We start from the raw sequence: 72,089 nt of genomic DNA on the forward strand, positions 1-72,089 counted from the left end.
CAAGCCTACACAAGAGAATTTTTTTGGGAGGGAAGAACCCAGGAGTGTGGGCTGTCTCCATTCAAGTCAGGATCTGCAGAGAAATGAGCTGAAGACAGGGTTTATATAGTGCTTTTTTTTTCTGGGTGTGGAGCTTTCTTTCCAATGTGGGGATTGGTGGTTTTTCAAGTCCAGACCTTGGGGTAAGATCTTCATTGGTGGGATTTCAAGTCCTGGCTTTGGGCTTTTTATTCTGTAGGGTAAGGCCTGGTCCCGATGTTATGGCACTTAGATTGTTCTGTGGGTGGAACCTGGAAATTGTGATCCTCAGGGGGACAGCCCTGGCCACTCGTGTGCCTTGATGGCTTTAAAATTATAATCATTTTTATTCAAAGACCATGTTCTTTTTACCCATTTATCAGTTCATATATCTTTGAATGTGAAATATGCACATGTGATTGGAGACTTACTACGCTTGGCCAAACTGTGGGCCTGTTTTAGGAGACTGTGAAACGTTTATGAGGAGGTCAACTGGAGGTGGACCTTAAGGTTTAATACATGATCCAAATTCCTGTATGTTATCTGCTTCCTGCTCCACAAAGATATGAGGAGGTAAGGATTCCCAGTGCATATCTCTCGCCGTGGCGTAATATGCAGCCACTGCTACATGGATTGTACTTTCGCACATTGTGAGCCCATTTCCTCACTCACGATGCTTCTTGTCAGGCGTTCGTTCTCACCAATGAGCAATCACTGCTCCACCTGCTTCCTCTTCGTGGATCTCATGCATACTGTTTCTATGAATATTCACATATAGAATTTTTTTTTTAATGCTTGTATCCTTTTGGCTATCTTAGGAATGTAAGTAAGCGTTCTGGTCCAATGGCAACTTTGTTTAACCATGCAGACAATCACAAAAGTATCAGTTAGCTTTTCCTCCTTGTGACAGACATATCTGAGAAAAACGAATAAGAAAAAATTTATTTTGGCTTAGTTTGGCTCTTGTCATCTGATGCCATATTTTTCTAGGTCTGTGGCAGAAGTGTGAGGTGGGACAGACATCCCAGTGCTAAGGAATCAGAGACACATAGGGGGTGGGAGACTCAATACATCTCACCAGGACACATCTTCAGAGATCTGATCCCTCCAAAAGGCTGTCACCTATTTTCCATGGGGTCTAGAAAATTGCTATCCCTATAAACCTATTAAAGGATTAACCCTTTGTATAGGTCATAACCCTCAGGATGCAGTAATTTCCCAGAAGGCCATCTGCTAGAAACCAAGTTCCCAGCATGTGAACCTTCTGGTCACATCTCAGATTCGAACCGTAATTGTCACTGCAAGGGCTGGTCTGCGGCTCAGTTACTAGAGCACTGGCCTATCACACGCAGGCCTTGGGTCAGATCTCCAGTGCTCCTGCCCTACAGCAGTGTGGAGGTGGACAGAGGAGGGTCCAGTGTGCAGTGCTCTCCTCCGCCATATAGTGGGATTGAGGCTAGCCTCGTCTAGTCGAGACTTTTTATCAAAATTAAAAAAAAAATAGAAGAATATATGTTATTCCTGCTCTACACTAACATAAGCATTTTATGAAGATTCGGGTTTAAATGCATTGGCCTTTGACTGTGAGGTCTATAAATTTGAGTACATTCCAGCCTCTTTGAATGTCTCACATGTGTTAGTTTTCCTCCTTCCTGAAGGGTCCTCCCCTTTCCTGCGAAGCTGAGACAATGGAACTCACAGAACTATATCCAAGGACTTACGCATAACTTCGTAAGTGCAGATTTTCACTAAAGTGTCTCTGAACTGGAGGTTTCTGTGAGCTGTGTAATTTTTTTCTTTTTGATACCGATTATTACCCTGAAGACCTATCTGGCTTAGAACTCAGTTTAGATTAAGATGGTCTTGAAAATGCAGCAACATTCTCTTGCCTCAGTCTCCCAAGTGCTACATTACAGGTGTGTTTCATCATGCCTGGCTCTTAAGAAGGTTTCTCTCTTTCTTTTGCATTCAGACATAGTTAATGTGTGTGTCGGTGTCTCAATGATGGCAGTCCTGTCTCTCTCTCTCTCTCTCCCTCCTCTCATTTGTGTGTGTCAAAAATCAAGTGTCCATAGCTGTATTGGTTTATGTCTGGGTCTTCAATTTGATTCCATCCACCAACCTGTCTGTTTTTGTGCCAATACCATGCGATTTTTCTTATACTATTGCTTTGTAGCACAGCTTGAAATCAGGGACAGTGATACCCTCAGAAATTTATTTATTGTACAGGATTGTTTTAGCTACCCTGGGTTTTTTGTTTGTTTGTTTTACATATGAAGTTGAGAATTGTACTTTCATGTTCTGTAAAGAATTGTGTTGGACTTTTGATGGAAATTGTGTTGGATCGGTAGATTGATTTTGGTAAGATGGTCATTTATCTGTAGATTGATTTTGGTAAATATTGTAATTTTTACTATGATAATGCTGCCAATCCATGGGCATGGGAGTTATTTCCATCTTCTGTTATGCTTTTTCAATTTCTTTCTTCAAAGACTTGAAGTTATTGCCATACAGGTCTTTCATTTGGTTAGTTAGAGTTACACTTAGATAGTTTATAATATTTGTGAAGGGTGTTTTCCTAATTTCTTTCTCAACCCATATATTGTTGGTAAAAAGAAGGTCTGCTGAAAGTTTATTTTGTATCTAGTTATTTGAAGAAGGTATTTATAGATTGTATGAGTTCCCTGGTAGAAACTTTTGTGTCACTTATGCATACTTTTCATATCATCTGTGAATAGCAATACTTTGACTTCTTCCTTTCCAGTTTGTGTCCACTTGATCTCCTTCAGTTGTCTCATTGCTTTAGCTAAAACTCCAAGTACTATAGTGAATAGAGAGAGTGGACTGCCTTGTCTTGTCCCTGACTTTAATGGAATTGCTTTAAGTGTCTCTCTATTTAAGTTGATGGTGGATATAGGCTTGCTGTATATTGCCTTTTTGTGTCTATTTATGTGCCTTGTATCCCTTATCTCTCCAAGACTTTTACCATCAAGAGGTGTTGGATTTTATCAAAGGCTTTCCCAATTACCCAATGGGATGATCATGTGCTTTTTTTTTTTTTCTTTTAGTTTGTTTATATGGTGGATTACACTGGTGGATTTTGGTATGTTGAACCATCCCTGCATCAGTTGGATTATGCCTACTCGGGATGATGTTTTTCATGTGTTCTTGGAGTCAGTTTGTGAGTATTTCATTCAGTATTTTTGCATCGATGTTCATAAGGGAGTCTTTGTGTGATTTCGGTATCAGGGTGACTGTGGCCTCATAAAATTTGGCATTGTTCCTTATGTTTCTATTTTGTGCAATAGTTTGAAAAGTATTGGTATTAGCTCTTTTTTGAAAGTCTGCTAGAATTCTGTGCTACCACCATCTCACCCAGAGCTTTTTTTTTAGTTCAAAGACTGTTAGTGACTGCTTCTATTTCCTTAGGGGCGATAAGCCTATTTAAATTGTTAATTGATCTTTATTTAACTTTGGTAAGTTGGTATCTGTCAAGAACATTGTCCATTTCATTTAGATTTTCCAATCTTGTGGAGTACACATTTTTGAAGTAAGTCCTATTGATTCTTTGGATTTTTGTTTCTGATTTTGTTAATTTGGATATTCTTTCCCTGCCTTTTAGTTAGTTTGGCTAAGGGTTTGTATATTTTGCTGATTTTCTCACAAACCAACTCTTGGTTTTGTTGATTGTTTGTATTACTCTTTTTGTTTCTAATCCATTAATCTAAGCCCTGAGTTTGATTATTTCCTGACATCTACTCCTCTTGGGTGTGTTTGCTTTTCTCTTGTTGTTCTCTCTCTTTTTTTTTTTTTAACATAAATTAACCCATTTATTGCAGGCTAGGCAAGTCCCAAACAGTAGCGCTTCTACTGGCCTTTCAGTTCCTTGAGTCTCTGATGGCCGACTTCACTGTGACAGCAGAAGTGGTGTTGTAGGTCCAGGCCCCACCAGCCACTGATTTTATGTAGGAACCACAGTGCCAGATGCTAACAGCTCGTCTTTTCATCTTGGTCTTGCCACAGAAGGAGCAAGTGAACTTGGCGTGCTGGCTGATTTCAATTTTCTTCACCATTTTCCAGAGGGATGCACCATAGCGGGTCCCGTATTTCCCGGCAATCCCGACCTTCTTGGTGCGTTTAGTCATCTTGCCGGAACCTTGTAGTGAATTCTTGCATGTTGGTTTTTATCTCACAAATTCCACTTTTGGAGCTACTTTTGTTCCTTTTCCTAAATATCCACTTTCATTTTTACTTCTTCTAGAATAGAAAAACCATATCTAAAAATGAAGGACTCCTATCTGTAGTGGTGATTTCAGCACGAAATTAAAAAAATGGCATAGTTCTGGAGGGTATGAAGTAAGAGATGCCTCACACTTCATTATAGCAGATGACTGGGAAACTGAGAACGAATCAGAAGAGCAGATGATATATAACAGAAACAATTGTCTATAGCAGTGGTTCTTAGCATTCCTAATGACTCAACCCTTTAATACAGTTCCTCATGTGGTGACCCATAGAGTTACTTTTGTTGCTACTTCATAACTGTAATTTTGCTACTGTTATGAATGTACATATTTATTTTCTGATGGTCTTAGGTGACCCCTGTGAAAGAGTCATTGAACCCTTAATGAGGTCTTACCCACAGGCTGAGACTCAGTGGTCTAAAGGACTATAAACAAGAGGGAGTGGGGAATAGTACAACTCAGTAATTGTTCCTTCCCAGAGATTACTTGTTAGTGAACATTTCTATTAAATTGACTCAGAGATTTTTTTTTCTTTATTGAGGCATTGATCCATTCATGAAGACTTCATATATTTCCTGATATATGTCATTCCTCAACTTTTTTTTTTTTTTTTTGAGATTGAATTTCAACGCTTTAGTTTTTTTGGGATGGCAAAAATATTCAAGTCATAATCTTTATCTTTTGTTTCCAGATGCCTTGTGAGAACTCAACCATGAACAGAGCCATAAATTCATATCTTATTTTATATAGACACTGAAGGTTTCAAAGCTGGTATTAGTTGATTGAATTTCATAAGATTTATCATCTGTAAAGATGAAATAATAGTGCTGTATTATCAGTCCCTGAAAGTGTAAAGGGATAGCTTTTAACTAACTTTACCCACCTTGCTTTGATCCTTGGTCTTTTTTGTTTGTTTGTTTGTTTTGTTCTAGACAGGGCTTCTCAGTGTAGTTCTGGCTGTCCTAGACTTGCTTTGTAAGCTAGGCTGCCTCCAATCTCACAGATATTCCCCCTGCCTCTACCTGCTCTGCCTCCTCTGGTGACATTAAAAGCATGTGCCGCCATTCCTGCCTGTTCTTTGGTCTTAAGAAATTTCATTTGCAAAAGGGCATGGTAACTTGCAGTTTGAGATATTTCTTTGCTAGTAAACCCTGAACAAATGCATATTTCTTCTTCTTCTCCTTCTCCTTCTCCTTCTTCTTCTTCTCCAAGATAGGGTTTCTCTGGGTAGCCTTGGCTGACCAGGCTGGCCTCGAACTCACAGTGATCCACCTGCTTCTGCCTCCCAAGTGCTGGGATTAAAGGCATGCGCCATCATGCCTGGTGCATGTATCATTTCTAAACCTCAAGAAACTATAAATTTTTGTTTCTTCCACACAGTTACAAAGAACAGAGAGACTGTCTGCATGGACCTTAAAACGACAAATGACATCAGGTGACTTTATGCAGTATTGGTATAAAGAAAACAAAACAAGGTAATAGGATTGAGATTTGGGGTATGGACACTCAGAGAGGTGGCTGATATCCAAATGTAGTATTTGTGTTCAGATCTGGAAGAAGAGAAGAAATAACTCAGTGACTGCCTGAGAAAGATGAGTTCAGGCAGAGGGAACAGTAAATGGTAATGTCCTGAGGCTGGATTGGCCTTTTCCTAGACTGGAGTCTTGGAGTAAGAGTGACATGAGATGAGCATGGGGGGAAATTAAGGTGGGTTGGGGAAACTGAGGCCAGTCTCTTTGTTCTCTAAGTTGTGAACTGAAGCTTGAATTACGAGAGGAAACCAATGAAGGATGCACAGGGATATGAGATATGAGAGTCTAAAGGTACCCTTGACTGTTGCCTGGAGGATGTGTTATGGGGTTACAAGTAGGATCTCTTCCAACCTGCCAATACCCCTTCAGCATTGTTTCTTTGTCTGATCATTAGGGGTGGGGCTTTTGTGCTACCATGTATACGTTGTTACTTTGTTCAACTCTGTATTTCCGCTCAAGCTCATTTTCCTGTCCACCCAAGGCTTATATCAGTGCCTTGGCCGTTTTAGATCACCCAGTCGTCTTTCTTAAAGTCAGCTTTCATTCCCTAGCTTACTCACACATCTTGAGAGGTTGACACTTCATGACTCCCCAGTGGGTGCCAGTATTACCTGTCCAATTCACATGGCTTCTTTAAATGGCCTTCCATCTCTTTTGGTATTGTCTCCCAGTTCTGCCTTGCTCATTGCTCATTCAGGTCCAGAATTCTAAGTGACTCCATACCTTGTCCCCTGAACTCCCTTTTCTTAGTAACTAACTAATTAAACACACACACACACACACACACACACACACACACACACACACACACACACCATCACCACTTCCTCACCTAAACTTTTCAGTGGTTTCCTCTGACTCACAACAAAGAAGCTGGATTTCTAGGGTAGGGCTGCAGGTTAGTTGGCAGAGTGCTTGCCTAGCATCAAGAAAGCCTGAGTTGGATCCCCAGCACTGCGTAAAAGCAGCAGTGCCTGTAACCCCTAAACTCAGGAGGTGGAGGCAACTGGGTTAGAAACTCAAGGCCGGTTTCTCTTCCTGCCAATCTCTGCCACTCTTTAGTCTTGCAACTTTAACTCACGCATCTAATAACTTGCTGTTCAGCTTTTCCATCCTCTCCTTAACACAGAAAGCGAGTCTAAGCCCTCTCTGTCGGTTAATGTGTTTTCTGGGTCCGCCTTTGCGTCCCACCATAACTTCCTGTTGCTAGTGCTTGCCTGACCACTGTAACTCGCGTTTCTTGAGTGTGATCTTACCCTCCCTATGCAGCTTCGCATGTCCTAAACAGATCCGACTTATTGGAGGTTTCTTTGGCTGTTTCTGTTCTATTCTCAGTCGCTGCTCAGTGAACGCTGACTTAGGGTAATACCAGACTAATTTGATAGTTTAACCTTGGCTTTGTCATCTTGAAAGAGATTTAGGGGAGAATTCCTGACGTTATCAGAAGTAAGGCTTCACAGAATTAGGTTCTTCATCTAGAAAATAAATAAATAAATAATTAAAAAAATAGGTATAATCACAACCACATTCTCATTCTTGTCAAGATTGATGGAAGCGCTTCAGAGAGATCAGATTTTGAAGGTGGTTACCTTGAGCTGACCTTTTACTGAAATGTAAAATGAGGTTCACAGCATGCCTTGCTTCTAATCAGGTGAGGAGCGGTACCAGGTGAGATAACCACCCACCCTTCGCGGACTCGGACACAAGCGGAACCTAAGAGTCTGGGTGCTGCAAGAGCCGGCTTGGGATGGGGCTGCTCTGAAAACGGCCTTGGCTGACTTCCGGTAGTAGGAAAAAAAAAAAAAAAGTGCGCCTCCTTGAAACTACAACTCCCAGTAGCCCTCGCGCTGCGCCCCGAGCAAATCTAGGGGGGTGCGGCCGCCATTGTCCCTGGCTGAGGTAAGGCACTATTTGGGACCAAAGGGCTACCCGTGTTTTTGTCGCAGAGGGACTGACAGGTCGTGGGAAAGGTCACCAGGAAGCGGCGCATGCGGTCAGGGCAAGCTCAGTGCCCGGGTGCGTCAGGCGCCTTCTCTTTTCTTGCGACCCGATGCTCCCGTTGGCCTCGACCCTGGGGCTCCCGGGGCTGGGTGAGCAGTTTCTTCAGGCTGGGAAAGGACTGGGCGGAGTAGCCCAGGGGAATCTTGTCTTGGTGCGGGACAGAAGGCAGACGCTCAGGGCAGCCTCCCGGAGCCCGCGAAGCCGCAGCGCGGGGTCCGGGGGTCAGTGGCTGTGAGCCAGGTAAGGCGGGCAGCTTGCTGAAACCGGCGCCTGGAGCGACCCGGTTGCGGAGACCAGGAAAAGAGAGAGAGCGGCCAGCATCTTCGAAGCAAAGATCCGTAAATGGCGATTCCGGGTTCTTTTAAACTTGAAGCGGTACGGAGTTGAGTGTGCGGTGTGTGTATGTGTGTGTGTGTGTGTGTGTACTTGAAGCGGTACGGAGTTGAGTGTGCGGTGTGTGTGTGTGTGTGTGTGTGTGTGTGTGTGTGTGTGTGTGTAATTCCTGGGGTTAGTACCAGACGTCCTTCCTTCCAAGAGGTTACCGGGCATTTGTGGGGTCTGATGGGACTTTTGTCTCCGATGCCGCTGCAGGAAGGGAAAGATGGGTTTGAGTCTGGAAGATCTTGCGGGTGGTGTTTGTTACTGTTTGGCTTTAACATTTGCATAACTGTCGCGCTTTATCCTCAAGTGTGGGGATTCACTAGATGTGTTGGATATATGTGCATAAATGTGCAGCTGCACACCTACTCTCCGCCCCCGCCCCCCAATTCCGGAACTTTTCGTTAGTCCCCAAAGACCCTCCTGGCACACATGCAGAAGTCATTGCGTTTTCCCCATCCTCCAGCTTTACATCATTAATGTATGGGTATTGTATGCAGGCTTTTTACCAGCATTTCTTGTTAGATCAGCCGAACACTTCCATAAGAACTGGAGTGGCTCTCTTGGTAATGAGTGCCATAGACATTTTCACCGTTTACCAGGCTTGGTCAAACCCACCGTATTATATTCACGTTGTGATTTGTTTTGTTTCGGTTCTGTCATTTTTCTTTTCTGTGTGCTGTGTCTGTGTCGACTGTGAGGCCAGTCGGTGTTGGTTGTCTTCTTCAGTCGCTTTCCATCTTGGCTTTGTAGACAGGGGTCTCCTCATGAACCTGGACCCTTCAAATTCCACTCTATGGACTGACCAGAAACCCCCAGGGATCCTCCCGTCACTGCCTTCCCAATGCCGGCATTCCTTTCTCTCTACTCCTGGCAATATATATATATATATGGAACTCAGGTCCTTCTGCATAGGGCAAGCTCATCTCCCTGGCTCCCCTGTTATGTTTGAAATGCAAATTAGAGTTAAAAATAGGCATGCTTCTTAGGGGTCTTTTGTTACCTTTGTGGATGGGCTCTCTTTGTACTCATTGAATCTTTTGTGAGAAAGGACCAATTTTGTCCTTTCTTTTTCTTCTTCTTTTTCTTTTCACTTTGTCTCTAGGTTGGTAATTGCAGTGCTTCTGGGCAGGACCCTGGTTTATTAATCCTCAGAGATGGCAGCCATCAACCCTTGGCCCTCCTGGGGTGAGTCCTAACCTTGATTTGTCTACACCTTCCCCATAGGAGACAGACTTACTGTTACTGTAGGTGAGGCCTGAGAAGGTGCTTCCAGCATTGAGAGGTGATAGGAGGTCTGACTCTCTTGGTATAAAGTTAGAACTGATTAGTGGTTAAGGGGAATTTTATTCATAAAAGACAACATGAATCTTGTATATTTAATCCAGAGATACTTTTTAACAGCAGTGTTAATAGTAATATGTGATAGTTTTATCTTTGAATTTTCATCACTAGGCAACATCTTACACACACACACACACACACACACACACACACACACACACACGCATGTGGTGTTGCATCTTATCAGATACTTATTCAGCCATTCAAAGGGTTCTGTTTGTTGTTGTTTTTTTTCTTTCTTGTTTGCTTGTTGTTGGTTTTTTTTTTTTTTTCCAAGATAGGTTTTCTCCATGTAGCTTTGGGTCCTGGACTCGATCTGTAAACCAGGCTGGCCTCAAACTCAGAGATCTGTGTAACTCTGCCTCCTGAGTGCTAGGATTAAAGGCATCTGCCACCACGCCTGGCTTTCAAAGGGTTCTGTTTTTAATTGATTTGTTGTTAAATCATATTCTACTGGTGCATTTCCTGTACAAATCCAGGATATATATATATATGTATTTTTTTTTTTTTTTAATGCCCTTGGAGTCTATGTAGGGCTTTGCCATGCTCCTTTTTCTTGCGTTATGTGTGTTACTGGGTTTCTGTCACAGTCATAATCTGATGTTTCTCTGCAGGTACCCTCATGGACCAGTCTTGGGAGAGGGCACCTGCTGACCTTTCTGCCTCCTGGGGTGAGTCAAGAACCTGTTCCCTCAACTGTGTCGGCTGCCACGGAATATCCTCTTTCTTTAGTGATCTGCCAGAGCTGGTGTCGGAGCTGGTGACCCAGTGGGTCTTTGGAAACAGGAGCTTGTAGTCCAGCATCTCGCTATGGAGTTAGAATCAAGAGGGGTCAGAAAATTGTCTGTATGGTAAAGTGACGATGACATCTCTAGGACAGACAGCATGAGAATTAATGTCTAGGTTTTTAGGGCTGAGACCCTGAAAGGCTGTGAAGAGTGCTTCTCAGAGATGGTGCCTCATAGCATGGGCTGGTGAGAAGTCATGTGAAGGAGAGATAAACTTGTTTTCGTTACGATCCCGAGTGTGGGATCTCAATAGTCTTGTGAGAGAACAGGTGAGGTTAATCCCTTAGAAGACCAACCACCTTGTGCGGGAGCTTGATTGTTGCCAGCTGAAAAGATCCCATGAACAGACTCTGGGAGGAGATACATAAGTGAGCCCAGAACTGGAGGCGGGGCTTTGGGAGACTTGGGATAGTTTTGGCTGTTCATCGCTGCACTTCGAGAAGCTCCTAGGGAGAACCGCTCCAGGGAAGGCTTCGGGGCTCCGGCTCCTGCTGAGGTTCCGGGTTCTGGTTACTCCAGGTTCCAGCAGAAGAAATCCTGCTGATCACACCAGGAGAATCGTTCCTCAGAACTGACATCCTTACGGTTTTGTTATTGTGTTCCTTAATCCTCTTTTCCTATTGTTTTGGTTAGTCGGGTTATAGGTGGCGTATGCTTGGTTAATAAGTTGTAATAAAACATATTGGTTAAGAAAATTGAGCCTACAGTCACGTGTTACCTTCTCCGAGTTCCTTTTCCTTCATCCATGGGGTGAAGAAGTGGCTGTCTTCCTTACCTGTGACGGTAGGGGCAGGGGCCAGCCCTCCTCAGTTCATAGGGTACAGTACATGAGGAACTTCTGGCAGGAAGCGGTGCCTTCATGGCTACTTTTTCCTTTTCCAGCTCTGTGCCCTCAGGGTCCAGCATGGCACATGGAAGGAAGCCCCAAGCAGGAGGGAAGAAGGGCAGTTGGGCTCCCCACAGCCCAGGTCCAGGTGAGATGGCGCTTCTGCTTTTCCTTAAAAGGTCACTGTGTTCCCAGAGGGTGATGTCCCTGGCCACCCTAGTTGATATGGCAGGAACGTAGGTTGAGGAGTCAGCCAGTTAGTGATCCCTGAACTCGGGTAGGGGAATCCAGTCAGTACTCCATGACAGAGCCTTGCTGTCACTCTGCCTGGCCACAGAGCCGAGACACATGTGTGTCATCAGTTGTTTTGGGAGAGATGAATTCTAGCTATTTTTGGCTGGCAGCCCCTCCTCCTTTGCCCCCCCCCCCCCTTTACTCATGTGTTCAGAATCAGATTCAGGCTGATGCTGTGTGGTATCTGCCATGCTTGCTGTGAGATCAAGAGCAGATGGGAGCTGTTGCCCGGAGGACCTAACAGGCCACTTTGTAAGGTGGTTCACTCAGGTAAATGACACTTCACAGTTAGCCTGGGGCTACACGTGCTCTGTAGGACACAAGCCTGAGACGTGGAGGGAAACCAGAAACACTATTGCAGCTCAGCCGTCTGCTGCTGCATAGAGTGTGCATAGAGGTCACTAGGGATACAGGGTTGTGGAGGTCAGCAGGGATACAGGGTTGTGGAGGTCAGCAGGGATACAGGATTGTGGAGGTCAGCAGGGATACAGAGTTGTGGAGGTGGAGGTTACTTTTGAATACTGAGCCAAGAGGTAAAAGAAAGGCATCAGATGGGCACATCCCAGTAAGCAGGGCTCTGGCCTGCCTGTAGCTCCACAGGTATGTTTGAGGGGCCTACTGTGCGACTGGTGTCACAGACTGATTTTAGGTAGGAGAGGCTCGGAAGAACTCAGGTGGGCCTGCATGCCTGTGGTAGAGCTAGGAACCTCAGAATTGTTGCCACGAGGAGGCAGCATAATCCAGAATGTGGCTGGAAAGGTTGTGAGAGACAGGCTGGTATCAGAGGCTTCGGTCTGATCAGCGTCTGGAAGCTAGAGAGGACAGTAAGATTAGAAGATGCAGGGGCTTTGGGACCATGAGAGCACCTAGGGTAGCTCCCTTGAGAGAGGACAGGCGTGTTGGTGTGGGAGTAGTGTCACTGCGTTCCCTTCATCTCGGTCCTTCTATCTATCTATCTATCTATCTATCTATCTATCTATCTATCAATCATCTGTCTATGCTAGAAAGCTGACCCTTTTAAGTTATACCATTCATTGGTTTTTAGTATGGCCACAGAATAGTGATTCCAACCTCTAATTCTACAACTTTTTTTTTTTTTTTTGTCACCCAAGAGGAAATCTAGCCATTAGTAGTCACTGCCTTTCTCCTTATTTCTAGTCCCCAGCAACCACTAGTCAAATTTCCCAACTCTATGGATTTGCCTATTCTGGGTATTTAATTTAAATGGGATTATAGCAAAGGACACTTTTGAATCTGGCTCCCTCCAATTGGCTTGTTTTAAGGGTTATCAATTAAAAAAAAAACCTTTAAATATTACATGTATTTCTTTTTGTATATGTGTGGGTGCACATGTAGAGGTGTGTGTGTGTGTGTGTGTGTGTGTGTGTGTGTGTGTGTAAGGGTCTGAGGACAGCTTTGAAGGGTTGATTGTTTCCATCCTGTGGGTCCCAGAGATTGAACTCAGGTTGTCATGTTTGGCAGCAAGTGCCTTTACTCACTGAGCCATCTTACCAACCCACCCCTCTTTAAAAGACTTACTAATTTAAAAAAGCTTTTTTTTTTTTTAATTTATGTACACAGGTGTTTTGCCTGCATGAATGTCTGTTTTCTGGTAGAGCAGCCAGTGCTCTTAACTGCTGAGCTGTCTTTCCAGCCACTTAAAGTGTGTGTGTGTGTGTGTGTGTGTGTGTGTGTGTGTCAACATCCAGGTCCCCAAGGAGACCAGGCGAGGGTGTTGAGTCCTTTGTAGACGGAGTTGAAGGTGTTTTGTGAGCTGCCCAACTTGAGTTCTAGGATCATAACATTGGTCCTCATGGTAGAATAGCACGTGTGTTTAAATGCTAAGCTATATTGCCAGCCTTTGTGGGTCAGTTCATATTTTAGAATGCCTTTAGAGCAGTGGTTCTCAGCCTGTGGGTTGTGACCCCTTTGCGGATTGAGTGACCCTTTCACAGAATACTCACATTACGATTACATGGAATATCAGATATTTGCATTATAACTCATAACAGTAGCAAAATTACGGTTGTGAAGTAGCAACAAAAATAATTTTATGGTTGGGGTCACCGCAACATGAAGAATTGTCCTCCTAGGTGTCACAGGATTTGGAAGGCTGGGAGCCACTGCTCTAGAGTCTTTCATGACTCAGGCTCATATGGTATTTTTTCTCTCTCTCTTCTTCAGTTTTATAAGCCTTGATGTTTCCAAATAGAAAATTAAAAAATTTTAATTAAAAATATTAATCAAATTTGCATTGATTCTGCTTACTCCCTGCTGTGAAAGATAGGAAAAAATACTTTGACTATCTAGGTCTTTTACTTGTAAGTTGAATCAATGAAGCAATAAATAAAGCAAGATAATGTGAGATACTGAGATATTAAACGTTTTAAAGTAACATCTGTATTTAACTTCTTTTCCTCAAATTAAAAAAAAAAAAAACTTATAAAACCTCCTCCTACAGTTTCAAAGCTAACAGGTGAACGGCACTGAAAGTGTGCTGTCACCACATGGCGGCAGCACTGTCTCTGAGCTGCAGAAGGGCCTGGATGGAGTGACGCAAGGTGGTGGGTCACTGACCAAGGCTCACTGCTGTCACAATGTGAACATCATTTTCAGATCCTTTAACAAAGTCACCAGCAGTGAACACAGGAAGACTAGCTGGGTCCCCACTCATGGGGACAGAAGTTAGCTGTAATCAAATGCTCTGAAGAAGTCTGATTGATTAATCACTGGGCTGTACACGATGGTTGACTTATGTGAGAGTTTCTGAAAATGACTAGTTATTGCTGAGACCAAATAAAACAGTTAAAATGACAACACCTTCTAATGTCTGAAGAGTTGTGATTTCTGAGAATTTGCTCCTGGCCCTCTTCCCAGGTGACTACTTTTCCCTGTTGGACACTTGGACTTCAGTTTTGAATTGTTTTTGTTTTGTTTTGTTTTGAGACCTGGTCTTGCTGTGTAGTCTTGGTTAGCCTGGAACTAGATACTGAGCTGACACTGACCTCAGAAGAGATCTGCTTCCCTCTACCTCCCAAATGCTGGGTTAAAGGCATTCTTCACCACAGCCTGTTATGACTTCTTAATTACGCAAGATTATGAGGAATGCAGCAGGCCTGTTGTTCCTGTATGGCTCTCTCCACGTTAACTAATTTGTGAAATAAAGCATTCGTTTGGTGGGACCGTTAAAAGCTGCCATCTCAACTGAATTCTTTCTTTGAAACATGTCAGTAAAACTTCATCCAACATAACCCTAGATCTATCTTGTTCTTTTTAGGACTAGGGAAACCAGTAGTAGTAATAATATCCCAGTTTGCTTAAAAATAACCAAGGAGCTTATCCAGATATGGAAATGTTGTCTGTAATGATCTGCGAAGAGTTTCTGCATGACACACGTTATGCTTCGCAAACATGAATGATGTGTACTCAGTATTTGTCACGTGTGAAGATTGGCTCTTTACTGCAAAGAGCTGTGTTCAGATGCTAATAAGAGCCAGGTGTGGCAGTCCATGCCTCTAATCCCAGTGCTTTGGAAGCCGGAGAACCTCCTATAATCCCAGGACTAAGGCAGAAGAACCAGGAGTTTGAGGCCCTGTCTTTAAATTGAAAAAACAAACAAACAAACAACACCTGGGAGCTGGAGAGATGACTCCATGCTTAAGAGCACTTATTGCTGTTCAGAGTACTTGAGTTTAGAGTCCTAGCATCCATGATAGGTCCTTCACAACTGCACGTGACTCCAGCCCCGGAGGATCTGACACCCTACTCTGGTTCTGGCTGGCACCTCAACACAGCGGCACACATTCACACAGACACACTTACATAAATAAAAATAAATATCAGTCCCTAAGAAAACCCAACACCAACCAAACGGAAAAGACGGGCTGGTGAGATAGCTCAGCAGGGGGAACATTTGCCAACCAGCAGTCCTTGGTGGATGGAGGGAATTGACTCTGCAGGTGTCTCATGGCATATAGAAACCCCAAGCAATATGTAAAGTGTTAATAAGGAGAAACGTTACAAATGCCACAAGTTCCATGAAGGAGTCAACTTGAGTTTAGATAATTAGCAACCTTACCAGGCGGACAGCTGATGACTGAGTTCATCTACCTCAGGCAAGTGGTTTAAATGTGCGGCTAGTACATAAACGTCCCAGGAAGTGCTTTAGAATGCTGAGGTAAATGCACAAGGTACATACGAGGTAATATACGCAAGAACGTTTACAAGAATTTGAGTGAGACACCTTTGCAAGTCATCCCACCGTATGACTGGAAAACCCAAGCCAGGCTGTGAGCATTACCTGTGTCCTGCAGTCTGCCCCCCAGTGCCTCAGGTAACACTGATCTCTATTTCTTCTCTGCTGTTGGTGGTGAGGGGTCCTTCACAGAAACTGCTACCTACTGCTGTCTTGATTGACTTTTGGATTTTATTTTATTTTTTTTGACTTTTGGCTTTTTTTGGTTTTTCATTTTCATTTGCTAGGCTAAAGATGTTTAATGAGACTTCTCCCCGAGATGAGCCCTGTGGTTTTGTGGCCCCAACATGGTATATTCACATGGAGGGCTCACTCTCTTTACAGGATTAGTTTGATACTTCTTTTTTAATCCTTGGTATTCTTCAACAAGTTCTATAATTACAGAAAAGTGTGGCGTGGGGAGCTCTGAATAAACAGCTGTTGTTGCTGAGTGTTGTGGCACATGCCTTAACTAACAAGACTAGAGAGGCAGACACAGACGGATAGATCTTTGTGAGTTCAAGGCCAGCCTGGTTTTTATATCAAGCTCTAGGCCAGCCAGGGATACATAGAGAGACCTTGCCTAAAAAACAAAACAAAACAAAACAAAACAAATGAAGGGTGTGTGTGTGTGTGTGTGTGTGTGTGTGTGTGTGTGTGTGTGTGAGAGAGAGAGAGAGAGAGAGAGAGAGAGAGAGAGAGACAGACAGACAGACAGACAGAGACAGAGACAGAGACAGAGAGACAGACAAAGAGACAGAGAGAGACAGAGACAGAGACAGAGAGACAGACAAAGAGACAGAGACAGAGAGGAGAGATAGATAGATAGATAGATAGATAGATAGATAGATAGATAGATAAGGGGGGAATGCCTCACTGATAAAACCCAATAGTTATTATTTTACTGTGTTTCATTTTTTAATCTTTACATAGTCTTCAATCTGTCAGAGCAACTGAGCATAAATGAATTCCTTGTATACAGAGTTTATTTCTATATGTAGAATATATAGGCATTATAGCCTCTTAGACTATTCTACAAGTAGCTTTGCAAGGCTTTTTATTTTTATTCTTTATTTTATGGGTATGGGTGGTGTGCCTGCGTGCTTGTCTCTGCGTCTTGGGCATAACCTGTGTGTGGAGGCCAGAAGAGGCCAGTGGATTCCCAAAGGCTGAAGTTACAGCTGGTTGTGGGCTGCCATGTGGGTGTTGGGAACTGAAACCAGATGCTGTGAACAGCAACCATTGCTCTTAAGCCCCGAGCCATGCTTCAGCTTGACTTGTAGTTTTAAAAAGCCTACTTTCATAACCTGGAGGTTTGTTCTCATTGATAGATGCAAACAGGTCAGCTTGGTTCCTTCTGTAACGCTGGGCACTACCTTCAGCAAACTGCATTCTACCCACCCTTTTATGCGTGGGCTTCTAAGTCCTCTACCCCTGTTAATCACTGCCGTTTCCACCAAAGCGGTGCCAGTGCTCCTGCTATTTCACATTGTGTGCATGTGCTTGCTTATGTAAGACCCTAGAAGCAGAATTGTGCTGGGTTTTGGTATTTAGGGTTTATTTATTTATTTATTTTTTCCTGGTGCAAGTGTCACCATGCTGGTCTCCAAAGTCTGAAACCACTGCCCAGTCTCCCCATTCTGGGAGAAAAATACCCATTTTCTTGCATCTTTGCTCACACTTCAGATCAGGTGGTTGGTTTTTTTGTTTTTTGTTTTGTTTTTTTTTAATTGCGAGGTCAAAAAAGTGGCTTACATTAGTTTCAATATATTTGATTCAAATTTTAAAAATGTATTTGATTCAGGGAGGCTTTTTTTTTTTTTTTTTTTTTTCTGTTTGTTTCTCTTTCTCTCATCCTCCTTAAAACTCCCATACTTCTAGCAACCACCTTTTCCACATGCATTCTGGGTCCTGACTATATGAGCAGTCATATATATAAGTTGACATGAGTTACCTGTCTTGTGGTGTCTCACCAGTTAAAAGGATTATTGATGTTTTGCCGAATGTGCTTCTTTGTTTATGGCTGGAGACGTTTGCATCTTTTAATATACCCTTTATTATTTTTAAAAACTGTTCTACCCTCTCACCGAACTGATTCCCACCCCCCCTTATTTTAGTAAAAAAGACTGCCCTGTAGCATCCTGTTCTGTTTTGTGTTGCAACTTCTCCAAGATAAAAGCTGGAGAAGAGACAAGTAAGTGTAGGCAGTCGTTTGAGAGCTGGCTGAATCTTCTTTCTGGATTTATGTCCCAATTGACTGTCTGGTCGTGCGTTTACCTGTATGGCAGATGCTCCTGTCTTCTACCATCACCAAGAAAGGCCTGCTGGACTGCTTGAGAGTCTTGCTGGGCGCTGCCCCACAGTTTTGCCTCCTGATTGCTGTTTTCTACTTTGTCACCAATGTCTTTGGTCCCATGGACCTGTGGGCTAAGGTCAGCTCCTCAGTTCTGCCTTCAGTTTCCTCAGTGCGAAGCTGAAGGTCCTTCCCGTCTTCCCTTGCAGACTGGAGATGTTTCAGCTCACTGGTCAGTTGGACTACCACCACCAAGCATCCAGGATGCAGGCCTATGTTCCTTATGGAGGTTCCAGGAGAGACTTTCCCCCCTTATTCTTTGGCTTGTACCCTTCCTCTCTTGGTTAGTAAAGGCAGTACCGGAAATTGAGCCTAGGGCTTTGTGCCCAGTAGGCAAGCCCTCTATCACCAAACAGCATCCTTGCTCTTCCTCTTAAAACATCATTCACACTTCCGCTTCCATCACTGCATCTCTGATCTTTCTACCTCTTCCTTCTTCACATAGATTTATAAACCTTCTGATTATACTGGGTCCACCCAGACAATACAGACTACTCTTGCCTCAGCAGCTTTGCCTTCGCTACGCATGTAAATCCTATCATTAAGGTCACAGGTTTTGAGGGTTAGGTGTGGGCATCTCTTGCTCTTGTTCTGCCTGCCACCTCCAGCAGTACCAGCTTTCAGTTTCCGCCTTTGACTTGTTCTAACATAGCACCCCCCCTTTTTTTTTGTTAAGCTGGAATGTTTTAAAAACAAATCTCAGAATTGTATGACTTTACTTGTATTTCTGGGTATTTGTTTTAGGATATAACTAACAGTACCCCAGCAAGTTACCTAATGCACACAGCTCACATTCCATTTTTTTTCTCACTTGTCCCCACTATGTCACAGTCTTATAGTTGGTAAAATCAGGGCCAAAACAAGGCCCTCACATTGCCTGTACTTTTTATCTGGAGAAAATAGATCCCCTGGCTTCTTGCTTTGTCTGATTTACTTCCCTGATGCCATTGAAATGTGATTCTCTCAATCCTCTGTAGGCAGGTAGTTGGACTAGAAGTCTAAGCACATTTATTTAGCATTTTTAGCAAGAATGCTGCTTGAGTGGTACTCAGTCACTGCTGTGTGTGTGTGTGTGTGTGTAGACTGCTTTTGGGAGTTGGTTCTTTTCCTCTACCTCATGGGTCACTGGAACTCAGCTCAACGGCTTGGTAGTAAAAGCCTTTACTTACTGAGTCATTTCACCTACTCCACTGTGTTTTCTTTGTTGCCAAATTTTAAATAAAAATTACTTCATTGTAATGAACTCACAAAAACACCATAACAGCATTTCAGCAAACCTTTGCCCACTCCTAAACTCAATATATCACCGTGAACAGTTAGAAGAGCTATTCAGAAACCATGGAGCTTTGCTAAGGGTAAAATGTCTTATTTTTGAGGCTGGGTCTCACACTGTCTGGGGCTTGCTGATAGGTTAGGCTGTGTGGCCAATTAGTTCCAGAGTTCTTCCTGTCTCTGCCTCCACAGTGCAAGGGCTACAGTCTCTGCTACCAGATGTAGCCTTTTATGAAGCTCCTGGGAATTGATTGTACATCATCGTCCTTGTATGACAAGCCCTTTGCCAATTTAGCTTTCTTCCCAACCCTCACTTCATTTATACTAGTGGGCATATGGTGTTTGGTTGTTTGATTTTTCAGATGATAGGGTGGGTTATCAAGCGTAAGGTGTTGCCATACTGATGTCTTTTTTTTTTTTTTTTTTTTTTGAGATAGGGTCTCTCTACATAGCCAGGCTGTCTTAGAACTCACTACATAGAGCAGGCTGACCTCAAACTCACAGAGAGCCACCTACCCCTGTCTCCCAAAAGTGCTAGGATTAAAGCAAGTCACCATACCTGGCTAGAATCCCGATGCTCTCTAGTGCGTCCTTTACATCCTGTCTCCTCTGCTCAAAGGCTATCAGCCTCGTTCTGCCCCTAGAACATTTGGAAAGGTTTGCCACAGGCTGGGAAGGATCATACATGCTCTTTCAGGAACCAGTGACTTTCAAGGATGTGGCCGTGGCCTTCACCCAAGAAGAATGGGGGCAGCTCGACCTTGTTCAGAGGACTCTGTACCGCGACGTGATGCTGGAGACCTATGGACACCTGCTCTCTGTGGGTAAGGTGGAAACTGATGAAGAAACAACACCATTTCCTCTACAGTGTCTTTAGCTATTCTGGGAAAGAAGTATTTGTGTCTCTGAAGGGCTGAGATGACCTTGAACTTTGAGATTCAGGGATGAAATTCCTAATACTTCTGACGTGTAAAAGGGGAAGGGTGTGTGTACGCTGCCTCAGTGAGGAGTCACAGGAGGACTAGGCAAAGGAAGATTTCTTTGGCAACTCCCAAGCTTTGCCTCCAAAGTCACACGTCTCTCCTGTGCGTGTAGGGAATCAGACTCCTAAGCCTGAAGTCATTTCTCTGTTGGAACAAGGAGAAGAGCCGTGGTCGGTCGAGCAAGCCTGTCCTGCAAGCGCTTGTCCAGGTGGGTGAAGCCCCAGGCGTGAGTGAGGGACTGTCCTCAGAGCTCCCCTTTTCTGAGAACTGGGCTAAGGGTAAAGGAGTTATTTTCTGATGTGTTCAGAATTCCCTCTAGGGAGATTTTTGTTGTCTTGTCTCCTTTCCATCTGCTGCTGATTCAGAGCAGAGCCTCTCTCCTCAGATGGCAGTTGTGTGCTGAGCGCCCCTTCCCCCACTTTCTATCTACGCTGTGCTTGGTGTCCATACTTGCTGCACCTTCTCTAAGATAAGTTCTCAGTTATTTACCTGCTTAAAAATTTCAAATCGTAGTCAATGGCTTCAAACACTTATTTACAAAAGCAGCAAACAAAAATAGTTTTTAAATATCAACTATGCTTTCATATGATTTTTAAAAAGTCAAAGCTACATAAAATGTGTAAGTTGAAATCTCCCATACACTCACTGTTCTTTACTGACATTAGCACATTACTATTATTTCCGATATACAGATAATAAGTTCTCTTTTACTATTTTTTTTGTCTTAGTAGTTGTGCTAAGGATTACAATTAACATCTCTGTAATAATCTTATTGGATTAATACCAATTTAATCTTTTTTTTAAATCTTTTTTTATTAATTTATTCTTGTTACATCTCAATGTTTATCCCATCCCTTGTATCCTCCCATTCTTCCCTCCCTCCCATTTTCTCCTTATTCCCCTCCCCTATGACTGTTCCTGAGGGGGATTACCTCCCCCTGTATATGCTCATAGGGTATCAAGTCTCTTCTTGGCTACCTGCTGTCCTTCCTTTGAGTGCCACCAGGTCTCCCCCTCCAGGGGACATGGTCAAATGTGAGGCACCAGAGTACGTGAGAAAGTCATATCCCACTCTCCACTCAACTGTGGAGAATATTCTGACCATTGGCTAGATCTGGGAAGGGGTTTAAAGTTTACCTCCTGTATTGTCCTTGGCTGGTGCCTTAGTTTGAGCAGGACCCCTGGGCCCAAATCTGCCTATCATATTGTTCTACTTGTAGGTTTCTAGGACCCTCTGGATCCTTCTACTTTGCTATTTTCCAATGCTTCTTATATCTAGAGTCCCATTAGGATGTCCTCCCCTCTGTCCCAGTTTTTCTGGTAAGTGAAGGCTTTTGTGGGACATGCCCCTTGGGCTAGTATGCAGATATATAGTATTGAAAAACTTTGCCTTTGTATAGCTTGTCCTCTTTTACACATTTATACATTTTATGTTATTGGCACGCATTTGTAGTTAATTATGTTTTATCTTTTTAAATTTTCAGCTGTTAGAATTCTTAAAATTTTAAATTATATTTGTTGGAGGTAGGTGGTGGGGTGGGTGTAGAGGTAGGTGGGTACTCAGGTGAAGGCCAGAAGATGATTTGCACTACTCAGTTTTTTCCTTCCATCATATGAGTGTTTCAGGTTGTCAGGTTTGGTAGCAGGTGTCTCTGAGCCCTCTTGCCAATTCTGTTTCTCTAAAATCAGATAAAGCAATGTTTAAAAAAACAATGTAGTTTTGATGGGTGTGGTGGTGCATGCCTTTAATTCTGAGCACTTGGCAGGAAGAGGCAGGTTAATCTCTGTGATTTGAGGCTAACCTGGCCTACAGAGTGAGTTGTAGGACAACCAAAGCTATATAGGGAAACTCTGTCCCCAGAAATAGGAAAAAAGAAAAAAAAATGTCATTTTGCTGTCTCGTTACTATGTGATTTATTAGTGCTCTTCAAGTTACTTATTAGTGGTTTTGCTCTTTCTGTGTCAGCTTAAAGGACTTCTTTTAACATTTCTTCTTTAAATTTTTAAAAATTTATTTGTGTGTGTGTGTGTGTGTGTGTGTGTGTGTGTGTGTGTGTGTGTGTACACTATCACAAATGAGTACAGGTGCCCAGAATTATAGGTGATTTTGGGCTGTCTGACTTGGATGCTGGAAACTGAACTTGGGTCTTCGGCAATATATTCTTAACTGCTGAGCAATTTCTTCAGCCCCTGATAGCATTTCTTTCTTGGCTGCTTTAAAATATGTGTGTGTGTGTGTGTGTGTGTGTGTGTGTGTGTGTGTGTGTGTGTGTGTGTGTACCTGATGTATATGCATTGCAAGAGACCACAGAGGTCATAAGAGGGCACTGGATTCCCTGGACATGTAGTTGTAGATGTTTGGAGGTGGGAATTGAACCTCAGTCTTCTGCAAAAGGAGTAAGTGCCCTTACCTGTGAACCACCTTCCTACAGCTCTTGTTAGCGTTAGCGTTTCTTGTGGTACAGGTTTGTTAGCAACAAATTCCAAGGTTTTATCTGGGAATTATTTGATAGTTGTAATGGGCATAAAGTTTATAGTTGACAGAATTTTTTATTATAGCTTCCACAGTCTCTGATGAGTAATAAGCTTGTAATATTATTGAGGATTGCCTGTGTGAAGAGTTGCTTGTCTTTTGTTGCCTCTTGGATTCTCTTTATGGGTTTTGTCATTTTAGTTAATTAATTATAAATATTCCTGTGGCCTTCTAGGTTGTTACTCTTAGTGCCTCTGTGAGACGGTTGTTACTCAGTTTTTCCTTTTTATCTTTTTGGTTATTGTTGGTCTCACTGCTATGTTCTACCCTAATATCCTGGGGTTCCAGAAATAGTTAGGACTTTGTGTTTACTTTATTTGGCAAATCAAAGATAAGACCTTGTTGTGGGTCTTCATAGAACCCCCAATTGATAAGATAATGGTTGTTCTGGGTTGCTGACTTCTAAAACTATATGATAATAAATCTGTGTTATGGTTAATCACTAAGTATGTGATAACTTATTGTAATAGTGGTAGTAAATTAATACAGATTCTTTTGATTATTGAACTGATACTTTGGCCATGTTTTCACATTGCTCATTACACACACACACACACACACACACACACACACACACAATTTGGCAAGCATTTTGCTGGATGGCATCACAAAGTTCATTTTGGATTAGTGGTAGAGCTGATATTTAAATATATATGATCAAACTTTAACTCATGGCTGTTATACCAGACTGTGCTCTTTTTCTAGTCCATCTCTTACTCTGTAGTGGTCACAGGGATTGCCTCTTTAGGGAAATCTTTAAACTGTGATATTTCCCTTTGAGCTGAGAAGCCTTAAGTGTTTAAATCTTGACAGGACTCTGGGACAACAAATGTTGTAGTAATAGTCTATTATAAATAATATGCTGGCTTAAAATCTTTTGATGATACCTTTCGCACCCCCCCATTACCAAGATTGCAAGCAAGAAGACATTATAATACATAAGTAAAGTATAACTCTAATGATTTAAACGTTACTTGCCAAAGGCCTGCATGCTTATATATGAAGCCTTTTCTTCCATTCCTCTATCTCTTCATCTCTCTCTCCCTCCGTTCCTCCTTCCTTCCTTTCTTTCCTTTCTACCTAGTAGTATTCACTGTGTCCTTTTGTCAGAGGTATCCAGTGCTGCCCCATTGGATCACTAGGGTGACTTTATAGGTCTTGAAATTTACCACCATCTGGGTTATGGTTTATTGTAGTAAAATAATATAAAGCATATCAGTAGAGTCTGGAGAAAGCCAAATTTAAGTTCCTGTTGGTATTTCCACAATGGGTTTGTATATTTCTAGCAGGAAATTGTGATGATCTGTAAAGTTGTCCACTAGGAAACATGGTTGAAATTAAACTCATATCCAGTGTACTTCTTGGGGAGGTTTGTCATGGAGGCAGCAGCACGTATATGACTGAGATCCCACACACTCCAGATCTCTAGGAAGAAAGTACATCTTCACTAGAAACACTCCAGATCCCTAGAAAGAAAGTACATCTTCACTAGAAACACTCCAGAGCCCTAGAAAGAAAGTACATCTTCACTAGAAACACTCCAGATCCCTAGAAAGTACATCTTCACTAGAAACACTCCAGATCCCTAGAAAGAAAGTACATCTTCACTAGAAACACTCCAGATCCCTAGAAAGAAAGTACATCTTCACTAGAAACACTCCAGATCCCTAGAAAGAAAAAGTACATCTTCACTAGAAACACTCCAGATCCCTAGAAAGAAAGTACATCTTCACTAGAAACAACATTAGTTTTAACTCTCTAGAGAAATTGGTATAGTTTTACTTCAAAGCCCTGAGTTTGAAAAGCTGTTATAATATTTACATTTCCTAGTCTCAGTTCTCAGAGATTGGCTAAGACTGAGCCATGAAGCTAGCCACTTTGGTAATGTGCATGGCATGAGTAGCTCAGTCCTGCATGGTTAACCTTTTCCTGTAAATCCTCCTTTTCATGTGAAAGTACTCAGTGATTTTATTTGTGTCATTATATACTTTCTTTTGTAGTTAACTATTGCTTACTTTTCACTATTTCTCTGACTTTTATGTCTGGACTTGAAAATGAAATGTACGCTAGCCTCTTCCATAGCATGAATAATGAGTCTCACAGGTGAACCTTGGGGCCTGTATGCACTCCCGTCTTCCCCTGCTTCTGTTTCAGAGTGGATGAGGGACTTTGAAAGCAAAGCACTGATTCCAGCACAGCGTGTTTTCGAGGAAGAACAATCCAATGGAATGACATTAGAAAGATACGTATGGGATGATCCTTGGCTTTCCAGGCTGGGAGTTTTGGGATGTGAAAACCAATTAGAAACGTATCACATGAAACAGAGTACAGGTATGCGGCAAGTGGTCTTCATGCAGAAACAAGTACTTTCTCAACGAGGTTCTGAGTTCTGTGGACTTGGCACAGAGTATAGCCAAAGCTTAAACTTGATTCCATCTCATAGAGTTTCTCAATTAGAACATTTCTATAAACCTGATTCACATCTTGAAAGTTGGAGATGTAATTCAGCCATTATGTATGCAGATAAGGTTACTGGTGAAAATAATGATTATGACAAAGCCTTCTGCCAGTCTCTTCAGCCTGTTTATCCCACAAAAACGCAAACTGGAGATCATCTGTTCAACTGCATGGATGCTGTGAAGTCTTTCAATCACATTATACATTTTGGTGACCATAAAGCAGTACACACAGGAGAAAAACTCTATGAATATAAGGAATGCCATCAAATCTTTAACCAGAGCCCATTACTTAGTGAACACCCAAGATTTCAAATTGGAGGAAACCAGTATGACTATAAAGAATATGAGAATATCTTTTACTTCTCTTCTTTTATGGAGCATCAAAAAATTGGTAGTGTAGAAAAAGCATATAAATACAATGAATGGGAGAAAGTCTTTGGGTATGACTCATTACTTGCTCAACATGCAAGGACACATGCTGCAGAGAAACCCTATGAGTATAACAAGTGTGGAACATCTTTTATCTGGAGCTCCTATCTTATTCAACACAAGAAAACTCACACTGGAGAGAAACCCTATGGATGTGATAAATGTGGAAAAGCTTTTAGGAATCGTTCAGCCCTTACTAAACATGAACGGACTCACACTGGAATAAAACCCTATGAATGTAACAAATGTGGGAAAGCCTTCAGTTGGAATTCTCATCTTATTGTGCACACAAGAATCCATACAGGGGAAAAACCTTATGTATGTAATGAATGTGGGAAGTCTTTCAACTGGAACTCCCACCTTATTGGACATCAGAGAACTCACACTGGAGAGAAACCTTTTGGGTGTACTGAATGTGGGAAGTCTTTTAGCTGGAGTTCCCATCTTATTGCCCACATGCGAATGCACACTGGAGAGAAACCCTTTAAATGTGATGAATGTGAGAAAGCTTTCAGGGATTATTCAGCTCTTAGTAAACATGAAAGAACTCACTCTGGAGCAAAACCATATAAATGTACTGAGTGTGGAAAGTCCTTCAGCTGGAGTTCCCATCTCATTGCTCACCAGAGAACCCACACGGGAGAGAAACCTTATAACTGTCAAGAATGTGGCAAAGCTTTTAGAGAGCGTTCAGCCCTTACTAAGCATGAAATTATTCATTCTGGAATTAAGCCCTATGAATGCAATAAATGTGGAAAGTGCTGCAGTCAGATGGCTCATCTTGTTAGACATCAAAGGACTCATACTGGAGAAAAACCCTATGAATGCAATAAATGTGGAAAATCCTTCAGTCAGAGCTGTCACCTTGTTGCTCATCGGAGAATTCACACTGGTGAGAAACCTTATAAATGTAATCAATGTGAAAGATCCTTTAATTGTAGCTCTCACCTTATTGCACACCGGAGAACTCATACCGGAGAGAAACCATATAGGTGTAATGAGTGTGGGAAGGCATTTAATGAGAGTTCTTCCCTTATTGTACACTTGAGAAACCATACTGGAGAGAAACCTTACAAATGTAATCACTGTGAAAAAGCTTTCTGTAAGAATTCTTCCCTGATTATCCATCAGAGGATGCACAGTGGAGAGAAACGCTTTATATGCAATCAGTGTGGAAGAGCCTTTAGTGGTCACCCAGCTTTACTTCAACATCAGAAAAATCATAGTGAAGAGAAACTGTAATTGAATTGGTCAAAAACTTTTTTATTAAATGTTTGACAGCCAACACATTGAAGGAAAAACTATAAATATAACCAATAGGGAAGTCTGTCACTAAGAAATCAGTAAGACTGTCTTCATTATTCAACAGGAAATCTCTTTTGAGAAGAAGCCGTATCAGTGACATGAACGAAAAGACTAGAGAAAACCTTTCAGCAGTTATGTAGCCCTTATTCAATGTTAGGAAATTATAGGGAAAAAACCCTCTAAGCTTCTTATATGGTATACAAGGAATCCATATTCGAGGAATATAATTGGGCAAATAAGGTATTATAGCAGGAGCTCTTATGTGTAGATCAAAATGTAGAAATTTGTGCATTATTAAGAGGAGAGTCTTGTGCCAAGAATAGTGTTTTGACTGAAAAGATACTACCTGGAATATTAGATGGAAAGTTTTATGTTAACACTATGTGTATAATTATAGAAACAGATTTTGCTATTATAAGGGGGAGGGTCTAGGTGCTCTTTAAGAGATAGAATATGGAATACTAAACCTGAATTTAAGAAAAAAACCTAGTGTAGTATTGAGTCGGGTATTTACTGTTGATCAAGGTTAACCTCTTTAGAAAAAAAATTAGTAAAGGAGATCACTAATCAGAGAAGATAGAAAGGCTATTGCCAAAAATACGAGACTGAGAGTGATACTTAATGTAGTGTCAGTGTCTACTGCTACTTATCACTGAATTATTGGGCAGTTAGTTTATAACTACTTTAGGCAATCACTATAAATTATAATTGTGGACACGCTGGCAGTATATATAACTGAAAGAACAACAAGAAGAAGCACATGATTGTATATAAACATCTGCAGTAACTTCTAAAAAAGTGTGTTTGGATAAAGACTTCTTAGATCCATGGAGAAACTAACCCAGTTAATTTATTACTAGTTTTTGTTTCACAAATACACAAGCACTTACCATGTGCTAGGCCTCATTTGACATTAAAAAAAAATATTAACTTGTTTAATTCCCTTAGCTCTATAAAGTAGGCATTGTTACCCAGGGGACACATGTAATAAGATATGGAGTTGAGATTGTTTGGTTCCAGAGTTTGTGTTTTAACCACTGTGTTTTCTCACTTCTGTTCAGTGTTTTTATAGTAAATATTTGATAATAAAATTAAAAATCCTAGTTAATGAAAAATGAAGTTACTTGGTTTCTGTGTTGTGATGGATTTCTGCTAATATGTAAACTTAGATCTCTTTGGAATATGAACAACTCTGAGAAGGGCATGGGAAACCACTGTTTTTTTTTTGGGGAGGGGGTCTTGGGTTCCATAGAAGTCCATTGCTCACAGCTTTGAGGGTTACAGAGAGCAGGGCAGTGTGAACTTGAGAAAGTGTAAGGTCTGTCCCATGTGGGTTCAGAAATGCCCCTGATAAAGCAGTGGCACAGTCTTTGATGTTTGACATGTTGGAAATTAGTATCCATCAGCACACCAGTTTTTGAGGTGCCCTTTGAGTTCATTGTTAGCCCTTTTCTTCTCTACATGAAAAAATTGCTTGCTAGGAGGGAGGATTTGGGAATAGAGTTCTGCTTGAGTTCATCAGCTTCAGTGAGGAAGGCTTTTTAGTTTTGTTTTTGTTTTTGAGAAAAAGGGCAAAGGAAAATAAATGTCATCATTTTATTTGTTAGTGATACATGTAATTTAAGAATGTTTTAAAAGATCCATTTAATGTGAATTACATGTGTGCCCGATGTCAGAAGTTTAAGAGTTTCCAGATACGGTATCATAATCCTAGTCTTCCAGAAGTTTGAGTCAGGAGAATCTCAAATGGAAAATTCTGCTTCAAAATGGAATTATCTTTTTTGGACATGAAAATAAATTATCCAGGTGAACCAACATGGATACTTCACCACAATAAGTTGAGCTGGTTCTTTAGGAGAAAGGGAATATCATTCAAGACAGCAACATGAAAATGCAAGAAGCAGTGGCAGGCAAATATGTACACATCCCCTCTGAGTCTATCACAACGTACGTCTCAGTTGGCTGTCCGTGGTGTCTCCAAGGGGCAAAGCCTGGGGCATAGCCCGCGAAGACTGCTCTCACCTGGGGCAAAGCCTGCCATCCTTCCACAGAGGAATGTCATAAAAGTATGTCTTCTGGACAAGACATGGCCATTGTACTCATGACCCTCACAGCATCTGTGGTTACCTGTACAGAAACAGGTGTCAGCATTTCATCGCTGCTTGTTCAGGGACTTGTGAGGCTAATAAGCTGTTTGTGGTGGCTGTGTGTATGTTGGTTGTTTTTTGTCAACTGGATACAAACCTAGATATATCTGGGAAGATAACATTGGCCTGTAGGCAAAGTCTGTGGCATTTCTTTTGATGAACGATGGATGTGGGAAGGCCCAACTCACTATTGGTGGTACTAGCCTTGTACAGGTGGTCGTGGCTAGTATAAGAAAGCAGGCTGAGGCATGTCCCACGAAAGCCTTCACTTACCAGGAAACTGGGACAGAGGGGAAGGCATCCTATTGGGACTCTAAATGAGAGACGCATGGGAGAATAGCAAAATAAAAGGATCCAGAGGGTCCTAGAAATCTACAAGTAGAACAATATGATAGGCAGATTTGGGCCCAGGGGTCCCGCTCAAACTAAGGCACCAGCCAAGGACAATACAGGAGGTAAACTTTAAACCCCTACCCAGATCTAGCCAATGGTCAGAATATTCTCCACAGTTGAGTGGAGAGTGTGATATGACTTTCTCACGTACTCTGGTGCCTCACATTTGACCATGTCCCCTGGAGGGGGAGACCTGGTGGCACTCAGAGGAAGGACAGCAAGTAGCCAAGAAGAGACTTGATACCCTATGAGAATATACAGGGGGATGTAATCCCCCTCAGGAACAGTCATAGGGGAGGGGAATAATGGGAAAATGGGGGCAGGGGGGGGGAGGAATGGGAGGATACAAGGGATGGGATAAACATTGAGATGTAACAAGAATAAATTAATAAAAAAAAAAAAAAAAAGAAAGCAGGCTGAGCAGTCAGGGGGAGCAAAGCTAGTAAGCAACATGGCTTCTGGTCCAGCTTCTGCCTCAAGGTTCTGCCATGACCTCCCTTGGAAGTACTTATTGCTGAAGACACTGCTCACTTAGAACACAGTACTTGAATGGTTCACGCTGTATCCAACAACCCCAAAGCCTCTTTCTTGGTGTCTAACTTCCATAGTTCCAGAAAGTATTATGCGTGCTGCCAAGGGAATGAAACAATTAAAAGTCCTGACTGTCTGTGACACCTATGAACCACAACAATGATTAGCATGACAATATTATCCATAAAGGTGCAACAGAGACACTTCCATGTTGGTAGTAATCAAGTGACATCTAGTTGGACTTAAGACCCACTCAACAGGAAAGAAAACATGTCTGGTACTAGGAGCATAGCCAACTACCTGTGACTGGTTAGATTATGTATTTTAGATCTACTACTGCTGTTTTGCTAGGTCAGCATAATTCCTAACTACATTCTAATATTTAACCTTACACCAATAGATAGTTGTACTTATCACTTCCCATCAAAGAAGATTTTCTGCAAAACAAATAGAGACCATTACAGAAAACCACAACTGGAGACACTGCAGAGATCCACAGATGGTGGGTATTCTAGCCCCAATGGATACATTTACATCATGGCCCCTGCATCTCTGGCTTAGGAAACAGAGGGAGCAGAGGACTTGTAATATGCAGAATACCAGGAAGTTTCCTGTGAGACCATTTCTCTTAGAAACACAGCATAAAGGGGTCCAGTATGGTCACACTGAACACACACCTTGTTTGATTAGCAGGACAGCAGTGACTGTCAATGTCCTAAGGACTGATCCGAGAACCACAAAACACCAGTACTAGTGACCCACAGGTGAGAAGGGTCCAAACTGTGGAACATGGTTGGGTTCGGTCTCAGGCCACCTGACTAATCCACAGAAAAGTCCTAGGTCCCTGGAGGCACAGGCATGTATGTGCTCCAAAGACTAGCACCACATGCCTGGCTGGCGGGCAGCTTCTTAACTCCCAGAATTCAGAGGAAGATGTGGCCTACAAAAATACCAGAGTCTGTGGTTTATAGCACAGAGCAGACACCACAGTCTGGAACACAAGTGGATCTGTTTTCAGGTCACCAAGCAAATCTGCAGAAAGTTCTGGCATCCAAGGACTAGCTGCACTCCAAGGACTAGCCACATGCCTGGCAGTTTCTGACTTCCAGGGTTCACCGAGAGCCCTAGGTTGCAAAAACACCAGCATTGCTCATTGTCCTCTGCCCCCAGGAGGCAAGCAGGCCCATGGAAGCAGAGACAAAACAAGGTTGTCTACTCTCTCCATATCTCTTCAATATAGTATTTGAAGTCCTAGCTAGAGCAATAAGACAACTAAAGGCAGTCAAGGGGATACAAATTGGAAAGGAAGAAGTAAAACTATCGGTATTCATGGATAATATGATAGTATACATAAGTGACCCTAAAAATTCTACCAAGGAACTCCTACAGCTGATAAACATCTTCAGAAAAGAGGCTGAATACAAAATCAACTCAAAAAATCAGTAGCCCTCTGTATGCAAATGACAAATGGGATGAGAAAGAAATTAGGAAAACTGCGCCCTTCACAGTAGCGACAAATAATATGAAATATCTTGTAACTCTAACCAAGCAAATGAAAGACTTTTATAAAACTTCAAGACTTTAAGAAAAGAAATTGAAAAAGATATCAGAAGTTGTAAAGTTCTTCCATGCTTGTGGATCAGGAGAATCAACATAGCAAAAATGGCCATCTTATCAAAAGCAATTTTACAGATTTAATGAAATTCCCATCAAAATCCCTACATAATTCTATCCTCAACTTTATTTGGAAAAACAAAAAGCCCAGAATAGCTAAAACAGTCCTGTAAAATAAGATATCTGGAGGATTCCTCATACTGGATATCAAGCTCTACTATAGAGCAACAGTAATAAAAACAGCATAGCGCTGACATAGAAATGGGCTGGTTGATCAATGGAATCTAATTGAAGAGCGCACGCACGCGCGCACACACACACACACCTATGGACACTTGATTTTTGACAAAGATGCCAAAACCATACATTGGTAAAAAGATAGTACCTTCAATGTAAATAGATCCATATTTATCACCCTGCACAAAACTAAAGTTCAAGTGGATTAATGACCTCAACAGAAAATGAGACACACTAAATCTGTTAGAGTAAAAAGTGGGTCAGGCCCTTGTATTCATTGGCACAGGAGACAACTTCCTGAACAGAACACCAATAACTCAGGCTCTAAGATAAACAATTAATAAATGGGACCTCATGAAACTGAAAAGCTTCTGTAAGGCAAAGGACACTGTCAACTGAACAAAGCGACAGCCTACAGACTGAGAAAAGATTTTCACCAACCCTACATCAGACAAAGGGCTTGTATCCAAAATATACAAAGAGCTCAAGAAATTAAACACCACTAAACCAAATATCACAATTAAAAAAATGAGGTCCAGGGCTAAACAGAGAATTCTCAACAGAAGAATATCAAATGGCAGAGAAACACTTAAAGAAATGCTCAATGATCATAGTCATCAGGGAAATGCAAATCAAAACAACTCTGAGATTCCATCTTATACCTATGAGAATGGCTAAGATCAAAAAGTCAAGTGACAGCACATGCTGGGGAGGATGTGGGGAAAGGGGAGACACTCTTCCATTGCTGGTGGGAGTACAAACTTGCACAACCACTTTGGAAATAGACCCTGTGCTTTCTCAGAAAATTGGTAGTAGTGCCACCTCAAGACCCAGCTACACCACTCCTGGGTATATACCTGAAAGATGCTCTGTCCATACAACAAAGACATTTGCTCAACTATGTTCATAGCAGCTTTATTTGCAATAGCCAGAATCTGGAAACAACCTAGATGTCCCTCAACTGAAGAATGGGTTAAGAAACTGTGGTACATTTACACAGTGGAATACTACTCAGTTATTAAAAACAAGGAAATCTTGAAATTTGCAGGCAAATGGATGGAACTAGAAATGATCATCCTGAGTGAGGGAACCCAGGTCCAAAGACATGCACGGTATACATTCACTTATAAAGTGGATATTAGCCCAACATAGGTGTCCTCTGAGAGACTCCACCCAGAGGGGATTGGGACAAATGGCGGGACCTGCTGCTGGATTCCATACAAATTGTATGGAAGAACTGGGGGATTAAAGGAGCCAGAGAGAGGGTCAGGATCCCCACAAGGAGACCATGAAAACTGGTGGATCTGAACCCAAGGGGGCTGCACAGTTTCTCCAAGCAAGTACAATGCATGCAGTAAACCTAGACCCCCTGTTCAGATGTAGCCTATTGACAGCTCATTCTCCACACGGAGAAAGGGAGGGGAGAGCAGGGACTGCCTCTGATATGAACTCTGGTGCCCACAATTTCATCACTGCCCCTTGGCTGAGAGGCCCCATGGGAACACAGAAGAAGCGGATGCATGCTATGCAGATGAGACCTGATAGGCTGTGGTCAGACAGCGGGGCAGAAGGACCCCACCAGTGAAAGGTCTAGGGAATGGCATTAGGGTGGAAGAGGGAGTGATTGTGGGAACAAGAAGATAAGAGTGAGGGGATTGCAATTGAGATGCAATGTAAATACATTATAATAAAATATGTATATATTATGAAGAAGAAATGCATCATAAGCAAGACCCGAACAATGGCAATATCAGTAGACATTCCAACATGACAGAAAGAAAATGTCACAGGGTCCTATTCCTAGATAAGGAACTGTAGGCTGCTGAGAGAAGGAAAATCAGTCAGATATAATTCCCTTAATTGTTTGTCTGCTGCATGGAACCTAGCTCCAGGAACAGACCTGGCTGCAATCAGTGAGAGCATGAGGGAAAAAAAACAGACAGATAGAAGGACACATAAAATCTGGAATTGGGTGGTCTTGGCTGTTGGCTGGAGAAACATCAATACCCTGGGAGTTAACTGTGCGTCATTAGAGTTGAACTAAGAGGTAGAATTATTGCATATAGCTGAATGGAAGATAGATCTATTATATACAGGGTACATTACCTGACTAAATCAAGAAGACAAGACTTATTTGATTTGTCACACCACAGGGAAGTGGTGTAATTATATTTTAGTCTGTGATGTATTAAAATCAATTTACAGCTTGACCTCAGCTACCTTCCTCCTCACCTCCCAATCCCACCCTCATGTCCTCTCCCCTATTCACTCTTAAATAAATAAATGGTAAAAAGAAAAAAATTCTTTCATTAGCTATACAATTTTTATGTAAAAATATAAAAGAAACTATTCAGACATCATTAAAATGAATTAATAAAATTTGAACAAAAATAGATTGAAGTATTTTTAAAAGAGTTGGCAGAATTATAAGAAATGTACATTACATATTTGTTTGTGTATGTTTTATGTATAATATATATCTATGTAAGTATAAGAAATTGTGAAAGAACTTTTAAAAATTTAGAATTCACCTTTAAAAAAAAAAGGTGCCTGGACTACAATATAACATTATTGCTTTACACAAGGTTTCATGTAGCCCAGCATGGCCTTGAACTCTCTAACTTGTTCTATCCCTAAGGATGACCTCAGAATACTCTACCCACTATGTGTTGGGATTACACATGTGTGATATCACAGCTCACGTGGGCCACTCTCTTCTGATGTATCACATTGAATCCAGATTCCTGCCTGCCTTCTGCTTAGTCTGCATTTTCCCTGAAGGCTGGAACCTGGTATTTCTTGTGTGCCTTACACTAGCAGACCTGGATTACTTCAGTCTCCTTGGCTGCCCCAGCTCAAGGAAGGAATTCCAGAGCAGTGGGGCAAGATGACCTCACACTGGGGGTTCTAAATCAGAATCCAAACATTCCGCTGCTCTGGACACGGGAGTTAGATAAGTATTTCTTTTTGTGTTTGAAAGGGAACTGATAATTTTACCAGTGATGGACAAGGTTCATAGTTCCTCTTTGTTTTTATTTTGGTTTTTATTGGAATGCCTACTTCGTGTCTGCTTGCCTTATGAAATCGAGGAAACAAGAGGCTCACCAGGTAGCTTCAGCAATATCTTATTTTAGTGGGACTAAAGACTTTTACCCCAGGGAAATAGAAATAAGCTAATTACATTTCACTGCTACAAGTTTTCTTTTCAAGGGAGTAGACAGTTAAAAACACAAAGAGCTCCTATGGAACAACAACCCAGAGGCAAGCTTTCAATGTTTGCACCAGCAGTAGTACACCAAGAGGCTACAAGTAAGTCATTGCATAGCTTACTGAGATGAGGATTAGAACCAGATGTGTGGTGGTGGTGGTGGTGGTGGGTGGGGTATGTGATGGGGTGTATATATATATGTATATATATATATACACACACATACATATATATATATTGTGTGTGTGTGCACGCATGTGTTCATGAGTGTGGTATGTATGTGTGTGAATATGCCTTGAATATTTGCTAGTAGTGAAGTCCATAGAAGAGTTAGACAAACATTCAGTAGGAAATTCCTGTGCCTCCCATTAAAGGCTACTATCTTCTTCCACTTCCTTTTACTCTCATTAGAGTGCGTGGCTACCTTGAGCCTATCTCGATTCTGTCAATGACTTCAATTGTTTGCTGTACATGTCTTGGTGGTTAGCTCATAGGTCTAGACACAGATGATTTGCAAAGATACACACACACACATACACACACATTCCTCCCTCCCTCCCATTTTCCCCTTATTCCCCTCCGCTATGACTGTGCCTGAGGGGGACCTCCTCCCCCTGTATATGCTCAGGGTCTCAAGTCTCTTCTTGGTAGCCTGCTATCCTTCCTCTGAGGGCCACCAGGCCTCCCCATCCAGGGGACATGGTCAAATATGAGGCACCAGAGTTTGTGTGAAAGTCAGTCCCCACTCTCCACTCAACTGTGGAGAATGTCCTGTCCATTGGCTAGATCTGGGTAGGGGTTTGAAGTTTCCAGCCTGTATTGTCCTTGGCTGGTGCCATAGTTTGAGCGGTACCCCTGGCTGGGCTTAGTTTTTAAGGTTAGTATTCACTATACAGTTTAAGCTAGCTTCCAACTCACAACCCTCGCTTGTCAGCCTCCCAAGTGCTAGAACTACAGACACGTGGCATTTGTCTCCTATCCTGTGGTTTTTAATTTAATAACACAAAAACATGGGGTTGGAGGTTTAGCTTAGTGTTAGAGCAGAAGAGCAAGGCTCTGAGTTTGGTCCTCACCTCAGGGCTGGGGAGTGGGGGATGACAAACAAACATTTATCTTTAGACTTGATTTTTTTTTTTTTTTTTTGCTTTGTGTTTTCAAGACATGAGTTTCATCTTATGGCTTTCCTCCATCTTACCATGGTGTTCCCTAAGCCCTAAGATGTGTGTATGGGGAGTTAATAACAGGTACGCCATCTATAGCCGAGCACCCACAACCATTTATTCTTGCTACACTGAACAGCACTGTGTTTGTACACTAGCCTCCGCCTACTGCAATGAGGAGCTTATTTGACCCGGATCGGGAGTAGCACAAACACGTTGAAATAAACATAGGTGTAGGACTAGCAGAATGGCTCGGTGCTTAAGAGTGCTTGCTGCTCTTCAGAGGACACAGGTTTGATTCCTGTAACCCATGGGGTGGCTCATAATTACCTGTAATGGCAGTTCCAGGAGACCTTTTCTGAACTCCTTGGCACCAGGCTTGCTTGCTTGTGGTACACCGACATCTTGCCACTGTCATACCAGTGGGCAGATGTTGCCTGGGATATCACTGATGTAGCACTCAGGGACCAGGGAACACTTAACCAGCTTGGTAAGATCAATGCTAAGGTCTTTCCTCCCATATCAGCACTTATAGTGCCTTCCAACACCTTGGAAGCTAGCCAGCAGGGAGAGTTTCGTTTGCACTTAAAAGTTGATAAGGAATCTTTGTGGTTCACACTTTAAGACCCAGCATTCAGGAGGCATGGACAGGTGAATCTTTGCAGTTCCAGGTTCTCTAGGGATGCTTAGTGGCGCCCTGTCTAAAAAACAAACAAACAGAAAAGATAAATGATTTATCTTAAAACAGTGGAACTGAGCCTAATGACCTTTGAAATCATGTATAAATATCTCCTCCTAAGAGGAGATAGGAAGTTTTATTTCCATATAAGGGAAAGGCTCTGTCAATGATATTGTCATATCTCGTCTGTGTCTGAGGAAAGGCCATTATTCCTGGCTTCACTGGTCCTAGATCTCTGTCTTTGTGATAAAAGTACAACAGCTTTCAACTTGGTCTTTCCATGCGCTTATTTTGGAAGGGAGCATCTCAGATACTGTGCCTGCAAAACTAAGGTGTTATGTTTTTGAAATCCCATAGTCAGGAAATAAAACCGCAGATACAAATAGAATACCATTGATTTGGCAAACTAACTTATATGTCTGCTTGATCCTGGGATAGATTTATTAACATAGATCATCCTAGCTATCTGAAAACCCTGTGTTGATTTATTTGTTTATTGCCAAATTATCTCCCCATTTTCCTAAATCTGCCTTAAACCAGTGTCTTCTCTTGGGTTCCCTTCAATGGCCTTCTATCTAGACCAACTATAACGACTTCAGAATCCTTGACAAGTAAAGGTGAGTCAAGGGAAGTGGAAGTACAAGCAGGATCCATGGACATTCCCAAGGCTGATATAATGTGGGGCTTTGGAGGGCATCAGTGTGTGTGACATCACTAGTCTAGACAGTACCTTGATGCAAATTAGATAAAGCCAGTCCCTTTGAATAGTTGGATTTGTGATGGTGATGCTTGGTGTTCACTAGGGACCATCAGAGAGGCTGTATGCCACAGAGGACAGGCAGAGTTAGAGCTCCACCTCTCTTTAGGAGACTGAGAATATGAAACCAGCACTTTCAGACCTGGTTCTGACTTTCCAGAACCTTCTTTGCTCTTGCCTTTTCTGCTTGGAGCTTTCCCAAGACTGCTTTGCTTCAGAATCCTTTTTTAAACAAAGGGCCCTCTTTTTGCCTTGCTGTTCTTCACATGTTAGATGTTTCTTCTGGCTCTTTTCACATCTGCTAGATGCCTTTTCAGGAGTAGAGTCCTCACTTAGTATTCTTGTTTTATATTTTTAAATTTATAATTTTTATTTTTTTTGAGACTTCCCTACGTGAGCACTGTATTTATCTTATTTCCACCCCCTCCCCTCCAGTTCTTCTCACCTGTCACTACCACTCCCTATAATTTTTCTTTAATTATTAATGTTAACGCTCACACATACGCACACCCTCCAGGTCCATTTAGTGCTGCTTACATGCACATTTGTTTGTGGTTGACCACTTGGGTTTGGAGAAATCTGATTCTGCCTGTCTCCACAGTCATTGATTGCCTGCAGCTCTTCTTCTTCTTCTTCTTCTTCTTTTTTTTTTTTTTTTTGCAGCTCTTCTTTTATGGGCTGAGATTTGAGAAATTTCTCCCTTCCAGGTTGGTGTGACAATTGGCACTGTAATTACACAAGTATTTCTTAGGTGACCAGATTGTTGGGACTTTGTGGATGCAGCTCCCCAGTCGTATCTAGAAGACACTATATCCCGGCAGCATCCTGCTTCTTTGGTTCTTACTATTCTTCTGCCTCATCTTCTGAGATAGTCTCTGAGTCTTATTCGTAGCTGTTGCATGGTATATGTACCAGTTTATAGAGGAATTTTAATTCAGAACCTGGCTGTCCTGGCAAAAGATCACATCCAACGATCATCTAGGTCTGTGCGATCTGTCTGGAATACTAACATGCCTTTAATCCAGGAGACAGAAGCAGAAACAGATCTGCTGAGGTCAAGGCCAGCCTGGTATAGAGCAAGTGTCAGGTAAAGAAAAGCTCAAATCTAGGTATGGTGATACATGTCTTTAATCCCAAACAAAGGTAAAGTTAGTTTGCGGAAGGAAGCACCCATCTTTGAAAGTGATGTCTAATTGGGAGACAGAAAAGGTGGCTAATCAAAGAAGATTTGTCAGAGTAGGATACGCCCAACTCTCATGAGAAGAGAGTGGAAAGGGAAGCTACTTAAGAGGGCGCTTTTCAGAGAGAGCAGGCAGTTTTTACCAGGACAGAGAGAACTCAGGTAAAGATGGAACAGACCCGAAAACGAGAAGAAGCCAGACTAGAGCTGATTTCTGAGTTAGTTTGAGGCCAAGCAGAACAATTCCAGGCCAAGAGAGAAGCCAAATTAAGCCAGGCAAGCAGAAGAGTTTGAGCCAGAACAGCTGAGTTGAACCAGCCAGCCTAGAGTTCAGAAAGAAAAAGTAAGGGTGATTTTCGACGTTGGGGCAGTTACCACCAGGTCGGCCCAGTGTGCAGGCACGAGAAAGTTGAACTTGAAGAAAAGTTTATAGAAATTGAGTGAAAGCGTGGGTACCGGCACAACTGAGGAGGAACCCCAAACCAGGTGCCTCCATGGTAGGCTCTGAGGACCTGGGGCTTAGAGAGGACATGCTAAGGGTTCTGGCGCTTTCCTTAGAGGAGGAGAAACGGCTGGGTCCCCTGTCCCAACTCCACCCGGGAGCCCTGATTTCCAAGAAGAGCTAACAGATTTCCTGAGCCTCTTCTGAAGCTGCCTCCCATGTCCCCTGGGGAGAGGAGCCCCTCCCCCGGAGTCCTCCCGGCCCAGGTTCCTGCCCCTCCTCCGCCCCTGCTATGCTTCTGAGCCTAGTCCAGCCATTGCAGACTTGTATGCCCCTTGGTTGCCCAGCGCCTGGAACAGTTGGTCCAAGAGCAACTGAAATCTCCACCCAGCCCAGAGTTCTAGGGATCCTCACCCACGGAGAAGGAAGCCCTGCTAAGGAGGCTGGTAGCCTTGCTGAAGAACCCCGCTCTACACCGCAAACTGTCCCACCTATCAGCAGGCTCTTTCGCTAGCCTTGTGGAACTCTTCTCCAGCTGGGAAGGAAGCTAGCTCTTCCCCAAGCTGTGCAAGCCCTTCTCTGCCATGTCCAGGGCCCCTACCGCCATCCCCAGAGCCACTGGCCCACCTGGCCCTGGCCATGGAGCTGAGCGAGCGTGTGGCCGGGCTTGGAGGGAACCCTGGCCAGCCTCGGCGTGGAACATGTACACAGCTTCCGGGCTTGGGGGAGCCCTGGCCAGCCTCAGTGCGGAACATGTACACAGCTTCGTGCCCTGGATCCGGGCCCATGGGGGCTGGGCAGGCATCCTGGCCGGCTCACCTGGAGACTTGAACTTACCCCTTGGACTGAGCACTTCCTCTGAAAAGGCTGCAGGACTGACCTCAGGCTCTGAGGACATTCTTCTTTCAGGGCTGTGGAATTCGGCTGCCCTGCCGTTGTTTTTCTGCTTTGCCAAAAAGACTGTTTAGGAATGTCTCCATATTAAATGCTTTGTTCTTTAAAAAACAAAAACAACAAAACAAAACAAAAACAAAAAGCAAAAAAGAAAGAAAGAAAAGAAAAAATAAGGGTGAGCTTATTAAGCAGGAAGTCTCAGAGGCTGAAAACATTCCGAGCCTAGGTTAGATTGTATGGAGGCTGGAAACTTCCAGTTCTAGACCTAGGCCAGCAGAAGGAGGCAGTTGCCTCCCAGACAGCAGCTGAGCCAGGCACCCGTTCACACTGGATGTCCCATAATCACTTACCTTTTGTATTTTGGATCTGTTGTGGACCTCTGCACTAGTCTTCATCTGCTTCAGAAAAAAGCGTTCAGGGATGAGGGGTGAGAGCTATACTTGGACTCAGCTTCCTTGTTTTACAATATGCTTGTACCTACCTGATTTCACTGAGTCAACTATGTAAGGAATGCAGATATGGAAATGAGACAACGGAAAGGAAAACATAATGCTCGTTTCAACGGGCATAAAAGAGTTTATTCTGAAGCCAAATATGAGCATCCGTACCCTTTGAACACAGACTTATGTCACCTCAGATTTCATGTTTCAGCGTGGTAACAGTCTAATGGCCTTTCTATAGTAATAGAACACCGGTAATGAAAACACTTTTCAAATACATTGGTGGAATTATCAGGGTGGTTTACAGAGAGATGGATAAATCTCAGCCACAGGCCTCAAATGCTATCTGATGGTATCCCTTGCCTTTTGGTTCATGGAAACTAAGGGTCTGTGTGTTTGTACATTTCAAAGATCTACCTAATGGCCCCAAAGATGTCAGGCCACACCAGAAGAGGGCAATAATTGACTATTTTAAGGGGGTGAAGATGGTCTAAGATAATTTGACTCTGGACTTGCAGCATTCCAACTCCTCCACATCATGAAAGTTATCAACCAGCCTTTGCCATTATAGCTTCTTTCCGGGAATTCTTGTTCTGTTGATGAGGGGAGAAAGTCTTATGCTCACAAATACCAAAAGGAATGGAGCACCGAACGGAGTATGGATGATTGATCAGGGAGATAGAGTGAGGGCATGTGCACAAAAGCTTTTATTTTTATTTTCACAAGCAAAGCTAAGGCAAGACAAGAAGCCTTACAGTTGAGTCGTTAGCTCATAGGCTCTTTCTAGTTTGTATAGTGATAGGCTCTGGGGTGAAGATCGGCCTGCAATCTAAGCACTTGCAAAGGAGGTCGCTAGAGGTGGGTTGTTGCTCACTGGGTTTGAGTTTGTTCATTTGCACATGAAAGGTGAACTCTCCCATGTTTAAGAGTTAACCGGTCCTACTCTGGTGCTGTATGCAGGTTCAGGAAGGCTCTGAAACATCAAAGTATCAAAATACAGAAAATAATACAATGAGCCTGTCCATCAGCCCAAACACATTACTAATCTGCCCCGGCCTGCGGGGTTCGACTAAAACTCGGGAGGAAGTTCACCCGTTGAAAATGTAAGACACAAAGAAGGAGAGCAAGTCTGATTGATCAAACTCTCAAACTTTATTAGCCAGGCAGCAGCTTTTATAAGTCAGAAAGCAGGGAGGCATGTTGCTATAGCAACCCAGCTGCAGGCTTTTCTCAAAACACAAGGAATTCCAGACAGAGCCATAATGTCCTGCCGCACAGGGTATCTGGCTCCGTCTTCGTCTAGTCTAACTGCTAAACCATTACAGGGTCGCTCCATCTCTATCTGTCTTTAGTCTACCTGCCGACCCACAACAGGGTCAGTTAGTTTCTGGTGAAAGGCAAGCTCTGGGAAAGACAGAGACTTAAAGGTGCAGGCTCTGACAAGATGGCTGAACATTGGCCCTATGGCCTGCTGTCCCCAATCTTAAAGCATAACTATGTTTTTGTCACTTGTTTGTTCACATCACCACCAAAGCGTGAAGCTTGGGTTGTATCACCACGTGAGAGGGCTTGTGTTGACCCCTCCACTTTTGACACTATCCTGTTGTGTCAGTTAGTGTTGATTGTTTGCTGGGCCATGAGCTTCAGCTCTCAGCTGTAGGCTCTATAGCTAGAGGGAGCAAGTAGTTGTCCAACGAAATTGCTTGGAGTCATCAGTGTTCTCTTGGAACTCTTGGCTGTTGTTTCTGTGGGAAGATGTGTGACTTACTCATAATAGGAGAAACACGAGAAACACCACTGATGGCCCTTTTCATCCATGAAAAGCTGAAAGTGGGCGGGATGCTTTAGAACTGTACTTGTGCTCCTGGGGTTTGTCCCTAGGTCCTTATAATGCTGCCCCGGCTGAGCTACGTTCTCAGCCCTGTTATTACTATTTTAAGGTAACGCCAGTGAGTTGGGTACAGACAAAGGCGACACTGTTTCCCGTTCTCCCTCATCAGCCTGTGGTGTTCTTCTAGAGTTTTAGGGACTCTGACTCGGTTCATATCAATACTTATAGTTTGGTGATGTGAACATATCTATACACATTTCAGGGATAGCCAGGTTATGAAAAAGTGGAGATTTTATTAAAGGTATTTTATTTCCATGTAGGTTCAGGAGAAAGAGAGGAGCTCAGAGGAAAGTAAGACATTCCCAAGTATGGGGGTCCCAGATTCCTCAAGGGAGCTGAGGCGCAACTGATTTTTACAATAGTCAAATGTAAGATTTTCATAGCATTGGAAATAACTGTCTTATCGCTGGTGGATTACCAAGGGAGGCCTAACAGGATGACAATTGATAAGGCAAAAGACAAGGGGGATACAGGAAGGTAGAAAATCTTTACTATAATTAAAGTTTTCCATTATCTAGGGAAGAAATGAGGGTGCTTCCGGAGGTCATATACATTCCAGCCATAAGCTTAGGTTGTTGATATTTTAACATGAAATATGTATATATGAAAGGAATGTTGATGCTGTGCTGTGGCCTTTAATTGTACAGGATTTCTTACTTCTCAGCTAGTTGTAGGCCAGGGTGGGGGCCTCCTTTCCATTTCAAGTCCTGTAAATTCTCTGTCTTTCTATTCTCCCTCAACAGAGTCTCACTAAGTGGCTCAAGCTGATCTTGAACTTACTCCATGGCCCATGCTGGCCTTGGACCTCCTGATATGCACTGTGATTCTTAGAAATATAAAAACAGGCCCTGTGAGATTGCTCTGCAGGGATAAGATGTTTGCTGCCAAGCCTGACTCCAGGAGTTTGAACCCCTGGGCCCACATGATGGGAGGAAATAATGAGCTCCCTCAAGCTGACCTCTCTCTGGCTTCCACATGCATTCCACAGAACACAATCCCCCCCCACAGACACACACACACAGAACACAGACACACACGCACACACGTGTGTGCGCACGCGCGTGTGCATGGAAGGAAATAAGTATATGAAATAAAAGTATGTTTTTAAGGTTTAGAAACAATGTCAAACATGGGCATTGTGGCACATGCCTGTAATCCCAGCACTCAAGATTGCAGAGGCAGGAAGATCTCTGAGAGTTTGAGGACAGCCTGGTCTACAAAGCAAGTCCAGGACATCTAAGGCTACACAGAGAAACATTTTCTCAGAAAAACAAACAAACAAACAAACACAAACCAACCAACAATCAAAAAAACAAAACAAAACAAAACAAAACACCCCAAACCCGGTGTCATTCGATTTTGAGAAGGGAGGAGTGAATAGATGGGTTTGTCTCAAGTGCTGAGACAAATTGCCCTTCAAGGTAAGATATTTATTAGGTGAATGTATTAGTTATTTACTCTTCTATTGCTGGGAAAAGAAAGCACGACCAAGACAACTTATAAAAGCATTTAATTGGGGCTTGCTTACAGTTTTAGAGTGTTAGCTCATTATTATCATGTCATGGAGTGTGGCTTTAGGTATGGAGGAGACATGGTGCTAGAACAGTAGCTGAGACTTCCCATCTATTGTATAAATTGCAAGCAGCAGTGGGGCAGGGACTGGGCCTGTTGTGGGCTTCTGAAACCTCAAAGTCCATGCCCCCAAGAATGTATCTTGTCTAAAAAGGCACCCCTTTGAATTTTTTTCTAAACAAGCCACCTTTTTATTAGGGACCAAACATTCAAATATATGGGTCAAAGGGGTGCCATTCTCACTCACCACCACAGTGAGTTATTAAAGCCAAATGGAGTGTGGTGAAATTCTGAAAACAGCCTTCCATTCCACCAGATGAAGCACGATTCTCCCTCTTAGAGGCTTCCAAAGCATACTACGTGCATGTGGTGAGGGTGCCTCAAACTCTTTGTGGAGCAGAGGAAGGGAGACTGAAGGCTCACAGCTGATGTTGCCAGTCAAAGGGAGAGATATTTCAGTGGGATGCCACTGAAATGCTTTTCCTAACAAATGCTTTGACTTGCTCCAGGCGGTTGTGGCGCACGCCTTTTATCCCAGCACCCCTGAGGCAGAGGCAGGTGGATTGCTGTGAATTTAAGGCCAGCCTGGTCTACAAAGTGAGTCCAGGACAACCAAGGCTACACAGAAAAATCCTGTCTCAAACAAACAAGTAAACAAACAAACAAAACAAATGCTTTGACTTAAAAAGAAATCCAGAATACAAATAGTGTTTGTGTTGAAATACAAATAGTATTCACTTTTGTTAAAAAAAAAAAACTGTTTTAGTTTTTTGGAGAAAATGTCTCACTATGTAGTCTTGGCTGGACTGGGAATCCACTCTGTAGACCAGGCTGGCCTCAAACTCACAGAAGCTTGCCTCTGCTTCCTTGGTGCTGGGATTAAAGGTGTGGGTCACCACACCTGCTTGGGATTTATTTTAATGGCGGAGATGAAGGCAGAATGAGATCCTGGTACTTCTACCTCCGTTGTGTCTTTTACTTTGGGTCAGATTCCTACATATGCCAATCTCTAAGGAGCATCCATCAACCTAACTCGCCTCATCCATTTTCTGCAACCAGAGCCAAGAAAATTCTGGGAGGACCTCTTTCACCAGGGCTTCTTTGTTACACATGCCTCTAGCTCAACTTTGCGTCTGTTTAAACCCAATGCTTTTGCCACTACCTTGAAGATGAACTTGAGGTCTTTTTAAAGCGCATTTTTAATGGCATATTAGGTGGTCAAGAATAACTTTTGGGGGCTGCAGAAGGTAGAGCTTCTGCCCTAAAGCCCAGTTAAAAGGTGCCACCTATTTTTCAGCCCCTATCTGTAGCAAACATCACACAAGAATTTTCTAAACTCACCATCTCAAGCTCTTTCGTCCTGTTTCTCAAACCTGCTTTAGCGACTGCCTTCAGGACTACTGTTTCTTCCTTCATCCAGGTTTCTTAGGCCTTCTGACATGCCCAGACTAGTGGCTAGTCTTGAGTTTTTACTAGAACTAAACTATCAGTAGCCCGCGTTCTTTTCAGCCCTGAAGTGTTTTTATTGTAAGCAGTTGAAGGCATACAGTAAATTTGGCAGGACTATAGAGTGGATCACACATGCTAAATACACTCCTCTTGTTGTCGTAGGCTTGGTTGACTGTTTGTGCTGAGGTCTGAACATCAGGGCACTGTTCAGTTCTGTCAGGGAAACTCTCCATTCTTCAGTGGAGCAACAGGAAATGAGAGAAGGCCAAGTGTAGTCTCAACGGCTCAAAGGGTAGTCACCTCAGGTGGTCAGGATTTATAGGTGGCTGTCCAATGTGCATACTTTACCAATTGCTTTCATTTAATCTGAAAAAGATAATTATTTTTTTTAAAATTTTTAAATTTCAGGAACAACACAGAAAAATGATATACTTGATCCTACAGAGAGCACTCATGCATTCACAGCACCTTTTGCAGCCCCAAGATCCAACTCGTGGAGTGAAGGTATCTGGGATTACACTGAATTGCCTTGTAGCTCCTCTTTATTACAGCATCTTACAACTTGAGACCATTAGGGCAACATTATGGTCATAAGCCCAGGTGACACATGGTAGGTGCCAGATGACAGGGATTATTACTATCAAGGGTTAGTGTATCTATGGGCAAGGAGTCAGTTTATCTACAGATTACAGGTTGCTATGGCTCAGTAAATCTATAGGTTGATAATTGTTGCTATAGTAACAAGTATATTCATAGTGTAAGAATGAGGGCTTAGGTAGGAGGTGACCAAAAGCAGGAAGTCTAGGATTTGGGGAAGTAAAATTGAAAAAAGATTATTAAGATTCTTGCATTATTAATGATTAAAATGTATACATGTGGCTCTGTGTGTATGACGCCTGTAAATGAATGGACATCCGCGCACCTCTTTCATAACTTCGTTCTCTCCTTCCCCTTTGTAGGTCCTGGGCAGTAAATGCAGGTTCTTAGGTTTGTGGCAAGTGCTTTTTGCCTGTTGAGCCATGGCTCCAGCCTCGAAATTGTTTGTGTTCATATGGGCTGTTCAGTCTTAGGTTAATACTTTCTTTTGAGCCAGGATCTCACAGAGATCACCTTGTCTCTGTCTACTTAGTGCTGAAGATAAAAGTGTGTGTTGGGATGCCTGGCAATATTTTCCCCTTTGAAAATTGATGTTTATTTGAAGAAGATGAAGATGAAGAAGAAAAGGAATAATGATGATAATGATGATGATGATGATGATGAAGAAGGAGAAAGAAAGAAAGAAAGGGAGAAAGAAAGAAAGAAAAAAGTGACCATTTCTTGGCTCCCTTCCCTCTCTTTTCCGGTTTCCAATATTGAGTCCTGGCTAGGTCCAGGTATCAAGATGGACCCTCAAATGAAGTCAGCAATATTGAGGGGCATTTACTCAGTGGAGGTACTGTAGAAAGTATCAGTTTCCTGAAGAGTTTTCCTGCCTTCCGCCCCCCTTCCCAATGTATATTACTGCACCAAAACCACACCAAAATCAACCTATGGCCTGAGGCCTAAAGCTCTAAAAGGAAGAGTCTATAATGGCAGGGGAAGCAAAACAGCTGACATCCAAGGCAGGAAGCTAAGGGGGGGGGCACATCTTTGACTAGCTAACCTTAGAATTTTTTAAAAGATGTATTTATTATGTATACAAATCTCATTATAGATGGTTGTGAGCCAACATGTGGTTGCTGGGAATTGAACTCATGACCTCTGGAAGAGCAGTCAGTGCTCTTAACCTCTGAGTCATCTCTTCAGCCCAACCTTTGAATATTTTTAAAAAATTAATTTTCTTAGTTAGGGTAACTCCTGGATATTTTATATTGCTTGTGGCTAATGTGAAAGGTGTGGTTTTCCTAATTTCTTCCTCTGCAAGCTTGTCATTTGTGTATAGGAAGGCTACAGACTTTTTTGAGTTAATTTTGTATCCAGCCAATTTGCTGAAGGTGTTTATCAGCTTTAGGAGTTCTCTGGTGGAATTTTGAGGGTCACTTATGTACACTATCATATCATCTGCAAATAGGGATAATTTGACTTCCTCCTTTCCCATTTGGATACCCTTGATCTCCTTTTGTTGTCTTATTGTTCTGGCTAGAACTTCGAGTACTATATTGAAGAGATATGGAGAGAGTGGGCAGCCTTGCCTTGTTCCCGATTTTAGAGGAATTTCCTTGAGTATCTCACCATTTACTTTGATTTTGGCTATTGGCTTGCTGTATATAGCCTTTATTATGTTGAGGAAAGTGCCTTGTATCCCCGATCTCTCTAAAACTTTAAACATGAATGGGTGTTGAATTTTATCAAAGTTCAATTCTGAACTTCATATGGAAAAACAAAAAACCCAGAATAGCTAAAACAATCTTGTACAATAAAAGGTGCTCCAGAGGAATCTCCATACCTGATCTCAAACTGTACTATAAAGCAATAGTAATTAAAACAGCATGGTACTGGCACAGCAACAGGCTGGTTGATCAGTGGAATCGAATTGAAGACCCAGATATGAATCCACACACATATGGTCACTTGATTTTTGACAAAGAAGCCAAATCCATTCAATGGAAAAAGGATAGCATCTTCAACAAATGGTGCTGGTCTAACTGGAGGTCTATGTGTAAAAAAATGAAACTGGACCCATATTTGTCACCTTGCACAAAACTCAAATCCAAGTGGATTAAAGACCTCAACATAAAACCAGAGACACTAAGCCACTTAGAGGAAAAAGTGGGAAAGAGCCTGGAACATATTGGCACAGGCGACAACTTCCTGAACAGAACACCAACGGCCCAGGCCTTAATGTCAACCATTAATAAATGGGACCTCATGAGGCTGAAAAGCTTCCGTAAGGCAGGAGACACTGTCAAGAGAACAAAGCGACAGCCTACAGACTGGGAAAAAATCTTCACCAACCCTACATCTGACAAAGGTCTAATATCCAAAATATATAAAGAACTCAAGAAATTAAACACCACCAAACCAAATAACCCAATTGAGAAATGGGGCTTGGAACTAAACAGAGAATTCTCAACAGAGGAGTATCAAATGGCTGGGAAACACTTAAAGAAATGCTCAACCTCCTTAGTCATCAGGGAAATGCAAATCAAAACAACTCTGAGATTCCATCTTACACCCATCAGAATGGCTAAGGTCAAAAACTCAAGCGACACCACATGCTGGCGAGGATGTGGGGAGAGAGGAACACTCCTTCATTGCTGGTGGGAATGCAAACTAGTACAGCCACTTTGGAAATCTATCTGGTGCTATCTCAGAAAAATGGGAATAGGGCTTCCTCAAGACCCAGCTATTCCACTCCTTGGAATATACCCAGAAGATGGTCCAGCACACAACAAGAAAATTTGCTCAACCATGTTCATAGCAGCCTTATTCATAATAGCCAGAACATGGAAACAGCCTATGTGTCCCTCAGTAGAAGAGTGGATCAAGAAACTGTGGTACATATACACTATGGAATACTACTCAGCTATTAAAAACAAGGAATTCCCGAAATTTGTGGACAAATGGATTGAACTAGAAATGATCATAATGAGTGAGTTAACCCAGAAGCAGAAAGAATCAAATGGTATATACTCACTTATATCTGCATACTAGCCCAAGGGGCATGTCCCACGAAAGCCTTCACTTACCAGGAAACTGGGACAGAGGGGAAGGCATCCTATTGGGACTCTAAATGAGAGACGCATGGGAGAATAGCAAAATAAAAGGATCCAGAGGGTCCTAGAAATCTACAAGTAGAACAATATGATAGGCAGATTTGGGCCCAGGAGTACCACTCAAACTAAGGCACCAGCCAAGGACAATACAGGAGGTAAACTTTAAACCCCTTCCCAGATCTAGCCAATGGTCAGAACACTCTCCACAGTTGAGTGGAGAGTGTGATACGACTTTCTCACGTACTCTGATGCCTCACATTTGACCATGTCCCCTGGAGGGGGAGACCTGGTGGCACTCAGAGGAAGGACAGCAGGTAGCCAAGAAGAGACTTGATACCCTATGAGAATATATAGGGGGAGGTAATCCCCCTCAGGAACAGTCATAGGGGAGGGGAATAATGGGAAAATGGGGGGAGGGAGGAATGGGAGGATACAAGGGATGGGATAAACATTGAGATGTAACAAGAATAAATTAATAAAAAAAATTAATTTTCAATAAAAGAATTTACACACTATATTTCGATCATATTCTTTTCCTTCCCAACTCCTCCCAGATAATCCCAACCTCCTTAATTCATGTTTATTCTCTTTTCAAAAAAAAAAAAAAAACCCAAGCCTCCAAAAACTAAAACTGAAAATCAAACCTAACAACAACAACAAAAACAAAACCAGATAAAACAAAAAACACCCAAACAGACAAACAAAACCACACAGAAACCCTATGGAATCTGCTTCTGTTTGCAGGATTCTCCTGGATATGGGGCCTGCTTTGGAATGCAGTTGATATACACGGTGACACTCTATTGGAGAGAGTTTTCCCTCTCCATGCAGGTACCAATTGCAAATAGCTTCCTGCAGAGGGTTGGGCCCTATATCCTAGATTTTGTCTGATTTTAACTTGGGCAGGTTTTGTGCACTTCGTCAGTCTTCAACTTCATTGTGTCTGCAAGAGGCCTGTTTCCATGGAATCATTCATCACCTCTGGCTCTTAGCAATCTTCCTGCCTCCTCTTTGGCGTCACTGGTATCACCCAGCTACACTAACTAAAATACTACTTCTAGCAGTGACCTACCCGCATGATATACTGGCGCAACAATGGCACAAATGGTATGGGAGTCACAGACTAATATTTCTTAAAATTGCATTTAAGTCCCACTCCATGAGATGGAGCCCATGCCTGACACTGTTAACATGGCCAGGGTCCCGAGACTTGATAGGTCACTGGTCCTAGGGGTAAAGCTACTGCTATAATTCTGCAATAAGATGACATACTGCTATACCCGTACGTCGGGGCTTCACTCAAACGCTATCAGAGAAACTTCTTGTAATGGACGAGAACTAATATAGAGACCCACAATCGGACAGTGCAAAGAGTAAGAGACTTTGGAGCACTCATCCTTGAATAGGACGTCTCCAATATTAGTACTTTTCAAAAGATTTGCAATTTATTAAAGTATTGCCAATTTAGTGTTTGTTTGTTTTGTTTTGTAACAAACTTCTTTCTATTTTTAGCAATAATTCCACGCAGGCCTGGTCTTGTTCATGTAATTTCAGTTTCGAGTATAGCCTTTGCCATTGCCTTGCTCTGTGGACTCATACTCTCCTACTTAATATAGTAAGTATACAACAAATAACACCCTCCATTTTTTAATAAGGCAGCAGATATACAAGGACTTTTTTTTTTTTTTTTGGTCAAAACATGGTGGTGATAAATAATGGTAATGGTGATAGTGACACTTCTTCTAATTGCAAAATTATAATAGTCATTATACATTTTCAGACCAGGGTTTTCCAAAATGAATGGAAATATCAGAACTTTCCCAGTGTGTTGGGGTTACAGATGTATACCAACATGTCTGGCTTTTTGTGTGGGTCCTTGGGATTAAACTCAGGACTTCAGGCTTGTGTGGCAATCACTTTGCTAACTGACTGATTTTTAGGATTTAGATATTGGGGTGAAGCTCTTATCTTTTTAAAAATATATTTTATTAATTTATTCATATTATATCTAAATTGTTATCCCATCCCTTGTATCCTCCCATTCTTCCCTCCCTCCCATTTTCCCCTTACTCCCCTCCCCTGTGACTGTGACTGAGGGGGACCTCCTCCCCCTGTATATGCTCATAGGATATCAAGTCTCTTCTTGATAGCCTGCTATCCTTCCTCTGAGTGCCACCAGGCCTCCCTATCCAGGGAGCGTGGTCAAATATAGGGCACCAGAGTTCGTGTGAAAGTCATACCCCACTCTCCACTCAACTGTGAAGAATGTCCTGTCCATTGGCTAGATCTGGGTAGCTCAAACTATGGCACCAGCCAAGGACAATACACACAGTAAACTTCAAACCCCTACCCAGATCTAGCCAATGGACAGAAGCTCTTATCTTTTAAAATATGTAAAATGTCTTTATTTTTTCATTGAGAACTTCATACAACATACTTTGATCACACTGGGTGGAGCTTTTACAAAATGACAGGTGGCGTCATGCTATTTGGACCACGTTCTATGGCTCTGATTCAGACCAGGGTTCTAATACATCCTTCAGAAACAGCCAAAGAAATGGCAAATCAAGGTGTGTGTGTGTGTGTGTGTGTGTGTGTGTGTGTGTGTGTGTGTGTGTGTGTGTACCTAATGAGAAGGATATTTTTTGAGCCAAGGTCTCACAAAATTTAGCCACGCTACCCTAGAAATTACCATTATTCTGCCAGTACCTTGAGCTGGGAGTGTAGTTATACACAGATACTGAATACAGTTGTCTCTGGATATTTGGCTTATTACAGATTTTTTGTATTCATATGAATTCATTATTCCTGTGTACTTTTGAATACTCTTAAAATTTGCTTCTGATTATCAGTACTTTACTCTTTCTGAAGCAACATCTTTACTACATTTAATGAATTGGGTTTTTTTTTTATTTCACAACATGTATCTAGGACAGAGGTTCACATCCTGTGGGTTTTGACCCTCTCGGAGTCAAACAACCCCTTCACAGAAGTTGCATATCAAGTATCCTACATATGAGATAATTACATTATCAGATAATTACATAATTACATGATGACTCATAACAGCAACAGTAGCAAAATTACAGTTATGAAGTAGCAATGAAAACAGTCTTATGTTAGGGGTCATGACAGCACGAGGAACTGTATTAAAGGGTCACAGCAATAGGGAGGTTGAAAACCACTGATGTGGATGTTCATTCCCTCTGCTTTCCCCCACCGCTGCTTTCTAGAATGCAATTAAACTAATCATCAAGTTATTTGTTAGTACCCAAGTCACATAAACTAGGTATATAAGTATGCCAGGAAAAGCAAAGCACTGCCCTCCATTTCCACATCAAACACAAATAGCTTATTCACAAATCAACTTTTAGAGCTAGACTGATGGTGACAAGAGGGAGACACTACCTCAAGTGCAAACACTAACAGCATGTTTTACAATTCACTGTTCAGGATGAATAATGTTGTAATGTAGTTTTATAAAACATTACCCCCAATAGCCACAGTTTACAAAGTAATGACAGCTTTCTGTGTGTGAGTGGACATGTTACTGTGAGTGGACATGTTACTGTGTGTGGCTGGTGGCCAAAGCCTAATTTGGTTGTTGTTCCCCAGGTGCCATCCACCTTGTTTTTGATACGGGATCTCTCTTTCTCTCTCTTGGATGAGCTGCAGGAATCTGCATGCCTCTGCCTCCCCAAAGCTCAGTTACAAGTGTGCATCACCATACCTGATTTTTTATTTGGAGTGGTGGAGATTGAGCTCAGGTCTTCACACTTGTTTTCTGACCAGCCTGTCTCCTCAGCCCCAGTTAAGTACAGGCTCAATGGTGGATGTTAGAGACTTTGTAAAAGGAACTATCATCATTATCCTACATTTACTTAAATCTTGACATTTTGTTCATCATGGCTTTCTTTTTAAAGATGTTTATTTTATTATTTATTTACTTATTTAGTTTTGTGGTTTTTTTTTTCATTGTGGCTTTCTTGGCATTAATCTTTATTTTGTATTGTATTGCATCAATGTTGGTTTTTGTTGTAAACGTCTTGAATTTTGTATCTAGCTTGTACACGTCATCCACACTCAGTCCTCCTTTAGTTATGAGGTTTGAGGCTATGGGAGTATTTGTTGATATGAGTTAGCTGGGCCAGATCAGAAATTCGAAGCTTACGTAAATATATATTTATGTCTCTGTCCTCCACCTAACAATTTGCATAAACAAAGCAATGAGACAAAAAGTCTCATGTCCTTGGATGGAGTGATAAATTGGGGGTCAAGAGTACTCAACGCTCTTGCAGGGGTCTGGAGTTCAGTTTCCATCATCCAAGTTGGGTAGCTCACAACTGTTTGTAACTCCAGATCCGGGGAATCTAATGTTTTCCTCCATGGTCGCTACAGGTACCCGACTACCCCTCTACCCTCACATATAAATACAGCTAAGAAACGTTCAGTGATGGCAGGATGATTGTCTGTAAAAGCCATCTTTACATTTGCCTTTATCCTCCTCCAGTCGACTGGTAAAAGCTGAGGAAAAACAGCAGCTGGCGACGTTGTATGAAAATGTCGAGATTCCACTCTTAGATGAGAAAGAGGCCTCTGAAGATGAATATAAGGACGAATCTTCTCAGCTGCATCCAGAGAATGAGGAGCTGGGGAAGTTCATTGGCTCAGGTGCTTTGTCATGTGTGGATGCAAGGCTGTGAACGGTGCTTTTGTTTTTCCAAAGAAGATGTGAATGGTTCTCTCACCTAAAGTCCCAAAAGGATGTCCTCCCCTCTGTCCCACTTTCCTGGCAGGTGAAAGATTGTCATGGGACATGCCCCTTGGGCTAGTGTCCAGTTATAAGTGAGTATATACCATTTGACCCTTTCTGCCTCTGGGGTAACTCACTCATTATGATCATTTCCAGTTCAATCCATTTGTCCACAAATTTTGGGAATTCCTTGCTTTTTATAGCTGAGTAGTATTCCATAGTGTAAATGTACCACAGTTTCCAGAGGGTCGTAGAAACCTACAAGAAGAACATTATGATGGGCAGATCTGGGTCCAGGGGTCCTGCTCAAACTATGGCACCAGCCAAGGACAATATGTGCAGTAAACTTCGAACCTTTACCCACATCTAGCCAATGGACAGGATATTCTCCACAGTTTAGTGGAGAGTGGGGTCTGACTTTCACACGAACTCTGGTGCCCCATATTTGACCACGTCCCCTGGATGGGGAAGCCTGGTGGCACCCAGAGGAAAGATAGCAGGCTACCAAGAAGAGACTTGATACCCTATGAGCATATATGGGGGGAGGAGGTCACCCTCAGTCATAGGGGAGGGGAGTAAGGGGAAAATGGGAGGGAGGGAGGAATGGGAGGATACAAAAGATGGGATAATAGTTGAGATGTAATATGAATAAATTAATAAAATATTAAAAAATAAACTTATTAAGTATTTTCCGAATAGAAAAAGAAGATATGAATGGGATCAAAGAGAGTCTCAGCTAAGAAAGATGGATGTTCAGGTAGAAATGAACCATTCTCATAAAATCCCAGGGATTATCAATGAAGACCTGTCCAGTCGCTTGATTCCCAAAGTGGGAAATTTCAAGAATATAAGACAAAGTTCAGGAAACAAACTTTATTTTGAATGAGACTTTCCCTTGAACATACTTATTACTGGTGCAATATTTCTGCATGTAGAACATCTACAAGCAGACACTCCAGTTGCCTCAGGTTGGTGTAGAAATGGATTCCAGGTCCATACAACAGAGATTATTCACCTCAATGGAAGGACCCTATCTGAGACACAAGTGTATGAGAGATGCCCACTGTATTTGTTAGAAGAGGATGCCACAAACACTTCATAAACTTGATTTTGTAAACGTTTTCAGGTTCTTATTCATATACTCTAAAAGAACATGTAATGGTCAGTGTCTGGTCCAAATGCAACAACATCCTCTGCTTAGTTCTTCTTGTTCTTGCTCTTGTTGGTGTTGTTATTGTTGTTGTCCCTGTTGCTGTTCTTCTTCTTCTTGTTGTTCTTGCTCTTGTTGATGTTGCTCCTCCTCCTCCTCCTCCTCCTCTTCTTGTTGTCCTAAGTCTTCTCCTTGTCCTTTGTCTTATTCTTCCTGCTCTTGTTGTACTTCTCCCATGTCTGCTTTCCCTTCTTCTTGTTATTCTTCTTCTTGTTCCTCTTGGGCTTGCTCTTCATCTCCTTCTTCTTGTTCCTGTTGTTATTGTTCTTCTTTTTTTTCCTTGAGACAGAGTTTATCTGTGTGACCTTGACTGTCTTAGAATTCAGTCTGTAGACCAGGTTGGCCTTGATATCAGAGATCTGCCTGCCTAAACAATCTTAGATGTGCTCAACATTAAAGAGACAGAGGCTAAGAGCAGAAGTGACGGCTGATGCCTACTGAGATTGGCAGCCTTTATAATCAATAAAATATCATCCAATCTTTTATATTCCATTGGATTATTATTGGGTATCTGAAAGGTTTAAACATAGAATGTAATCATTTTAAAATCCAAATTTCAGCTGAGAGCGATGGTTCACATCTGACATCATAGCATTTGGGAGGTGGTAACAGGGAGGATGGTGAATTCAAGGCCAGCCTGAGATGCATAGCAAGATCTTGTTTCAAAAGCAGACAGACAAACAAACAAACAAACAAACAAAAAGACACAAAAATAAAATAAATATCTCACCATTCTTATAAATACTATTTGTTACTCTCTGAAAATGGCTTTGTTTTTTTCTTTATTTCCCCATCACTTCCTTGTCTTCATTTGTACCTTTCGTTCACTCTTTTCTCAGTAATATAATTTGTATATTTCAGTTATTAGAACAAAAAGAAGGGAAATTTTTATGAAGAAGAAAATGAAGACAGAGAAATATCTACTGGATGAAAATACATCACAGAGTTCAAATTATACTGGGAGAATGGAGAGTCATGACAAAATGGAGAAGGGTAAAAAAGCAGAGGGTATCTGAAAAGGAAATGTTCTAGACAATGTGGAGACCAAATTGAAGAGATAACAGATGACTGAGAACATGAACAGAACTTACTTCTAGAGAACCTTAGAACATTCTAGAGAAAAAAATGTGAGAAGTATGTGGCAGAAAATAAATTCAGATAATACAGAAACTTTTTCTTCTTAGCTGTGATAGTCCATGAATAATTATGACTCAAGTGGAATATAAAAAAGGCCTAAGTTCATTAGTAATCAAAGACAAATTGCTAGGATTTTGTTCTCTGGCTCGAGACCAGAAATATAGCTTAGTCCTTTTGGGGAAGACTTTCTGACTGTGATAGTAAAATATTCTCATTAAATAAAACTTTCTAAGTAATGTTTTTTTTTAATCAGATCCTGTTATTTATCTCCACTTTACACATTAAGATGCTGAGAATATCATAATAAATATAGAACTAGATTAAGTGATGGCTGTTTTTGTTGGTTCCCAGTTCTGATGAGGGAACTTGGCCAGCAGTGGAGGAGCTATTTCCAGTTAACATATACAATAAGCTGTGAGTAGCCAAGGTTTGTGGGAAGACAGAAGAGGAAAGATTCATATAGGTCCAATGTTTAGACCTTTCAAAACAATGTTGTCATGTACAAAGTTCGTTCTGGAGAATCAAGTAACAAAACAAACTATCACCAAAAATCCTTAGTGTTTAAGTACAATGATAGGTTATGCTCAGTTCCATTCATTGCCACCCTATGTGCAATTGGTATTCCTTGAAAGATAAACATGAAATTACTATGTGACCCAAGCATGTCTACTCCTAGGTATACATGTCCATACAAATGTTTTCACATGTTTATAACAGTATTATATGGCCAGGAATGAGGGAATATGCCTGTAGTCTCAGCACTTGGGAAGTGGTCACAACAAAAGTAAGGATTTGAGGTCAGCTTGCACTATACAGTGAACTTGTCTCATTAACTGGTAAACAGATGAGCAAACTGTAACTTATCCATACAGGTAGAATATTTCCCAGCAATTAAAGGGGTGAAGTACTGAAGTGTACTCCACATATGTATGTTCATAATGAAAACATTCTGGGTGTAAGAAACCAGACACCTACTTTGTGGTTTGTTTACATAAAACACTCATCAAGGGCAAAGCATGTAGTAACAGGGTTCTGAGGATGAGGGGGCGAAGAGGTTGTAAGTTCCAGTCAGTCAGTGTGGAGATTTTGAGTTTCAGAAGAAGAAGCATTGCTTTTCATATGCCCCCAATTTGATAGGCAGTCTCTTTAGTGTGGTGATTGTTTCCTTTGCTATATACAAATGTAGTCCTTGAAGGACAGCTGTTCTGTTGTCAAATTGCCTTGGGCCTGGACTATGTTAGTAGAAGAAAATACACAGCTGACAGTTGTTCCAATAGAATAAGTTGTTGCTATATTCTTCCACAGTCTATTGCTGTCTACAGAAGACCTTTATGGTATGCCTCTGTCCTGTTCCCTCTCTTCAAGTCTCCCAGTGTCTATTATATTTGCCTTCTGAATGAGAATTAAGAATCCTCCCCAGAGCTCACCTTGTTACTTAGCTTCTTTGGGTCTGTGTATTGTAATATGGTTATCCTGTATTATAGGGCTAATATCCACTTATAACTGAGTATATACAATCCATGTCCTTCTGGGGCTGGGTTACTTCACTACAGACAACCTTTTCCAGTTCCATCTATTTGCCTTCAAATGTCATGATGTCCTTGTTTTTGATAGCTGAGTAGTATTCCATTGTGTAGATGTACCACAGTTTCTTTTTCCATTCTTTCGTTGAGGGACATCTAGATTGTTTCCAGTTTCTGGCTATTATGAATAGTGCTGCTATGAACATAGTTGGGCCAATGCCCTTGTTGTATGGGAGAATATCTTTTGGTTATATGCCCAGGAGTGGTATAACTGGGTCTTGAGGTAGAGCTGTTCCCCCATTTCCTGAGAAAGCACCAGATTGATTTCCAAAGTGGTTGTACAAGTTTACTCTCCCACTAGTAATGGAGAAGTGTTCCCCTTTCTCCACACCTTTGCCAGCATGTGCTGTCACTTGAGTTTTTGATCTTAGCCATTCTGATAGGTGTAATATTTCTTAAACTAATGGGGCCTATCCATTTCATTTTTATAGGCAAAATTTGATAGGTAAGCCCATCCTGAATCAGAGCCCAAACCCTTGATTTAGTAAATGGTTCCATGGACTCAGTTCTTGAGATTTTTCAGTCATATATTTTCCTGTGTGCTATCATCTCCTACAAAATTCATCAGATACTTAACTAGTATTTTCTTTCATGTTGTTGATATGGAATAGATATGGAGGAAACCATTTTTTTGGGCATAATATTTCTGCACAGAGTGCCACAGTTTAAACCTTTTAAGGGTCGTTCTTCATGGGAGACCCATCCTTGTATGAAGTGTGGCCCATTGTTGAGATAAATTTTGTACTTGGCTGAGAACCAGCATCATTGGCTGAACCTACATGTTGATGGACCATTTGGTAAGCAATTATAGCTCCCTACCTATCTTCAAAAGCACCAAAACCAGCACATTTGGGAAACCACTTCAGAAGCAATGTGAACAAAGACTCACTGCTGAACAGCTGAAGATTAAATCAAACATGGAATAAGACGGTACAATAAGGCTCTGCACATGCCCTTATATTAAGGCCAGACAAGAAAACTCAGTAGTTTCCGGTAGTCCCAAAATCAGGCAAAAGACTCAGAGATGCCCCTGCTCCAACTGTTAGGAGTCCCACAATAACACCAAGCTACAGAACCATAACATATATGCATAGGACGTATCAGACTCATACAGGCTCCATCACTGTTGCTTGAGTCTCTGTGAGCCCCTATGAATCCTCGTTAGTTAATTTTGTGGACCATGTTCTTGTGCTGTACTTTACCCCTATGGCTCCTGCAATCCTTCCTCCTTCTCTTCCATGGGATTCCCTGAGGTCTTTCTAATGTTTGGCTCTGTGTCTCTGCATCTGCTCTCTTCATAAAACTGTCACTTATTAAACACCAGCTAGTTCATACTAGGAAAAAAATTGCAAGAGTGTAATGATTGTGGGAAATTCTTCACACAGGGTTCTCATCTCTTGTAACACCAGAGAATTCATAATGGTGTAAGAAGCTCAAGAGTGTGATAAATGGAAAAAATTAATTTACTCAATCTCACTATAAATGAAAGGGTTCATACTGGAGAGAAGCTTTTTGAGTGAACTGAGTATCAGAAATCAAAGCTTTAGCAAGTGCTCTAGCCCCGGTAGTCACTGGAGAAGTTGCATGGGAGAAAGGGCTCATGAATGCAGTGAATGTTAGATGTCCTTTAGCCTACTACTATAATTCTATTAAACATGAAAGAGTACACTGGAGACAGGCCTTTTGTGTGAAGTGAGTGTGGGAAGTCATTTACCTTCAACTACAACCACTTAAGACATCAGAGTGTACACAGAGGTCTAAAAGATGTTCAGTGATTGTATGGTTGTGACTGAAATATGCCACTTCAAAATATCCATTGCTGTCAGAGGTGTGACTAGTGGTAGAGTGTTTTCCTAGTATGCATGAAGTTCTAGGTTTGACAGCCAGCACTAGGAAAAGAAAGTTAAATGCCTAATCCCACACATGGATTTACTTATGTATAGGACCATTAATAAGGCAAGTAAAATACTTATATTTAATCAGTTCAGAGTGGATACTGCTCTTTCAGAAGGCCCGTATTTTGTTCTTAGCACCCTCATCAACTGCCTCAAAAGTCAGGTCCAGGGTATCTAATACTGTTTTCTGAACACCATGGGCACCTGAACTCACCTCAATTCATTGGATAAAGACCTTATGATTACAATGAATAAATATATCCATACACACATGGAAAAATAAAAATTGAAAAAGAAAGGTAATTAAGACTGAGAAGCAGCGATGATGGATTCTAATCCAGTAGACAGATGTTTTACAAAGAGCATGACACTCGAAGGTTCTGTGAATATATACAGAGAAATAGCAGTGCAACATGGCAAGATGCCTGCAAGTCAGGAAGAACTCTTCCCAAAATGGACTGTGCTAACGTCTGTACCACAGAATTCAATAATCTAGGACTACCATACATTTTATGATATAAGCCAACCGATGTGACATTTTGTGGCACTCTGAGCTAATGTAGTTCTTTATATTTATGACTGAATGAAGATGAGCAATGTATATATTGCAGTTACATTTTCAGCTCTCCAGAAAGATAAGAGAATTTTCCAGCAAATGGAGGTGTGAACCAGTCCTCACTTTGCGTGAAGAATAAGTTCTCACAATCTGACCAGGGAAACAGGTAGGCTAACTGCATATCTTCCCCTCTCCCTACATTACTCCAAATCCATTTCCCCAGTCTCATCTCTGGCTCTAGAATAGATGAACGGCCTACCTTTCCCCCTACCCCCTTTCTCTAGAGGACCACACAGATCTTTACTTCCTAACCTCCCTCCTCCAACTCATTCTTTTTATTTCAGCCCCTAACTCCAGCAGGCACTTCTTGGGAACATGTAGGGACCTCTGACCTGGAAAGCAGGCAGCCTAATTGTAGATCTTCACCTCTCCCTGCATTCCTCCAAGTCCAATCCCACAGTCTTATTCCTAGCTCTGCTGCAGACCAGTTGCTGTGATCTCTCCTCACTCTTTGTCTCCGTTCCCAGGAGATTAAGCAGATTTTGGTAGGACACCTGATGTTTCACCATCCTGTGAGCCCATCCTCATTTCTAAGTGTCAGCTCCCAATATCCAGAAACACATTTTACCTAGAACCCCCAGTGGCCATACCTATCAATACCTCAGGGGAATTTTCTACCAGGCAACACACAGCATTAACACTTCCCCAAGAATCCGAGGGGAAATAAAAACCAAGGATGACAACAACAACACACCATAAAGCAAAACAACAACCAAAACCCCCAAACACCCACCCAACAGAAACCAGACCAAATACAATCACCTAGAAGTACAATCTTCCTAATTCCAGATGGCAAGAAGCCAGCATATGATTGGGATGTAAAGTGAGTGAATAAATAAATTGGCTACCATTGGGATATAAAGTGAATATATAAATTAATTAAAAAATCAAAACAGCCATACATCTGTTTTCACTAGAGCCCTGCAACTGTACAACAGGCCCTGAGTATTCCAACAGAGCTGAAGCACAAGAAAAAGACCCTAAAATAGCTTTTATGAATATGATAAAAGTCTTTAAAGATGATAAATAAATCCCTTAGAGAAATATATAAAAACACAGTGAAAGGAAGTGAATAAAACCGTATAAGATATAAATGTGGAAATAGAATCAATAAAGAAAACACACTTAGGGAAATTTGGAAATGATAATATATAGAAACTTGAACAGGATACATAGAATATAAGAGACAAAAAAAATCTCAGAGATTGAAAATACAGTAGAAGAAATGGATACCTTGGTCAAAGAAAATGTTTTTAAAAAACCCAACAGCCCTGGAACAAAACTTCCAGAAAATCCAGGACACTTTGAAAAGACTAAACCTAAAAACAATAGATATAGAGGAAGGAAAAGAAACCCAAGTCAAAGACACAGGATTAAAACAACAACAGCAACAAAGTTGTATAAAAAGTTCCTATACTAAAGGACATGGCTATAAAAGTATAGGAAGCATACAGAACATCACATAGATAATAATAGAAAAGAAATTCCCTAAGGTCATAATAATCAAAACACTAAATGCACAGAATAAAGAAATAATGTTAAAGATCTGCTAGAGAAAGAAAAAAACCAAATAACACATTAAAGCAGACCTATTAGAAACTCAATGGAGACTCTAAAGTCCATAAGGGACTGTGCCAATGTCCTATTGACTTTAAGAGACCATAGATCGCAGCCCAGACTATTATAGCCAGCAAAACGTTTAATCACATGGAGACAGAGAACATAAGACATTTGCAAAATCAAATTTAAACAGTATTTATTTACAAACCGAGACCCCAGGAGATCTAAGAAGAAAAACTCCAATGTTGAGGTGTTAACTACATTCAAGAAAATACAGGAAATAAATAATCCCAGACCAGGAAATCAAAAGAGGCAAAGCACACATGAACACACACACACACACACACACACACACACACACCACCACCACCACCACCACAACAACAACAATAACAACAATCAGGAAACACAAACAATGTTCATTGATATTGCTCAGTGTCAGTGTTCTCAATTCCCCCTTTAAATGACACAAACAGAATGGATGGAAAAAAGAGCATCCATCCTGCTGCAAGAAACATTAACAATAAGGATAGATATCACCTCAGGCTAAAAAGATGGAAAAAGATGTTCCAAACAAATGGATCTAAGAAGCAGACTGACAAATATCTGCAAAAATAGACTTAAAACCAAAACTAATTAGGATAGGGAAAGACACTATATACTCATAAAAGGAAAACTCCATCAAGATAGCATTGGGATTCTTAACATCTATGTCACAAACACAAGGCCCCCAAGTTCATTTAAGAAACATTACTACAGCTTAACTCACATATTGACCCTCATGCACAAATAGAAACTTCAATACCTAACTCTTACCAACAGACAGGCCATCCCAATGAAAGCTAACCAGAGAAATACTTGACTTTATAAACCAAATAGAGTTAACACATATTTACAGAATATTCCACACAGACACAAAAGAATATACAGTCTTCTCAGGATCTCATGAGATGTTTTCCAAAACTTACTATGTACTCAGATGCAAAGCAAATATCAAGAGACACAAGAAAATTGAAATAACAACCTGCCTCCAATCTGACCACTACAGAGTAAAGCTTGGATATCAACAACAGGAACAGCAGAAAGCCTACAAACTCATAGAAACCAAACACCTTTCTATGGAATAAAATATGGTTCAAGAAAGAAATTAAAGACTTTCTAGAATTAAGTGAAAATGAATACACAAATCTATGGGGAAAAATGAAAGTGTTTCTAAGAGTCAAATTCATAGGTAGAACTAGGTGCCTAAATAAAAAGTTTGGAGAGATCTCATGCTAGTGACTTAACAGTACACCTGAAAGCTCTAGAACAAAAAGAAGAAATCACACCCAAAGTGAATAGACACATAACATAATTAAACTCAGGGCTGAAATCAATAAAAATACAAACAAGCAGCAATATAAAGAATCAATGAAACAAAAAATTGGTTCTTTGAAAAAATAAGATTGATGATCATCATTCAATTAACTTAGAGGTGGGGTGAGAATATCCAAATTAATGAAATCAGAAATGAAAAGGGGGGGTGTTATGGGAACAGACATAAAAGAAATTCAGAAAACCATAAGGATATATTTAAAAGACCTATACTCCACCAAATTGGAAAATCTAAAAGAAATGGATAATTTTCTCAATACATACCACTTACCAGAATTAAATGAAGATCAGAAAAGCAACTTAAATAGACCTGCAACTTCCTAGTGAAATAGAAGCAGTCATTGACAGTCTTCCAAATAAAACCAAAACCTAAACCTAAACCAAGCCAAAACAAAAAACATAAGCTGAGGGCGAGATGATCTTATTTCAAAATTCTACCAAACATTCAAAGAAGAGTTGATAACTGAAGGAACATTGCCTAATTCATTTTATGGGGCCACAGTTACCTTGATACTCAAATCACATAAAGACCAACCCAAGAAAGAGAATTGTAGATGAGTTTCCTTTATGAACATAGATGTTAAAATTCTCAGTAAAGTACTTGCATATTGAATCCAAGAACAAATAAAAGAGCTCATCAAGTAGGTTTAAATCAAGAGATTCAGATTCAGAAATGGTTCCACATATGTAAATCAGTAAATACAATCCACCTTTTGAACAAAATGAAAGAGAAAAATCACATGATTGTCCCACTAGAAGCAGAAAAAACTTTTGACAAATCCAATGCCCTTTCATGATAAACGTCCTGGAGAGATGATTAGGGTTACAAAGTACAGCAATCCCATAGTGAACCTCAATTTAAATGGAGGGAAACTCAAAGCAATTATACTAAAAATAGGAACAAAACTAGGTGTCCACTCTTTCTATACATATTCAATATAGTACTTAAAATCGTCCCAAGGGCAACAAAACAACTGAATTTGATCAAAGGGATACAAATCAGAAATTTCATTTGCAGACGATATGATAGTATAAAAAAATGATCCTAAAAAATTTCACTGAGAAACACCTATAGCTGGTAAATACTTTCAGCAAAGTAGATGGATACAAAATTAACTCACAAAACCAGTAGCCCTTCTGTATTCAAATGACAAATGAACTCAGAAAGAAATCAGGGTAACATCACTTTTCACAATAGCCTCAAATAGTGTAAAATATATTTGCGTAATTCTGAATAGGCAAGTAAAAAACCTTATATGATAAAAACCTTAATCCTTTGAAGAAAGAAATTTTAAGAAAATATCAGAAGATGGAAAGATCTCCCATGCTTATGGATTTATAGGGATAACATAGTAAACATATTACCATTTACCTAAAGCAAGTTATAGATTCAATGCAATCACCATCAAAATTCCAACACTATTGTTTATAGACTTGGGAAGAAACATTTTCAACTTCATATGGAACAACAACAACAACAACAACACAACAACAACAACAACACAACAACAAAATGCAGGATAGCTAAAGCAATCATGAACAATAATGCATCTTTGGCACAGGAAGGTACTCAGCATGCTATCAAGACAGAAGCACTCACACTAACCCAGGCACAAACCCTTTAATCTATAATGATTTCCTGCCTATAAAATATGTGTGGGCAATGATGGCACAAAGCTGTGGGAGTAACCAATCAATATCTTATTTGATTTAAGGCCCTCTTCACAAGATAGAACCAGTACTCAACACTGTTTAGATGATCTAGAACCAGAGACGAGATAGCCCAGGGAGCTATTATACTGTTATAAAAAAGATCCCATAAGATGACTTTTCATGACATTCTGTAATAATCATAGATCAATGTCCTACTCAGCCACCATGGAGCAGATGGGGACAAATACAAAGATTTACAGTCAGACATTCTATATATCTATACAGAGGGGGACCTTGGAACACTTAGCACTAAATGGGATGCCTTGACTAAATTCTTCCCCCTCAGAGCTCTGGGAATCTTGCAGAAAAGGTTGTGGGAAGAGTACAAGAGTCAGAGGGTATGGAGGACACCAAGAAAACAAGATTCTTTAAATAAATATGATCAAAGCTCATATGAACTCACAGAGACTAAGGAAGCATGCACATGGCCTGTACAGGTCTGCACCTGATCTTCTGGGTGTATATTATGGCTTCAGTTTAGTGTTATTGTTGTTTTTTATATAGCATTCCTGATCATGCAAAGAGTGGTTATTTGAATCTTGGACCTTATCTTGGGCTTTTTCCTTCTGTTTAAATATCTTTTCGAATGCAATGTGATAGTTTTTGGGTTTTTTTTTTTTGTAGTATTTTTTGTTTTTTAATTTTATTATTATCCCTTAGAAGACTGTTTGCTTTCTTTTTTTTTTTTTGATATTTTTTAATTAATTTATTCTTGTTACATCTCAATGTTTATCCCATCCCTTATATCCTCCCATTCCTCCCCCCCCCCATTTTCCCATTATTCCCCTCCCCTATGACTGTTCCTGAGGGGGATTACCTCCCCCTATATATTCTCATAGGGTATCAAGTCTCTTCTTGGCTACCTGCTGTCCTTCCTCTGAGTGCCACCAGGTCTCCCCCTCCAGGGGACATGGTCAAATGTGAGGCACCAGAGTACGTGAGAAAGTCGTATCACACTCTCCACTCAATTGTGGAGAATATTCTGACCATTGGCTAGATCTGGGAAGGGGTTTAAAGTTTACCTCCTGTATTGTCCTTGGCTGGTGCCTTAGTTTGAGCGGGACCCTTGGGCCCAAATCTGCCTATCATATTGTTCTACTTGTAGATTTCTAGGACCCTCTGTATCCTTTTATTTTGCTATTCTCCCATGCGTCTCTCATTTAGAGTCCCAATAGGATGCCTTCCCCTCTGTCCCAGTTTCCTGGTAAGTGAAGGCTTTCATGGGACATGCCCCTTGGGCTAGTATGCAGATATAAGTGAGTATATACCATTTGATTCTTTCTGCTTCTGTGTTAACTCACTCATTATGATCATTTCTAGTTCAATCCATTTATCCACAAATTTTGGGAATTCCTTGTTTTTAATAGCTGAGTAGTATTCCATAGTGTATATGTACCACAGTTTCTTTATCCACTCTTCTACTGAGGGACACTTAGGCTGTTTCCATGTTCTGGCTATTATGAATAAGGCTGTTATGAACATGGTTGAGCAAATTTTCTTGTTGTGTGCTGGACCATCTTCTGGGTATATTCCAAGGAGTGGAATAGCTGGGTCTTGAGGAAGCCCTATTCCCATTTTTCTGAGATAGCACCAGATAGATTTCCAAAGTGGCTGTACTAGTTTGCATTCCCACCAGCAATGAAGGAGTGTTCCTCTCTCCCCACATCCTCGCCAGCATGTGGTGTCACTTGAGTTTTTGACCTTAGCCATTCTGATGGGTGTAAGATGGAATCTCAGAGTTGTTTTGATTTGCATTTCCCTGATGACTAAGGAGGTTGAGCATTTCTTTAAGTGTTTCCCAGCCATTTGATACTCCTCTGTTGAGAATTCTCTGTTTAGTTCCAAGCCCCATTTCTCAATTGGGTTATTCGGTTTGGTGGTGTTTAATTTCTTGAGTTCTTTATATATTTTGGATATTAGACCTTTGTCAGATGTAGGGTTGGTGAAGATTTTTTCCCAGTCTGTAGGCTGTCGCTTTGTTCTCTTGACAGTGTCTCCTGCCTTACGGAAGCTTTTCAGCCTCATGAGGTCCCATTTATTAATGGTTGACATTAAGGCCTGGGCCGTTGGTGTTCTGTTCAGGAAGTTGTCGCCTATGCCAATATGTTCCAGGCTCTTTCCCACTTTTTCCTCTAAGTGGCTTAGTGTCTCTGGTTTTATGTTGAGGTCTTTAATCCACTTGGATTTGAGTTTTGTGCAAGGTGACAAATATGGGTCCAGTTTCATTTTTTTACACATAGACCTCCAGTTAGACCAGCACCATTTGTTGAAGATGCTATCCTTTTTCCATTGAATGGATTTGGCTTCTTTGTCAAAAATCAAGTGACCATATGTGTGTGGATTCATATCTGGGTCTTCGATTCGATTCCACTGATCAACCAGCCTGTTGCTGTGCCAGTACCATGCTGTTTTAATTACTATTGCTTTATAGTACAGTTTGAGATCAGGTATGGAGATTCCTCCGGAGCACCTTTTATTGTACAAGATTGTTTTAGCTATTCTGGGTTTTTTGTTTTTCCATATGAAGTTCAGAATTGAACTTTCAATGTCTTTAAAAAATTGTGTAGGTATTTTGATAGGGATTGCATTGAATCTGTAGATTGCTTTTGGTAGGATGGCCATTTTTACTATGTTAATTCTCCCGATCCATGAGCAAGGAAGATCATGCCATCTTCTCAGGTCATCTTCAATCTCTTTCTTTAGACTTTTGAAAATTTTTTCATACAAGTCCTTCACTTGCTTAGTTAGGGTAACTCCTAGATATTTTATATTGCTTGTGGCTAATTTGAAGGGTGTGGTTTTCCTAATTTCTTCCTCTGCAAGCTTGTCATTTGTGTATAGGAAGGCTACAGACTTTTTTGAGTTAATTTTGTATCCAGCCAATTTGCTGAAGGTGTTTATCAGCTTTAGGAGTTCTCTGGTGGAATTTTGAGGGTCACTTATGTACACTATCATATCATCTGCAAATAGGGATAATTTGACTTCCTCCTTTCCCATTTGGATACCCTTGATCTCCTTTTGTTGTCTTATTGTTCTGGCTAGAACTTCGAGTACTATATTGAAGAGATATGGAGAGAGTGGGCAGCCTTGCCTTGTTCCCGATTTTAGAGGAATTTCCTTGAGTATCTCACCATTTACTTTGATTTTGGCTATTGGCTTGCTGTATATAGCCTTTATTATGTTGAGGAAAGTGCCTTGTATCCCCAATCTCTCTAAAACTTTAAACATGAATGGGTGTTGAATTTTATCAAATGCTTTCTCTGCATCCAAGGAGATGATCATGTGGTTTTTTATTTTCAGTTTGTTTATATGGTGGATTACATTGATGGATTTCCGTATATTAAACCATCCCTGAATGCCTGGAATGAAGCCTACTTGGTCATGATGAATGGTATCTTTGATGTGTTCCTGTATTCGTTTTGCAAGTATTTTATTTAGTATTTTTGCATCTATGTTCATAAGAGAAATTGGTCTGAAATTCTCTTTCTTTGTTGAGTCTTTGTGAGGTTTAGGTATCAATGGGACTATGGCCTCAAAGAATGAATTTGGTAATATTCCATCCATTTCTATCTTTTGGAGTAGCTTGAAGAGTATTGGTATTAGCTCGCCCTTGAAGGTCTGGTAGAATTCTGCACTGAAACCATCTGGCCCTGGGCTTTTTTTGGTTGGGAGACCATCGATGATTGCTTCTATTTCTGTAGGGGAAATGGGACTATTTAGCTTGTTTATCTGTTCTTCATTCAACTTTGGCAAGTAAAATTGATCAAGAAAATCGTCCATTTCCCTTAGATTTTCAAATTTTGTGGCTTATATGCCTTCAAAGTAGGATCTTATGATTTTTTGAATTTCTTCAGTGTCTGTTGTTATGTCTCCCTTTTCATTTCTGATTTTGTTGATTTCAGTACTGTCTCTCTGCCTTTTATTTAGTGTGGCTAATGGTCTGTCTATCTTGTTGATTTTCTCAAAGAACCAGCTTTTGGTTTTGGTGATTCTTTGGACTGTTTTCTTAGTTTCTAATTTGTTAATTTCAGCCCTGAGTTTGATTATTTCCAGGCATCTACTCCTCTTGGGTGTTTCTGCTTCTTTTTTTTTCTAGGGCTTCCAGTTGTGTTGTTAAGATGCTTATGTGCGATGTTTCTAATTTCTTTTTAAAGGCACTTAGTGCTATGAATTTTCCTCTTAGCAGTGCTTTCAATGTATCCCACAAATTTGGGTATGTTGTTTCTTCATTATCATTGAATTTCAGAAACTCCTTGATTTCTTTCTTTATTTCTCTTCCCTGACCCAGGTGTCATTTAGCAGAGAGTTGTTTAGTTTCCACGTACGTGTAGGCTTTTTGTTATTTCTGTTGTTGTTGAATTGCAGCCTAAGAGCATGGTGATCTGATAAGATACAAGATATTATTTCAATCCTCTTGTATCTATTGAGGCTTGCTTTGTGACCTACGATGTGATCAATTTTGGAGAAGGTTCCATGGGGGTGCAGAGAAGAAGGTGTATTCTTTCTTGTTTGGGTGAAAGGTTCTATAGATATCTGTTAGATCCATTTGACCCATGGCATTGGTTAATGATGTTATTTCTCGCTTAAGTTTCTGTTTCAATGACTTATCCTTCAGTGAGAGTGGGGTGTTGAAGTCTCCCACTATTATTGTGTGGGGGATCTATGTGTGGTTTAAGCTTTTAGGGGATCTTTTACAAATGTGGGTGCCCTTGTATTGGGAGCATAGATGTTCAGAATTGTGATGTCATCTTGGTTGACTTTACCTTTGATGAGTATGAAGTGTCCTTCCTCATCCCTTTTGATTAATTTTGGTTGAAAGTCTATTTTGTTTGATAGTAAAATGGCTACGCCTGCTTGCTTTCTTGTGACCATTTGCTTGGAATATTTTTTTCCAACAGTTTACCCTGAGGTAATGCCTTTCATTATGGGTGAGATGTGTTTCCTTGAATGCAGAAGAATGTTGGATCTTGTTTATGTACCCATTCAGTTAGTCTGTGTCTTTTTATTGGAGAATTGAGGCCATTGATGTTGAGAGATATTAATGACCAGTGACTGTTCAGAGTCTTAATTTTGATGTTGTTTCCAGTCGAGCGTTTGTGTAGTTGTGTTTTTGCCATGGGATAGTTATCTATTTCCTGGGTAGTTTTGGTTGTAGCTTGACCCTTTGGGATGGAATTTTCCTTCTAGTACCTTCTGTAAAGCTGGATTTGTGGATAGGTACTGTTTGAAATTTGTTTTTGTCATGGAATATTTTGTTTTCTCCATCAATGGTTATTGATAATTTTGCTGGGTAAAGTAGTCTGGCCTGGCATCTGTGGTCTCTTAGGGTTTGCAGGATCTATGTCCAGGCCCTTCTGGCTTTTATGGTCTCTGCTGAGAAGTCGGGTGTAATTCTGATAGGTTTACCATTAAATGTTATTTGGCCCTTTTCCCTTGCAGCTTTTAATATTTTTTTCTTTGTTCTGCATGTTTTGTGTTTTGATTATTACGTGGTGGGCAGTTTTTCTTTTCTGGTCAATTCTATTTGGTGTTCTGTAGGCCTCTTGTATGTTTATAGGCCTTTGTTTCTTTAGATTGGGGAAATTTTCTTCTATGATTTTGTTGAGAATAGTTTCTGGGCCCTGGAGTCTGATGTCTTCTCTTTCTTCAATGCCTATTATCCTCAGATTTCTTCTTTTCATGGTGTCCTTAATTTCTTGGATGTTTTGTGTCAGGAGTTTTCCAGATTTGGCATTTTCTTTAATGGTTGATTCAATATCTGTGATTGTATCTTCTAGCCCTGAGATTCGTTCTTCCATCTCTTGGATTCTGTTAGAAAAGCTCACCTCTGTGTGGCTCACCTTCTTCTCTGAGGTCTCACGTTCTCGTTTTTCTTCTGTCTGTGTGTTTATCATTGACTCCATTTTCATTTTCAGATCTTGAACTGATTTTTTTATTTCTTTCATCTGATTTTTTGTATATTCCTGAGTTTCTTCCATTGCCTCTTTATAGGTCTTCAGAGCTTGAACCGTTTTATTTATTTCTTTCATCTGGTTGTTTGCATTTTCCTGCAATTTTTCCAGTTCCACTCTATGTGCTTCTTTTATGTCTCTCACCTGTTTGTCTGCGTCTTCCTGCGTTTGATTACGAATTTTATTTGTTTCCTCCATTATCATCCTCATCACTAAGGATTTGAGGTCATTTTCTTGTATTTCCGTTGTATTTGAGTTCTCTGGGTTGTTTTCTTTGGGATAGTTGGAAACTGGAGACGCCATGTTGTTTTGGGGTTTTTTTTTGCGTATGCTTTTTCATTGTCCTTTAGACATCTTGCCGTCTTTGTATTTGTTGGGTATCTTCCAGAGTTGGATGGAGGGTGTCTGACGATAGATTCACTTGTTTCCTCACGATTTCCCTAAGCTGCGAGCTCAAAGCTTCACTGGTGTGAATGTTAGGAGGTTAGCCCTGTTGTTCAGGTCTCTCACAGCCAGTGATCTTCAGCCCCCCTGTGATGTGGATCCTGCAATTGTTCTGGGTCTCTGAATGAGCGTTGGGTCAGGCCAAGGTATCCACAGCCTTCTGTGTTCCCTGCCAAGTCCAGCCAGGAGCATTGGGCCCGAACCATGGGCTGAACTCAGCTAGATTCTCAGGGCCTGAACCATCTGCCAAGCTCAGCTAGGGATTCTGGGTCCAAAATGCACACAGGGTCTAGCAAGAATTTTTGGGCTGGGAATACGCACCAAGCTCCGCTAGGGCCTTCTGGCCCAAAGTGCATGCTGTGGTCAGTTATTGACTCAGGGCCCGAACTGACCACCAATCTCAGCCAGGAATTCTGGATTCACACTGCACACTGTGTCCAACCAGAGTCTTAGAGCTGGTGTAACCGAGCGCTCTGTCCATCCTGCGCCACAGCAGGAGAACTGCGGCTGCTCTGAGTTAGCACCAGTGGTGGAACCAAGTGCTCCGCCCAGACTGTGTCACTGCAGGGGA

The 72,089-nt window shown here is 41.3% G+C and overlaps 3 protein-coding genes across 3 annotated transcripts; 2 read left to right on the top strand and 1 right to left on the bottom strand.

Moving 5' to 3' along the window:
- Window positions 1–3,896: 3,896 nt before the first annotated feature.
- LOC127203607 (60S ribosomal protein L37a-like) lies at window positions 3,897–4,163 on the bottom strand. Its single transcript, XM_051162429.1, has one exon. The coding sequence runs from the start codon at window positions 4,161–4,163 to the stop codon at window positions 3,897–3,899; it is 267 nt and encodes an 88-aa protein (XP_051018386.1).
- A 5,167-nt stretch (window positions 4,164–9,330) lies between these two features.
- Window positions 9,331–26,983, top strand: Znf606 (zinc finger protein 606). The gene is made up of 6 exons (XM_051162375.1): window positions 9,331–9,361; window positions 10,132–10,188; window positions 11,188–11,279; window positions 19,982–20,108; window positions 20,380–20,475; window positions 24,955–26,983. The coding sequence occupies exons 1-6, from the start codon at window positions 9,331–9,333 to the stop codon at window positions 26,928–26,930; spliced, it is 2,379 nt and encodes a 792-aa protein (XP_051018332.1). The 3' UTR covers window positions 26,931–26,983.
- A 7,902-nt stretch (window positions 26,984–34,885) lies between these two features.
- C19H19orf18 (chromosome 19 C19orf18 homolog) lies at window positions 34,886–54,127 on the top strand. The gene is made up of 4 exons (XM_051161982.1): window positions 34,886–35,023; window positions 35,126–35,251; window positions 50,795–50,897; window positions 53,793–54,127. The coding sequence occupies exons 1-4, from the start codon at window positions 34,918–34,920 to the stop codon at window positions 53,983–53,985; spliced, it is 528 nt and encodes a 175-aa protein (XP_051017939.1). The 5' UTR covers window positions 34,886–34,917; the 3' UTR covers window positions 53,986–54,127.
- The last annotated feature ends 17,962 nt before the right edge of the window (window positions 54,128–72,089 follow it).

Source organism: Acomys russatus, chromosome 19, assembly GCF_903995435.1.
Source record: "Acomys russatus chromosome 19, mAcoRus1.1, whole genome shotgun sequence".
Classification (NCBI taxonomy): domain Eukaryota; kingdom Metazoa; phylum Chordata; class Mammalia; order Rodentia; family Muridae; genus Acomys; species Acomys russatus.

Coding starts and splice junctions, on each gene's coding strand:
- Znf606 (XM_051162375.1), top strand. CDS start 9,331: ATGGCAGCCATCAACCCTTGGCCCTCCTGGG. Junction 9,362..10,131: donor CAACCCTTGGCCCTCCTGGG/GTGAGTCCTAAC, acceptor GTTTCTCTGCAG/GTACCCTCATGGACCAGTCT. Junction 10,189..11,187: donor TGACCTTTCTGCCTCCTGGG/GTGAGTCAAGAA, acceptor TTCCTTTTCCAG/CTCTGTGCCCTCAGGGTCCA.
- C19H19orf18 (XM_051161982.1), top strand. CDS start 34,918: ATGGACAAGGTTCATAGTTCCTCTTTGTTTTTATTTTGGTTTTTATTG. Junction 35,252..50,794: donor ATTGCATAGCTTACTGAGAT/GAGGATTAGAAC, acceptor TTCTATTTTTAG/CAATAATTCCACGCAGGCCT. Junction 50,898..53,792: donor ATACTCTCCTACTTAATATA/GTAAGTATACAA, acceptor ATCCTCCTCCAG/TCGACTGGTAAAAGCTGAGG.
- LOC127203607 (XM_051162429.1), bottom strand. CDS start 4,163: ATGACTAAACGCACCAAGAAGGTCGGGATTGCCGGGAAATACGGGACC.